Source organism: Thamnophis elegans, chromosome 2, assembly GCF_009769535.1.
Source record: "Thamnophis elegans isolate rThaEle1 chromosome 2, rThaEle1.pri, whole genome shotgun sequence".
NCBI classification, from domain to species: Eukaryota; Metazoa; Chordata; class Lepidosauria; order Squamata; family Colubridae; genus Thamnophis; species Thamnophis elegans.
This window is the reverse complement of record NC_045542.1, coordinates 156147645-156211419: the sequence shown is the minus strand read 5'-3', so window position 1 is coordinate 156211419 and position 63775 is coordinate 156147645. Positions and strand designations below refer to the sequence as shown.

At 44.1% G+C, this 63775-nt stretch overlaps 3 protein-coding genes across 9 annotated transcripts; all 3 read left to right on the top strand.

Moving 5' to 3' along the window:
* The first annotated feature begins 8006 nt into the window (after nt 1–8006).
* Nucleotides 8007–16164, top strand: LOC116504745 (zinc finger protein 2-like). 4 transcript variants are annotated; one of them, XM_032211959.1, is made up of 5 exons: nt 8007–8092; nt 9006–9144; nt 10052–10823; nt 12233–12359; nt 14688–16164. In XM_032211959.1, exons 3-5 carry the CDS (start codon nt 10071–10073, stop codon nt 16064–16066), a joined length of 2259 nt encoding a protein of 752 aa, XP_032067850.1. In that variant the 5' UTR covers nt 8007–8092; nt 9006–9144; nt 10052–10070; the 3' UTR covers nt 16067–16164. The 4 variants fall into 4 exon arrangements, with proteins under 4 accessions (XP_032067850.1, XP_032067849.1, XP_032067848.1 ...); XM_032211958.1 differs by having other exon boundaries at nt 8016–8181; XM_032211957.1 differs by having other exon boundaries at nt 8016–8231.
* A 6924-nt stretch (nt 16165–23088) lies between these two features.
* Nucleotides 23089–34967, top strand: LOC116504749 (zinc finger protein 436-like). 4 transcript variants are annotated; one of them, XM_032211965.1, is made up of 4 exons: nt 23089–23157; nt 27263–28008; nt 30957–31083; nt 33727–34967. In XM_032211965.1, the coding sequence occupies exons 2-4, from the start codon at nt 27289–27291 to the stop codon at nt 34824–34826; spliced, it is 1947 nt and encodes a 648-aa protein (XP_032067856.1). In that variant the 5' UTR covers nt 23089–23157; nt 27263–27288; the 3' UTR covers nt 34827–34967. The 4 variants fall into 4 exon arrangements, with proteins under 4 accessions (XP_032067856.1, XP_032067857.1, XP_032067854.1 ...); XM_032211966.1 differs by lacking the exon at nt 23089–23157 and adding an exon at nt 23193–23396 and having other exon boundaries at nt 27268–28008; XM_032211963.1 differs by lacking the exon at nt 23089–23157 and adding an exon at nt 23193–23396.
* Nucleotides 34968–37140: 2173 nt separating this feature from the next.
* On the top strand, nt 37141–46935 carry LOC116504740 (tigger transposable element-derived protein 1-like). The gene is made up of 5 exons (XM_032211954.1): nt 37141–37246; nt 38234–38753; nt 40274–42167; nt 44114–44233; nt 45739–46935. Exons 2-4 carry the CDS (start codon nt 38250–38252, stop codon nt 44227–44229), a joined length of 2514 nt encoding a protein of 837 aa, XP_032067845.1. The 5' UTR covers nt 37141–37246; nt 38234–38249; the 3' UTR covers nt 44230–44233; nt 45739–46935.
* Nucleotides 46936–63775: the final 16840 nt, after the last annotated feature.

The window sequence follows — 63775 nt, the reverse complement described above, 5'->3', positions numbered from 1 at the left end:
TGCCGACGACACTTGTCAGAACCCCCTTAAATTACCTCACACACAGCACTGGCATGCATAAGAATATGATGTAAACTCGTTTTTTAAAAGGCATCTTTGGTTTGCGTTAAAACAACTTCAACACACGCAATGTTCTGATTGCACCACAAACGCAGTAGTCATCCTTACCTTTCACAGAGGCACTGAGTTTTATAAATATGAGCATGATAGTGTAGAATAATCGCATCCAAGGACCAGTGGTGGGCTTCAAAAATTTTTGGAACCTCTTCTGTAGGTGTGGCCTGCTTTCCGGGTCCACTGGTGGAACCTCTTCTAACCGGTTCGGTAGATTTGACGAACCGGTTCTACCGAATAGGTGCAAACTGGTAGGAACCCACCTCTGATCAGAATGGAGAGTCAAGACGGCATTTCTGGGAATTTAAGGCAAAAGTGAACCCCCCTCCCTGCCCCCTCCTCCAATGTTAAAGTGGTGGCCAGAGCACCAAACAAATGCATTTTCACTCTGCAAGGATTATGCATCTATTCTAAACCTTTCATGTCATCAAATCTCATCTAATCCAGGCAGGGACCAAAAGGGCTGTTTTAACGAACAAGGAAAAGATGAAAGGATTACAATTTATAACATTATTTTAATAATTGTACACACAATTATTAAAATTGGAAATTGTGCTTCAAATGTTTCTATTAACTGGTGGCACTTTTCCTCCAGGCAAATTTTGGCCCTTGGGGAAAAAGAAGACAAGTCCCTTTGATTTTTTTTTTTAAAGGAATTACAAGGAGTTTAATAAGTATATTTTCAATATATAAGGTTAGGTTTTCGGAGTATTTTTAAACTGGAAATAATCTTTCAACAGCATTTTGTTAGGTAAGCTTTTTGGGAGAGCAAGTACGTTCAGAGAAGCGTTGTTAGAGTTGTGTTGGAGAACACACAAACCAGCATACAGAGACACTGCAGTTTAAATAGGCCTTTACTTTCATGGAAATAGAGATATCAGAGTCCATCAAACAGGCCAATTCATACACGGATAAGACAGTCAGTCATCAATGTCTTTCACTTAAGGGATAATCCAAATAACATAGTCCAGTATCATATAATCAGTTCAGTACTCAAAATTTGCTAGCAGTTGCAAAACTTACAATAGCTCACGGCACGTTCTAACAGCCAGCTTCCAAAACACTCAGATCAGATCAGCCCAGCATCTAACGAACCAGAGAGCTAACAGTCATTCTGGCTCCCTCTTGTGGCTGATTGAGGAAAAACAGCAACCAATCACATTTTACAGTATGATTTAAAGAAACAGGTACAGCATTGTTACATGATTGATATATTGCCAACCCAACTGTTAGATTATATTCCTAACACATTTGTTAGATACTTTTAAACCATGGTTGTCCAACTTCGGCAGGTTTAAGACTTGGGGATTTCAACTTCCAGAATTCCTCAGCCAGCATGTTTAAAAGTTCTAATGTCAGGGTTCCAAAAGACACCCCCCCCCCCCAACAAAGTAAAACTCTGAGGCTTGTGTTTCCTCAACATTCCAATTTATTAGAGATGTTATGTTGGCACATCTGGGAAAAGCTGAATCTGAAAGCTTCCAGGTTTTCCCACCCAGTTGAAAGTTCAAGATCCTGCCCCACACTCCCAAGCCCATCACATGGTCCAATCTTCCACTGCCACGACAACAGATTCCACCCATCCAGTTCTGGTCAGGTGCAGAGAAAGATGACCTTGGCTTTGTAAGAAAAATGTTGTTATGGCTACATATCACCCATCTCTATAATTCTCCCTCCCATTTTCCCACAATAGAAAGTAGACAGTAGAAAGTGTGGCAGGCCTGAAATCCAAAAGAAAAAGATGGCTTGCATGACATCTCAACCATTTCCATATTTTCCATTTACAGTTTCATCTTAATTTCTGGCACAAAAGATTGTATACAGAGTCACTCCTTTTTTTAAAAAAATGTAGCACCTATACAGTTTCTCACAGGTATGACTTTGGACATGTTTGGTAAGAGAAGACCTGTCACTAATATTTACTATGCTCAGAGGACAAGAATATGATTTCTGACCTCTGCAGGAGTGTAATAACTTTTGATTTCAAATTGAAGGTTTTTTCCACAGGTTGGACATGATTTGCTCCCCTGTGCAATTTCTTTGATATTTGGTGATGAGGATTTGTTGCTACTTTTTTTTATAGGTGGGGCACTCATAAATGTGGATTATGTGGTGTGCTCCATGCACTTGTTTGTTTTCTTGCAAACGTTATGTTACCCAAACTAGGTAACATCAGCAGTATAATTCTTATAATTCTCATCTATATGTTGTTTGCTGGCTTGCTTGCTTGGGACTCCTGCCTCTTATGACGTCATGTTCAGGTGAGGTCCTCGCTTAATGGCCCACACGGTCCTGGGGTTATAACAGCAACCGGGATTGCTGGCATTGCCATCACTTAGCAATGGAAATCTGGTCCCAATTGCTGCCATAACCCGAGGACTACTGTGCCCACAGTTTAGACAAGGGTATGGTCACTTTCCAGTGTGGAGGAAAGTTTGTCTAAACATTTTTTTCCATATTTGCAGTATTTGTACAGCTCCTGGGCCCCGAAAGTGCTGTTCCAAAAGGCAACTGGACTTGTGTTGTTTTTTTTCCTTGAAGATGTTTCACTCTTCTGTTCTATCTGAATGGTGGAGGAACTGAAAGGTTATTAAGCTGACAAAAATGAGTTGCTATAGGGCTTATCTAAACCAATGTCTCACCGATTAATCAAATTTCTATTTCTCACCGATTAATCAAACACATTTGGGGATTCCTCAAACACAACACTTCAGCATCCACTAGCAATAAGAGGACAAGATTAGAATTTGAGCAACCAAACCTAACTAAAATCCTCAACTTACCCATTCACAAGGTTGGAAGACTCGGGGCCAGTCCTTCACGCTCCCACCAGCCTACCTCACTGGATGAATGTTGCAATTATAAAATGAAAGAAAACCAACACGTCCGCTGGTTGGAGCTGCTAGCTAGGAGACAGATGAAGGGAAATGTACTGTAAAGTCCCTTGGCTGAGATGGGCGGCCATAGCAATTGAAGGAATAAATAAAAATGTAAAAAAGTGTAATACAATAGAGATCCAGCAGGGGGCATGCTGCCATTGTTAGTTTCACCCACCAATTGCCTAGAATTATACCAGTTTGTCTCCATTGGTCCCCAATACACCTCCGCACTGGTTTTCAAAAACAGATAGTCCTGGATGTACGACCACAATTGAGCCCAACATTTCTGTTGCTAAGTGAGTTGTGCAGTGAATTTTGTCCCATTTTACAACCTTTCTTGTCACTGTTGATAAGTGAATTGTTTCAGTTGTTAAGTTAGTAACATAGTTGTTGAGTGAATCTGGCTTCCCCACTGATTTTGCTCATCAGGAGGTTGCAAAACCGGAGGGTATGTGTGACATGACCCCAGGAACACTGCAATTGTCATAAACGTGAGTCAGTTGCCAAGTGTCTGAATTTTGATCACGTGACTGAGGGGATGCTGCAGGGTAATTGTGAAAAGTAGTCATAAGTCACTTTTTTGTGCTGTTGTAACTTCGGTAACTAAACAAACTGCTGGTTGTAAGTCAAGGACTCCTTGTATATATGCTGATAGAATGAGGATATCAGCTCGTGGCCGTAACTTTGCAATCACAGTTGTTCGTTTTTTATGCATGTTGGCAGAGCTACCTTATTTTTCCCCATAACAGTGGGTGGGTTGGGCTGAGAGAGAGGGATAAAATTCTAGAATCAATCTATCTATCTATCTATCTATCTATCTATCTATCTATCTATCTATCTATCTATCATCTATCTATCTATCTATTTATTTATATCTATTTATATCTATATCTATCTATCTATATCTATCTATATCTATCTATATCTATCTATATCTATCTATATCTATCTATATCTATCTATATCTATCTATCTATCTCTATATCTATCTATCTATCTATCTCTATCTATATCTATCTATCTATTTATTTATATCTCTATCTCTCTATCTATTTATATCTATCTATATCTATATCTATATCTATCTATATCTATCTATATATCTATCTCTATCTATCTATTTATATCTATCTCTATCTATCTATCTATCTATCTATCTACCTCTATCTATCTATCTATCTATCTATCTATCTATCTATCTATCTATCTATCTATCTATCTATATCTCTATCTCTAGCTATCTCTATCTATTTATATCTATCTATATCTCTATCTCTAGCTATCTATCTATCTATCTATCTATCTATCTATTTATATCTCTATCTCTATCTATCTCTATCTCTATCTATCTATTTATTTATATCTATCTATATCTATATCTATCTATCTATATCTATCTATATCTCTATCTCTATCTATCTATCTATTTATTTATTTATATCTATCTATAGCTATCTATCTATCTATCTATATCTCTATTTCTATCTATCTATCTATTTATTTATATCTCTATCTATCTATCTATCATCTATCTCTATCTATCTATCTATTTATTTATATCTATCTATCATCTATCTATCTATCTATCTATCTATCTATCTATCTATCTATCTATCTATCTATCTATCTATCTATCTATGCCAAATACCATTCACTCATCACAAAATCTCCAGAACCGCAAAGCCTAAAAAACTTAAATTTGCCACGTATGGCTTGATTGTGAAGGCACCTGATCTCTCTTTGTTCCTTGCTTTCTGAATTAGAGTCCTGAGTAACAGGACTCTGGCTCCTTGATACACTCCTGGGTGATTTATAGTAGATCCTAAAGGTTTCTGATAATTGAATAGTTACTCATTGCACAATGCTTTTTTGGTTTACTAAACTAAAAGCAAAATAAACTACTTTGGACCAATTACTTTCTCTTAATATTGGAAAGAAAATCCTAGCAAGATCACTTCTGAAAACCTTGCCAAAAGATTTTGCCAATAAAAATTTGCTTATCCATGTTAGTTGTTAAGGGTCAAGATGGACTTTGGGGGGGGTTGGGGGGTGGATGGAGAAATGCAAATGTTCTTGATGGGCAATATTGGTGCAAAACATCCGCAGAATTGACTGTGTATAAGAGTGCCATTATGCCCACTTAGTTTTATGAAAATGAGAAGTTGGGTCTGTCAAAAGAGGAATTAACATATCTTGAATGGGGTCTTTAAAAGTACTTTAAAAGTATGCCTGACAAGGGGACAGAGAGTCAACAATGGATGGATGCCATTAGAAAGAAAGAATAGAGAACTGTTGAATTGCAAAAGCAGAGGAATTGAGGAATTAATAGGTTGAGAGGAATTTTAAAGAATAAACTGATGAAGTGAAAACATAGCAAGGGCTGCCACAGGGTTGGGTGGCAAAAGTTGTTGAACGTCGTTGATTGTCACTTCCCAGAATCAAAAGCATCACCACTTCCTGGGTCCCAGTCCAGAGAGAGAAGTTAGTAGCTGATCTCTGATGTCGTCCATTGGCCCATAAAAGGACAGGCATTCGAAACCGATAAAAAATTGAGATCTCCTTTCAGTGCTTGGGATGGCTTGTCTGGTTGCTAAGCCACCATTCTTCTTGTATTACAGTACAAATTCTGTTAAAAATGGGGATGTAGCATCTCATAGTTTGAAGTCAACAATAGTAATTATTGTTTATGTAATAAAAGTAAAGTTTGTGTATATAATCAGTCATTATACTAATTAGAATGTGTCCTACAGTGATTCTATGGCACCATATTAAGGAGATTTTATCATAGGTTTACCTTAAATTAATATTTTATCTCATATATTGTATTGTCCTTTCTATACAGTATGATATATAAAGTACGTGGACAATGCAATATGCATCTTTCTTGCCACTGTTGCTAAGTGAATCACTGCAGTTGCTAAGTTAGTAACATGGTTGTTAAGTGAATCTGACTTTGTCAGACTTTACTTGTCAGACGGTCACAAAAGCGGATCACGTGACCCCAGGACTATGTAACTGGCATAAATGTGAGTCATTTCCCAAGCATCTGGATTTTGATTATGTAACATGGGGATGCTGCAACTGTGTTAAAAACGGTCATATGTGTCACTATTTTCAGTGCCATTGTAACTTTGGTCACTAAAGGAACTGTTGTAAGTCGATGACTACCTGTATTCTTCAAGATGAGTGAGAATAATAATAATAATGGAGCCCTCTGGAGCAATACCTAAAGAACTTCCTTGATACCTAGAAATATTGCATTTATCGGACCTAAACAACCTAATTTTAAAAGGAGCTATCTTGCTTGTAACTGCTTTTAATAACTTTTAATTTAATATTTGATTTAAAATTTAATAACTAAATGTACTCTTAATAACTTTTAAGTCCTTGGTTAGGATTTGAATTATTAATTTTCCACTAATTCTAGTCTTGTTTTTGGCTTCTGCGCAGGTGCAGAGCAATTTTCGTTGTACTGCGCATGTGCGCACTGCATGCATCATTCATGCGCGCCGTGTCCCTGAGCGAACTGGCAGTAGCAGCTGTTGGAACCCACCACTGTCTTATACAGATTATACAGATTAACAGAGTTGGAAGGGACCTTGTAGGTCATCTAGTCCAACCCTCCCACCCACCCAAGCAGGAGACCCTACACCATTTCTGACAGATGGCAGTCCAGTCTCTTCTTGAAAGCTTCCAGTGATGAAGCTCCCACAACTTCTGAAGGCAACTTCTGTTCCATTGGTTGTTTGCTCTCACTGTCAGAAAGTTTCTCCTTATTTCCAGGTTGAATCTCTCCTTGCTCAGTTTCCATCCATTGTTCCTTGTCTGGCCTTCATGTGGTTTGGAAAATAACTTGACCCCTCTCTTCTCTGTGGCAACCCCTCAAATATTAGAAGACTGCTGTCATGTCTCCCCTGGTCCTTCTCTTCACTAGACTAGCTGTGCCCAGTTCCTGCAACCATTCATCCTATGTTTTAGCCTCCAGTCTCCTAATCATCTTGGTTGCTCTTTGCTACACTCTTTCTAGAGTCTCAACATCTTTTGTATAGTGTGGTGACCAAAACTGGATGCAGTACTCTAGGTGTAGTCCAGTGGTGGGTTTCAATTTTTTTTAGAACCTCTTCTGCAGGTATGGCCTGCTTTGTAGGAGTGGCTTGCCGGTCATGTGACCGGGTGGGAGTGGCTTGCCAGCCATGTGAACAGGTGGGAGTGGCTTGGCAGTCATGTGAATTGGCTGGCAATAGCCATCTTGTAAAATGTAGTGAAACTCACTTAATAACGCTCTTGCTTAGCAACCAAAATGTTGGCTCAGAAAGTCTGGCATTTGAAGCACGCAAATCTTAAAGCTGTCAAGTTACAAGAGCCTTGCATCCCTAACCCTTTAGAAAAAAAAAAACTCAGTGGTGTTCAAACTTGACAGCTTTAAGACTTGTGGACTTCAACTCCCAGAATTCCTCCTCCAGTCATGTTGGCTCAGGAAATCTGGCATTGAAGTGTGCAAGTCTTAAAGCTGTCAAGTTACAAGAGCCTTGCATCCCTAACCCTTTAGAAAAAAAAAACCCAGGAGTGTTCAAACTTGATAGCTTTAAGACTTGTGGACTTCAACTCCCAGAATTCCTCCTCTGGCTCTTCATCTTGATGATGTGCGGAGGGATGGGGGGAGGGAGCTGGAACCGGTTCTAAACGGCACTGTAGATTTGTGGAACCTCTTTTATAGAAGAAGTTAGAACTGGCAGGAACCCAGCCCTGGTGTGGTCTTACTAAGGCTTTGATTACTGCCCTTTTTGGTCGCGAGGTGGAACCCACAACCATTGAAATATTTAACCAGGCTGCTAGATAGACTTGACTTCAGCCCACTCCAAAGAATTGTTTTGCCTAGGGATCCACGAGAAAGCAATGAAGTCCAGCCGCCTAAACTGAAGTCTGACACTTAATTGAACTGTTTTTACATTCTTTTTTTTTCCGTTTATCACAGAGATTGAAGGGGTTAAAATGACAGAGTTCGGCTTCCTAGATAGAGCCAGAAATCCCCCCCCCCCAAAAGCTGCAACTGAATTCCTCTTCCTGTCCTTCCTCCTGGATGGCTGGTTTGAAAGGAGGTACCACCTTTCTGTTGTTGCTCCCCCCCCCACCTTTTTTTGGGGCATTTTATATTGCAGATTTGCAAAACTGCAACACAGCTGTGGAAGTGAGTGAGGGAAAAAGACGGTGGAGAATTTGAGGGGAAAAGGCGATCAGGTGGGAGCAAAATAAGAGGCACTGGGGAGGGGGATGTTACAAAGATGTACAGCTGATAAGATCCACACCCACCCACTCCCTTTCGTTTTGGATAGGACGATGCAAAAAAAAAAAAGCTGCAGGATCAAAGTGAGAGACAGATCTGAAAAGAGCAGGAAAAGGGGAAAACTTTATTTTTAAAAAATGGGAATGCAGATTTTTTTTAATATAACCCACTTTCAAAATCCTGCTGCAACTAATAATCATCTGTGCAATGCACTCAGAATTTTAAAGCATAGGGACCCTTTTTAAAAAGGGGGGGGGAGACACACCTTTGCACAGCTTTTTCCCAAACCAGGTTTCTCCAGTTGGAATTCAGCTCCCACAATCCCTTAGAGAGCAGCAGAGGGAAATAAACCTTTAAGGCTAAGGACTGCAAGAGTAGAAGACTGCCTTGCTTTTATCCAAATGAGATCTCTGGTCCAGCCAACTCTTTTCTCTACCCCAGTGCTCCTTAACTTGGTCAATCTTAAGATGCCTGGACTTCAACTCCCAGAATTCCCCCAGCCAGTGGAATTCTGGGAGTTGAAGTCCACATATCTTAAAAGTTGCCAAGATTGAGAGACACTGCTCTCTGTATCTTTCTAACAAGCTAGGTTAGAGCTCTCACATCATCCCCAACCAGCGACTGCTGAGAATTGTAGTCCAACTCTTTGGGATGAGAATGGTAGTCCAGCAGTGTTTGACTGTCTTGGGACGAAGGGCTAAACGTTCATGAAGGATCTCCTGTTGCAGAGTGAAGAGAAGTCTACAGTTTCAGCCTATCCGAAGTTTCTGAGAGGAACTGAGCTAATGTATCTTTAAGAAGATCACACATGAGGATCGATGTCAACAGTGGAGCTACATAACAGCCCCATTCTGCAAAGCTAAACAAGTATGCCTTTTAGTTTTGTGTGGTTCTTTATTTTATTTTCTTTGCCTTCCATTTAGGCCTCTGGCAAGAACAGGATCCTTCTCCAGCACCACCTGGGTTAGCTAGAAAGAAGGAAGCCCTGGTTGTGGGCTCATCTACTCACCTAAGTTTTGGCTCTGCCTGTTGTGGCCCAACAGCAGCCAGCAGAGCTGGCAGCTGATTCAGACAATGAGGAGGTTGGGGAGGAACATGGGTGAGTCTTGGAGTTTGGGGAAGGCTCTGATGAGGGCTCTGTGTTGGAGGCAGAGTGGGGGGCAGAGCCGTATGCCAGTTATCAGCTGCCTTTGGAGTCAAACATCAGTGAGGCAGATGAATAGCTGGAGCCTGTTCCCAGTATGTGCATCCACAGAGTTGCCAGACGAAGGGAACAGCTAAAGAATAGGGGTCGACTTGGAAGTAAGGCCACAAGTGGATGATGAATGGCCCTTCCCAGAGGAAATAAAAGAGGAGCAAAAGAGGAGCGGAGTTTGCAGGAGACAATTAGTTTGCTTAATTGGTTCGTGATTCTACGAGTCTCCTTGTCAAGTTTTGCAGATATCGGCCTGGTAGCTCTCCAAGCCGGATAAGGTCTGTGACTGTAAATCCTCCCCGGAAAGACTTTGCTGGATGTCAATGAGCAGAATTCACAATGAATTAATAAAAGGGATTTTTGACAGGACCAGGAGTTTGCTTCATGCTCTTGGGAAGCCTAAGTCAGAACACTACCTTTCAACTAGTACTTAACTTTCCTAATGAATTTTGAGAAAATGTTACCGGAGACAAGAAAAATAAAGTTCTTAATCCACTCTAATGGGCTGGTGGAGCATAGTTGCAAAATTGTGCTGCATTTTGGTTATTAACCCTGTGTGTGTATATATTTTTCTCCTAGGGGGATTTAAAAAAAAAAAATGGAGGAAGAAGACCAGGCAAGTTGCAGAGAACCTGAGAAGAGATTGGAAGAGGTAGGAAGAGGCTGCGATGCCACTTGTGTAGAGACCAGCGTGAAGTTTGTGGCTAAGGCAACACCATCACTTCTGAAACAGAAGCGAGCAGACGGGTACCAACAGGGCTGGGAAGGCCAGTGGCCAAATTTCTTGAGCTGCCCACCATTTCCTTATCCAAAATGGAAGAATCGAATATCAATGCCTGGCAGTCAAGAACGCCCGTCCTCCTTAGAAGGAGTAGAGGAAGGGTATCGGTGGCCTAGAAAAGAATATGCTACTCAAACTAGGACAGGCTTCTGTGAGAAGGCCCACAGGGCCTGTGCAAACTCGAACTTGCCTGTGAACCCGAAGGAGGAGATGCTGGAGGACATCCTTGATTCGGAGAGGCAGCGCCAACGGTTCAGACGGTTCTGCTACCAGCAGGCTGAGGGCCCTCAAGAGGCCGCTAGCCAACTCTGGGAACTCTGCCACCAATGGTTGAAACCAGAGGAACATACCAAGGAGCAGATCCTGGAGATGCTGGTTCTGGAGCAGTTTGTGAGCATCCTGCCTGTGGAGATCCAGAGCTGGGTCCAGGAAAGCAGCCCTGAGACCTGTTCTGAGGCGGTGGCCCTGGCCGAGGACTTCTTAGTAAGACAAAGAGAGGGACGCCAGCCAAGCTCTCCAGAAAGAGACCAAGGACGCGAAAACTGCCAGTCTCCTTGGAATAATGTTAGTGTGAGGACCGGATCGTGCTCTCCAATAGGATTTGTCGGGTGGGAAGGGAATGGGGAGATCACTTGGGTTCAAATTCTGGCTTTTTTAACGGATTGGGACAGACTTTTGGAGATCTGGTGCCAGGCAGAACAAGAAGTATTGGATTATTGGGCTAACCTAATATAAAGCAAGAGCTTCGGAATAGTTTTTCCCTACCTTGGGCCTTTATAGGACACACACACACAGGCGTTGTTGCCAATTATAATGTTTGCTGTAACAGAAGAGCAGACTTAATGTTAAAACCATGGGAAACGACCATGGTTGTGCTTTAATCTGAAGTAATTTTGAATACATCAGCCACATACAGGTTTTGTTCTATTCCCACCCATTTTGTGTAGTGAGGGCCCTTGTGCGCTTCTCAAAATGGGCGTTCGGCCTAAAGAAGGTTGATGGCTGCTCTGGTTTAGATGCTGAGGGTATCTCTGTGATTGATGAGAGCTGCAGTCTCCGGCAGCCAGAATCACCCAGGAAAAGAAAAGGGTTTATGGTCCAAACTCATTTCCTGCTAAGAGGAGAGAGGTCTAAGTTAGAGCAGGGGTCTCCAATCTTGGCAACTTTACAACTTGTGGACTTCAGCTCCCAGAATTCCTCAGCCAGCTGAGGGATTCTGGAAGTTGAAGTCCACAAGTTGTAAAGTTGCCAAGGTTGGAGACCTCTGAGTTAGAGAGTAGAAATATCTGCCCCACTGCTGGGCAACTTGCAATACTGGTAGTCTTCCACTTACAACAACAATTGAAGCCAAAATATGTGTTGCTAAGCGAGATCATTGTTAAATGAGCTTTGCCTCATTTTATGTCCTTTCTTGCCACAGTTGCTAAGTCAGGGGTCGGAAACCTTAAACATTCAAAGGGCCATAAAGGTCCTAACTGAAAGCCCAGGTTTCAATTCTGGAGCTGACCAGAAGTTCCGTTCCCCCCACCATAGAGTCTTCTCCTAGCTCAGCATCCTTTTTCCTCTGCCAACCGGAAGTTCGGTTCCCTCACCATAGAGTCTCATCCTAGCACGGCATCCTTTTTCCTCTACTGTCCTAACCAAAAGCCCTAACCCTATCAATTGTGGAGCCGACCAGCGACAGGGAGCCGCAGCAGAGGGTTGAAAGAACCACATGTGGCTCCAGAGCCACGGGTTGCCAACCCCTGTGCTAAGTGAATGACTGCAGTTGTTAATTTAAATTCAAATGATCCCATTGTGATGGTTAATGAGTTTGTGTGTGGTTATCTAAAGAAAAACCACTGTTAACCCCATGGGGTCATTTATCCAGGTTTAGGAAGCGCCACTTAAACAGAAAAATATCACATTTTCACAGGAAGCTCCAGCCTTCATCTTGACCAGGATCCTTTTTGAATCTTCGTTCGATATTTTGCTTTCAGATGCCAGAGTCTTTGGGAAACATGCCTGCTAAAAGCCCCATTTCAGAGAAGCTGTCTGATGATCCAAGAAAGGGGCAAGTAGCCAACAATGGCAAGCCAAAGAGTGATAAGGAAACCTTCTTGTTGGGTAGGTCATAGCTTCTGAAGATACTAATGTATGAAATAGCGTATTTTTCTGAGTATAAGACACACCAAGATTTTGAAGAGGCAAATAAAAAAAAAGTTTTTGCACTCTGCAGACCTCCCAAAAACGGTCCGTTTTTAATGAAAATGGCCCTTTTTGTCAAAAAAAAGGGCATGCATAGCCTTTTAGAGGCTTATAGAATGCTCCTGGAAGCTTGGGGGGGGGGCAAAAACAAGCAAAAAAACCAGCCCATTTTTCACTCATTTCTGCCCTCCCGAGCCCCCAGGAGCACTCTATAAGCCTCCTAAAGGCTATCATGGCAATTTTTGCAAAGGGGGCGGAGTTTGGGGAGACCAAAAATGCTGTATTCTGTGTATATGACACACCCAAATTTTCACCCTTTTTTTTTTAGGGGAAAAGGTGCGTCCTATAGTCCCAAAAAATTACGGTAATAGAAAATACTTGTAGCTCAGGTTTTAGATTTTGGCAGTGGCTTTCTGTCTGAGTTTCTTTTTCATTTTGTTCCCAAATATTTCATTACCAGACTAGGTAACATCATCAGTGGGATTTTTCTTGTCCTAACCCTCTTTAGCTTAGATATGTCTTCTGTACTGGTGTGGTCAGTTGGTTGTGTGATTGGTTGTTTTTGGGAGCTATATTTAAATGTGGAATATACACCAACATATCTTTAATCCTAATAGTAACCATAGTCTTCCAAATGCCTTTTGTTATGACTTTTTGTTAGACTCCATAACAGAGTAAGAGAGTTGGAAGGGACCTTGGCGGTCTTCTACTCCAGCCCCCTGCTCAAGCAGGAGATGCTGTACAATTTCGGACAAGCAGCTGTCCAGTCTTTTTTTAAAAACCTCCAGCGATGAAGCACCCACAACTTCTGGAGAGAAGCCATTCCACTGATTAATTGTTCTAGCTGTCAGGAAGTTTCTCAATCATTCCAGGTTTTCTTGTCCTGGTGTTTTCCCAAGCTCCAGAGGGCAGGACAAGAAACATTGGATGGAAACTAATCAAGGAGAGAAGCAACCTAGAATTAAGGAGAAACTTCCTGGCAGTGAAAACAATTAACCAGTGGAACAACTTACCCTCAGAAGTTGTGAGTGCTTCATTTCAGACAAATAGTTGTCCAAACTCTTCTTAAAAGCTTCCAGTGTTGGGGCATTCACAACTTCTGGAGGCAAGCTGTTCCACTGATTAATTGTTCTCACTGTCAGGAAATTTCTCCTCAGTTCTAAGTTGCTTCTCTCCTTGATTAGTTTCCACCCATTGCTTCTTGTTCTGCCCTCAGGTGTCTTGGAGAATAGTTTGACTCCCTCTTCTTTGTGGCAACCCCTGAGATATTGGAACACTGCTATCATGTCTCCCCTAGTCCTTCTTTTCATTAAACCATACATACCCAATTCCAGCAACCGTTCTTTATATGTTTACTTGACTAGGATTGGTCCTGTACAGATCATAGAGAAGGTGTTATCCTTCTCCATGAGGAAAATAAGGAGAAAAAGATGATGTTTCCCAAGATAATAGGAAAGCAGTGAAAGATGTGGCTGGATCTTGACATATTGTCTGAAGCAGAAGAATGATGAAAGAAGGGTCACAGCCTTTCAGCAGTTCAAAGTAAGCCAGGTCAGGAAACAACTATGGAAATGAGACAGGCTAGATTTTTCCTTTCCTCTTATACTTTAGTGCAGTGTTTCCCAATCCTGGCAACTTGAAGATGTGTGGACTTCAGTTCCCAGAATTCCCCAGCCAGTTAGGCTCCTATCATTTGTGTTAATTCTTTAAGATAACCCAGGAGCACAGGTACAGGACACAGAGGTTTGTCTTACAAACAGTGGTTTATATACAAGACTTCTATATACAAGGCGTACAGGGGACACACACGGACACACACACACACATGTATAATAAATGTTATATATAACACTTTTGCTGATAGAAGGGAGACTAGTATAGATCTATTTCAAGCTATTTAGCTCTCATCAGCTAGTCATATCCTTGCCTGGACTGCTTGGGCTCCTTACATATTAGGCAGTTGTATTAACCTCTAAGCCATAAATTCTCCTCCCTTTATCACCTGAAATAGATCTATACTAGTCTCCCTTCTATCTTTAATGGGAAAGCACCAAAACTGGGTGAAATTCTTTTTTCACTTTAATGAAACATGTGTGCCTTGAAACTTGATAAATCACACAATCAGAGTTTTGAAACTGGCATCTTATCTTCTCCACTTAATGAAGCGTACATTATAGTTGTACCCTAATTTGGTAATGATGGATACTCCATGCTATTGGATTGTGACTCACAAGTCTCTCCTTGCAGGGAACAACGACACAGAGGCAAAAGAAGATGGATTCCTTGAGGGGGAAACATCTTTGGCCAAAGAGACAGTTTTCTCATTCCATGATGATAAGGAGACCGAGCCTGGAAATCAGCCAGAACTACAGAGCTTTCAAAAAGACCATCCTAAGAAGACGACCAAGCTTTGCAAAGAAGGTGATGGACATGTTGTCAAAGAAGACCGAATCCAGAATAAAAGCAAAAGAAAATGCACAGAGTGCGGACATCTCTGCGAAGTCAATGACCTTCCTACCAATCCGAAAATGGATCCGGAAGAATTTTACATCTGCCCCCAGTGTGGGAAAACCTTCAAGAACGGAGCGCCCCTAGCTTCCAGCCAGGGAACTGCAGCCAGGGCTAAACCCTATCCATGCTCAGAGTGCGGCAAGAGCTTTGGGACCAAGGCGGCCCTCCTGAAGCACAAAGCAACCCACACGGGGGAGAAGCCCTACATGTGCTTCGAGTGCGGGAAGTGCTTCACGACCAGCTCCAACCTGATCTACCACAACATCGTCCACACGGGGGAGAAGCCCCACAAGTGCGCCGACTGCGGCAAAGGCTTCCACTGGAAGTCGTCCTTGATTACCCACGAGAGGACACACACGGGGGAGAAGCCGTACGCGTGTCCCGAGTGCGGGAAGAGCTTTGGGAACAGCTCCCAGCTCCTGAGGCACAAGAGGGTGCACACGGGCGAGAAGCCGTATCACTGCTCCGAGTGCGGCCGGAGCTTCAACCAGATCGCCTCGCTCATCGCGCACAAGCGGATCCACACGGGGGAGAAGCCGTACGAGTGCTCGGAGTGCGGGAAGGGTTTCGGCACGCGGACCAACCTGATGATGCACCGGAGGGTCCATACGGGAGAGAGGCCGTATAAGTGCTCCTACTGTGGGCAGAGCTTCAGCCAGAGGACTCACCTCATCATCCACGAGAGGACTCACACGGGAGAAAAGCCCTACAGCTGCTCCGAGTGCGGGAAAAGCTTCAATGCCAAAGCGCCCCTGATCACCCACAAAAGGATCCACACCGGGGAGAATCTTTACCAGTGCTTCCAGTGCGGGAAAAGCTTCAGCACCAGCTCCAATCTCCTGAACCACAACATCATCCACACGGGGGAAAAACCCCACAAATGCTTGGACTGTGGCAAATGCTTCAATCGGAAATCCTCCCTGATTACTCACCAGAGGACCCACACCGGGGAGAAGCCCTATGCCTGCTTCGAGTGCGGGAAGCGTTTCATTTCGAGCTCGGATCTCACCAAGCACAAGAAAGTTCACCGGGGGAAGTGGGCAGCCTGTCCTGCAACTTTAGGGTATAGTCCAACATTTGAAGAATCCGGAGATCCGGGACAACACCCTTGCTGAAATTTGATACTTGGTTGACCTTGATCCTATACAGGTAGTCCTTTACTTACAATCGCGATTGAGCCCAAAATGTCTGTTGCTAAGCAGGACAAGTGAATTTTGACCCCGTTTTACTACTTTTCTTTCCACCGTTGTTAAGTGAATCGCTGTAATTGTTCAGTTAGCAACACGGTTGTTAAGTGAATCTGGCTTTCCCCATTGATTTTGCATGTCAGAAGGTGGCAAAAGGTGATCATAGGACCCTCGAGGTACTGCAACTATCGTAGCAATAGCATCTTAGACTTATATACCGCTTTACAGTGCTTTACAGCCCTCTCTGAGCTGTTATAGAGTCAGCCTATTGCCCCCAACAATCTGGGAGCCGGTGGGAATCAAACTGCTGGCAGTTGGCAGTCAACAGAATTCACCTGCAATACTGCATTCTAACACTGCGCCACCATGGCTAGCTATGTGTCAGTTGCCAATTGGCTGAATTTTGACTTCATGGCCATGGGGATACTGCAATCGCAAGGATAAAATCAGTCATAAATCACTTTTCGGTGACATTGTAACTTCATACTGTCACTAAATGAACTGTTGTAAGTGGAGGACCACCTGTATAAAGCGGGTCCTGGAGACAATGAAGTCAAAAGTATTATGGTTGGTAGTTCTCCTAACCAGGGATTACCTCTTTTGCAGTATTTTATTTAGTATCTCATTCCCCAATTCGGAGAAAATGTGGGTTGGGTTTACTGAAATCCTTTTATCTTCCTGTGATATTCTGCCTCCTAGCTTGCCAACCCTCTGATGTTTTTAGAAGGGGAGAATAAATGGGAGGGGAGGGGGATCGCAACTTTTCTTTCCCATCCATTTCTTTCTTCTTTAGAAATGGTCTTCTTGGTATCCACAAGAAAAGTGGAGATGCCCAAATGCGGGACATTATTAGCTGCTCTTCAGAAGTATCCGGAGATTCCCAGTGACCCAGATCATGGTTGTTCCAAAGGTCCTTTTGCAAAAGGCGACTGGATTTTTTTTCCCCTTGAAGACTTTTTCCTTTTCATCCAAGAAGCTTCTTCACTGGACTGAAGAAGTTTCTTGGATGTTGGAATCCATCTCCGGGTGGGTTCCACCACAAAACCGAGGACGACAAAATCGCAGTCGACGAAAGCGCGTATGTGACGTCATCACAGCGCGACGAAAAAGATCGAAAAATGTAAAAATAAAGCGAAAACCTTACCCTAACCCCCCCCAAACCTAACCCTTAACCTAACCCTAAACCTAACCCTTAACGTAACGAAAAACCTAACGCTAACCCTTAAACTAACGCTAAACGTAACGCTAACGCTCTAAACCTAACCCTAAACCTAACCCTAACCCTTAACCTAACCCTTACCTTTATGTGAATCGGCTTGCTGTAATTTAATTTTTATTTCAATTTTTCGATCTTTTTCGTCGCGTTGTGATGACGTCACATACGCGATTTCGTCGACCGCGCTTTTGTGGAACGCGGTTTTGATGGGTCACGCACTGGGTGTACGTGCAGGGCAGTTTCGGCTGCCTGGAACACACGTACACAGGGATGGAGAGACATCGCGCCGTGGGACGCATCGGGAACTTTGCAGCCTAGCAGTCAGGGACTTACTACGCAAGCGCATGTAAGGTGAGCTATGTGAGCAAGCTACCCCACATACCTGCCCTTTTTCCTCCCTCCCCCCACCCTATGCCATGCTGTAATTTTTTATTTGTTTATTTGTAACATATGACTATATACGCTTTTTGATACGCCTTTTTGATGACGTTGTAACTAACTAACTTTCCCAATAAAAGAGGTCCACGAAGTACATTCGAGGCCCCCATCCCGAGGAAACCGCGTCCGGCGTGTTCCTTATCCATTCGGTCCAAGAGTCATGAGCGGCCCGCCAGAAGCGGAGCGCCGCACTTGGATGTGAAGGAAAACGTCTTCAAGGAAAAACAAAGTCCAATTGATTGCCTTTCAGAAGAAGCTGAGAAAGTCATTCATGGGATTCTTGCTTGCCAATTAGGTTTCCCTCACCCACCCCCAAGGCAATTTTTCCTGAAGGAAAAGGGCCATGGATTTTTTTAAAAAAATCTCCTGCCTTGAGGATCGCAGGAGGGAGAGGGGGTTGGACTAGATGACCTACGAGGTCCCTTCCAACTCTTGTTAATCTGAACAGGAAATGGATATGCTCTTTTAGTGGTTTTTTTAAAAAAAGGAAATCTGAGGAAAAAAAATCAGTGGTGGGATGGTGCAGGCAGCCTTGAAAGGGAAGGACAAGCAGAAAGGAATTTAAAAAGCCTTGGGGGCATGGGAGGGCGGGTTTGAAACTGTTTTTCTAACCATCTGTTCCTTGCCCTGCAATCTTCTCTCTTTCCCTGCAGCTCCCCCCCCCCCATGCAGTGAAAATGAATATTACAAAGAACCACAAGCCATAAAAGAGGGTTTAAAGTCACCTTCCCTAATCCAGAATTCTTGCTAGACCTGGCCCCAAACTTGGGTCTCTTACAGGAAAGAAACACTCTCCGCTCCATCTGTAGTGAAAAAGGTACGTTTACTAAAAGCCATGTGCTTACAATAAGCAAAGTCAAAACTAGGAGTTTGACCCCCAAAATCCCCAAGTTAATTTTCCCTTCCCTGGCCCATCCCCCCACCCCCATCTCCCCCTTGCCAATTCACATTCGGAGAAGATGCTTTGGTAGCAGTGCCTGTCCTGGCTGGTTAGTTAAATGGATAGCTGCTGCATTCCATTCCCGGGACAGCACAACTATGTTCCTTTCAGATTCCTCTTATCCCTCACCCTTAAATAACATATAACTGACTGACATCTAGGGAAGCATAGACTTGACAGAAGGATGTCAGCTCTAATAATGCTCCAGATATAGTGGCTACCAATTCTCATAATAACTTAAGCCATCGTAGCCACTGGTTTAAAACACCTGGCTTGTCTTAAAAGATGGACAACCACCATGCCCTGTAAATATTTTTCTCATGAGGGGGGTTAGGGTTAAGGGGGAAAATCTATATTTTAAAACCATTATCAATTAATCTCAAGGCTGGACTTTAAACCTTTCTCCCTGTTTCTGCTTCACTGGGATCAGAAAACTCACCTAGCCGTCAAAATGCAATGCTAGAGAATGAATCCTGCATAGAAAAATTGGAACAGTGGATTTGAGCTGGGCAAATGGTTTCAGTTTCACAGCCATATTGGGATATTTCAATCAGAATAGAGCTGGGTTGGGACCTTGGGGGTCTTCTAGTCCAGCCCCTGCTCAAACAGGAGACCCTATATATACCATTTCAACTGACTGTCCAGTCTCTTCTTAAAAACCTCCAGGGATGAAGCACCTACAATTTCTGAAGGCAAGCTGTTCTACTGGTTCATCGTCCTCATTGTTAGGAAGTTTCTCCTTAATTCCAGGTTGCATCTCTCCTTTATTAATTTCCATCCATTGTTTCTTGTCCTGCCCTCTGATGCTTTGGAAAATAAGTTGGCCCCATCTTCTTTGTGGCAAATCTCTCAAATACTGGAATATTTGGCAGTGGATAAATGAAAGGGTGTGAACTTCCATTCCTAGAATTCCCCAGCCAAAAAAGCACAGCAACGGAACAGAGTAAAAATGAAGAAATTAAATCAATAATACAAATCAAGTGTTTCAAGCGAAGAGAGTATCTGTAGCTCAGGGTTCAGTGCCGGAGTCCTTGGTGCTTTTGAGCTTGGTGGTTTTACTGCAGACATTTCATTACCCAACTAGGTTACATCATTGGTTTCTACCACAGACAAAACTACACTCCCACCAACACTAACAGAGCAAAGCTTGTTTAATCTGAACAAACCCCACCCTACTTCGCAGGGATGATGTTACCTAGTGGGGTAATGAAATGACTGCAAGCAAACTCAGAAATCACCAAAGACTCTGTTTCTCAACCTTATCAAGACTTGGCTGGGGAATTCTGAGAGTTGAAGTCCATCTTAAAATTAGCCACAGTTGAGAAACATTGGTCTAAAACTTTGTATGTGGCTTTGGGATGCTTGTTTAATCTTCACTGCCACCATCTGCAGTACAGCAAAAATGTATTTTGTGCTGGAAAGAAAAATCCTCCATAATCATAACTGGCATGTCCTTTCCTACAGCTCTTTTATACATGTATTCCCTTTGGGTCACGATTTGTGGGTTGGGAATTGCTAGGACAGTTCTGTACATGTATTAGTTGTAGATTCTAAATGAAATCTTCACAAATATTTCATGTTCCATTATTTGTCTCTTTTTGGATACACTTTTGGCCAGTTTTCCTAATGGGTCTGCCAGCTTTTCGTCTTCTTTGACATTTGGATCTCTTTAAACATTGGCACTCCCTTTTCTTCCCCTTGAAACCATTTTCTTCCATATTTCCTGATTGTTCTTTTTTATAGCCTATTATGTCTTTTGAAATTTGTGACTTTCTTAGTATGGAAAAAATAAATGTTTTGTGATGAACTTATTAAATAGTGCCATGTGAATATTTGTTGTTGCTGAAATTCTTTGACTGTTAACTAAATAAAGACTTAAAACCCGAATAATCTATAAATTGGGAGAATTGGGGACTAAATACAATTCAAAATCCCTGCGTGCAGAACATTAGCATATCAGAGAAAAGTTCTAGGGCTGCTTAGAGTCCTGTTTTCTAAATGCAAGGAGCTGGGTACATTTCACCTGCAAATATAAGATTATGCAAGAACTTTTGAGTATCTGAAAAGAAATGTTATTTTCTGCTGCCACAGAGAGGGAGGATTTGAATAATTTAATTGGAATTGTAACAGATTTTGCCTAAATATTAGGAGTAATATGATAAAGCTGTCTTATTGAGTAAAGGAAGTATTTTAAGGGAAGAGATCTCAAATAGCTACATTTGAAAAGATGAAGTTACATGAGGGATGCTCATTTGAAATGAAACAGTCCCTCATAAAATGGGTGTTTAAAGGGACATAAACACTTGCAAATTATTTTGTCATCCCAAACCTGCAAGGAGGGACTCAGGAAAGCTCTAAGGCCCAGAATAAGGTAAAACTAGCAACTAAAGTAAAAAAATAATAATAAAGTTGTAATATGTAAGGAATAAAAAGAATGTCAAGGAAACAATAGGTACACTACAGGTAGTTTTACAACCAGTGCTGCTTTTGATACGTTGGGTTTTCTCTTCCTTCCTTCCTGCATGCAAGTTAAAACAGGCAAGGAATTAGAGAATACCTACCTACCCTGGATGAGTACAAATAACCTTCACCTGATGGTTTACATCTGGGGGGGGGGGGTTTGAAGGAGCTGGCAGGTATAATTTCGGAACCACTGAATGTAATATTTCAAAACATAGCAAAGAGGAAATGCCAGAGAACTGAAATAGTGCTAATGTGGTTTCGAATAACCCTGGCAATTGCATCACCATAGGTGTGTACTACAGCACTCAAACAAACAGAACAAATCGATGGTTTTTTTTAGCCAATTAGTTAGCTAAGACGGATAGATAAGAAAGATGGATAGATAAGATACAGGGCAATAGTAATGGGAGAGTTTAACTATCCTGACATCAACTGGAAGATACACTCTGTACCTAGTGGAAGATCAAACAGGTTCCTGATGATGAATATAGCAAACAACTTTGTCTCCCAAAAAGTACAGAAGCAGACTGCAGGGTTATCTATACTGGTCCTAATACAGAATAATAAGAGTTGGAAGAGACCTTGGAGGTCTTCTAGCCCAACCCCTACCCAACAGGAGAGCTTATACTATTCAGGTCTGTTAAAATCTTCCAGTTATGAAATACCCAGTTTCTGAAGGCAAACTGTTCCACTTGTTGATTGTTCTCACTGTTAGGAATTTTCTCCTTATTTGTAGGTTGTTTCTCTCCTTGATTAGTTTCTATCTTTCCTTTACTGTTTTGCCTTCTGGTGCTTTGTAAAATAGGTCGACCTAATAGGTCTTCTTTGTGGCAGCCTCTCAAATATCCCCACTGCTATCATATTCCCATCCTTCTTTTTACTAGACCAGACATAACCAATTCCTGTAGCTAGTCTTCATGTTTTTGTCTCCAGGCCCTTAAGCATCTCAACATCTTTTTCTGTAATGTGATGACCACAATTGGATGCAGTATTCCAGGTGTGATCCAATCCAGGCTTTATAAAGCAATACTAACACTTCATGTGATTTTGATCCTATGCATCTCTGTTTATACAACCAAGGTTTGTGTTAGCATTTTTGGCTGCTGCCGCACAATGCTGGCTAATGTTTAAGTCAGTGTTTCTCAACCTTGGCGACTTTAAGTCCTGTGGATTTCAACTCCTAGAATTCTGGGAGTTGAAGTCCATAGGATTTAAAGTCACCAAGGTTGAGAAACACTGGTTTAAGTGTGGTTTAAGTGATCGGGACTCCAACATCCCTCTCACAGTTACTGTTTTCAGCTAAGCTGAACAACCGTGGCAAGACAAGGTCGTAAAATGGGGCAAGGCTTGCTTACACACAGCTTTGCTTAGGCACAGAAATTTGGGTGGTTGGCTGTTAATGCAAGCGCTGAGTTATGGGCAATGCTCCTCCACAGGGATTAAGGAGGACAAGTATAGGCCAAGAAGCAATGGGTGGAAACTAATCAAGGAGAGACACAACTTAAGAGCTAAAGAAGACATTTCCTGACAGTTACAACAATTAATCAGTGGAACAGCTTGCCTCCCGAAGTTATGAATGCCCCAACACTGGAAGTTTTAAAGATGTTGGAGAACCATTTGTCTGTAGTGGTGTAGGGTTTCCTGCCTAGGCAGGGGGATGGACTAGAAGACCTCCAAGATCCCTTGCAACTCTTGTTATTCTATTTTATTCCCCCCCCCCCACCATCTACTACGTGCCCAGCGCCACGGCGGCTTCCACGCAAACTCGCCCCCCTCCCCCGCCTTCGCGCGTCCGCCAAAACCCGGGCACGTGCCAGTCCTTCGGACTCGCCCGCGCGCCCCCCTCCCCCGCAGGGCTTCGCTCGGCCGCCCCCCCCCCCCCCGGTGCCCGCGCGCTCCCGCGCCTGCGCCTGTTCCCTTTTCGCAAAAGGTTAAAGGCACCGAGCTCTCCTGCCTAGAAAGGTCCAGATTTGTGGCGGGAGGGGAGGGGGGGCCGGGTGGAAATGGGTGGGAAGGGTCGTCGTCTCCGCCGCTGCCTCCTCCTCCTCCTCCTTCCTGTCCTGGCTCCGGCTCCTTCCTCCCTCGGTGAGAAGCTGCCCTTTGTATGCTTCTCCATCCCGGGTGCCATGGAGAGGGTCACCCATTCCTGAAAGTTGGGATGCAGCGGCGGAGAGGCGCGATGCAAAGGCTGCAAAGGGAAGGTGAGTGCCGGCCAGGAGGGGAAGCCCGGGCTGGGGGGAGAGGCTTTGCAAGGGTTGCAGGCAGGGGAAAAGAAGATCTGGCCGGGCACCATAGGAGTTGTAGTCCGGCCAGCCGCTCCAGCAGGCAGCGCGCTTTTGCTGCAGCATTGCTCGGCTGCAAAGCCGCCTTGCGCGCAGTTGCTCGGCTGCAAGCCACCCTTGCTGGAAGACCTCCTGAGTAGGCGGTGTGTATGATTTGTGTGACGATGTGCCCCCCCTTTTTTTCCGGAGCAGGGTCGATTTTTCTTCCCGTGACTTTGGGGTGTGATTTTTAAAGCCCCCCCTCCCCCTCCAGAGAGAAAGTAAGAAACTTATGATCCGGGATCCTTGATCAGGAAATAAGATCGCACTTAGGGAGAGAGGGAGAAAAAAAACAACTTAGGTTCAATCCTGCCCTTGCTTGTTCAGAAGTTTTACTAAGGTCCGTAATGATTTCAGGTTGAGTGATATAAACAACCAAGTTTCCCACCTGCTCAGTAATCCGAGTTTGGTAAACATTAGCCATTGAGGAGTGGAAAATGATGAATAAAACATCAAAACACATAGGAATGGTATTATTAAAGCGCAGGGGAGGTATAAAACCGTGCAAAAGCTGCTATCCCAGAATATTTCTAAATCAGCCTTAGCTTTTAACTTGGAATGCATCCCTTTATTCAAAACGTACACTGGATCAAAATAAAATGAATTGTATGCCTGCATCCGGTGTAACATTAAAAAAAAAGAGCTGTAATTAAATTCAATAATGAAAACTATCAGGAGTCTAGTTTTTAATCCACAATCTAACTGGTTAATTTTCTCCCAATTTTTGGAGCTTCCCTAAATTGTTTTTAATAGCTTTCTAAAGGACTGAAACCACTATTTTATTTTTCATAAGCATCTTTTAAAAAGCAAAACAGCTGAAGTGCCTGCAGCCAAACGGATATTAAAAAAAATAAAAAATATGATTCCTGATTCCAAATCAATGTTTACCCTGTTGTAGAAATGACAGGTCCAAAATTCATTCTAAAAGGGAGAAAATGACCTTTTTTTGCAATTGTTTTGATGAAACAATCAGGAAAGGGGCACATGCCCCTTAAATTTAAGCCTTGTTTTTTATCCTTTTTTTCCTGGATTTTTAAAATTACGTTGCCCAATAAAGAATCTTGGAAAGTTACAAAGTATTTTGGAAAGTTTCAGTTGGCCTAATACAGTGTTTTTCAACCACTGTGCTGTGGCACACTAGTGTGCCGTGACATAGTGTAAGGTGTGCCGTGGGAAAATTACTTTATATATAGTCAATATAGGCACAGAGTTAAATTTTTTTAACATTTTCTAATGGTGGTGTGCCTCGTGATTTTTTTCATGAAAAAAGTGTGCCTTTGCACAAAAAAGGTTGAAAAACACTGGCCTAATAAAGCAGAAATAGTCAAGCTTCCAGATATTAAATGTCCTACAACAATCCCTCACAATGGTCAGGTTTGCTGGGAGTTGCCCTGAATAACTTTGCTGATTCTCCATCTCTACAATAAAGGTATCCTCAGAATTTGGATTAACTGGCCTGGTGTTTGCTCCTTAAGTAGCAATTGGAGACCCCTGCTGATCTATTCAAACCCATCCAATAGTGGAATAATAGATCCTAATCTACTTTTTATCCACCCCAGGCTACACTGATTATACAGTGATGTGGGATAAACTGTGGGGTTTTTTTTCTCCTGAGTTCTCCCAAGATCTTCTATTCAAAGATCTATTTCCATTTTTACTAAATCCTCAAGGCCCATCTATTGTTAATAGCAAGACTGTGTTCCTGCAGCTGTCCCTCAGGTAACCTGTGCCATGCAACCACAGAACTAAATCGGAACTATTTAGGTAGTAGGGTATGAAGATGGATTTAGTTTTTAGCTCCAAACAGCTCTGGGATTCTAGGCGGTTGCACTAAACACCAGCCACTAGCAGTCAACCTGCTAGTTAGGCCAAGCAAATTGGGACAAGAGCATTAACAGCGGATTAATTTCTTCCTCCCGCTGCCAATGCAGAGATTGACCTGGAATGGCCCTGCAAAAATCAGAACCACTGTAATGTAGGACCTTTCGATCTCTCTTTTCTTTTTTTTCCACAAACATAAACTCCAGGAAAATGGAGCAGAGGAAAATGGGATGTACAAAATAGGATTGGTAAATTTCCCCCAGTTTTGTCCGCAATAGTACTGACCACAATCAGGCCCACAATAGGATCCAGGACCTCAATAAAAAGAAGCCAGAAGATATGCCGTTTGGTGTACTTTCTACCAGCAGTGTGTATGTGTAAAACTGCCCTGGTTTGAATGGGTTGTCTGAAAGCTTAGTGCCAGTTCGCAGTGGCAGCTGTTTTCTCTGACATAGTAGCTGAGTTGGTTGGGCATCTTATGCAACTGTAATCTTAGAATTAAAGACCAAGGTGGTTCCCATTCCATTTTGAGTACAAGGATTTTTTTCCCCAGTGTCAGAAAAAAAAATCGTAGTTGTTGAAATCGTAGTCGTTCCTTCCTAAAAATCTATTCTGTGGTTTTCTTTGCAAGCATCTTTTTTGGCACTCTAAATTGAGGGCTGCAAAATTATTGTTGCTCTGGCTAAAACAATAGGAGTAATCACAAGGGGTTAGAACTCTTACAGATTTTCAGGTAAGTTGGAATAGATTTTTTGATAAATCATTCTGATTTCTGTAATTAGAGACATCAGTGCAATGTTTCTCAACCTAGCCAATTTCAACTCTCAGACTTCTCTGGCCAATCTGCTGGCTGGGGAATTCTGGGAGTTGAAGTCTGCAAGTTGGAAAATGGCCAAGATTGAGAAACACTGCATTAGTGATTAGACCTGGAAGATTCTGCTTGCATAGGGGTATCATAGAATTGAAAAAGCCTAACTTAATTTCTGTGTGTGGACCCAAATTAAAACTGATATACAGGCGATCCTCGGCTTAAAACAATTCATTTAGTGACAGTTACGACAGCACTGAAAAAAGAGACATGACCATTTTTCACACAACCATTGCAGCAATCCCAAGGTCACATGATCAAAATTCAGATGCTTGCCAACTGGTTCATATTTATGGGGTTGGAGTGTCTTGGGGGGGTGTCATGTGATGAGATTGTGACCTTCTGACAAGTAAAGTCAATGGGGAATCCAGATTCACTTAACCATGCTACTAACTTAACAAATACAGTGATACGCTTAACAACTTTGGCAAGGAAAGTCTTAAAATGGGTCAAAACCCACTTAACAAATGTTTCACTTAGCAGCCTAAATTGGGGGCTCAATTGAGGTCATAACTCAAAGGACTACCTGTAGATGACTGTTTTAATATGTATTTCTGCTGAAGTACAAATGGTCTTGGCATTAGGTGGGTGAGAAAAAGCATTGAAAGAATCCAATCATTTTTTTTAATGCAGTGATTTTTCTCCCTTCTATTTAGCAGAATAATGAAATTTGTCCCAGAAGAGAAGGAAAAGAGTATCTGAAACATTTATATTAAAATAAATATTTAGAACTCAGGATTCCTGTGGGATTTTGCCTTTTTCTGGCCACAAACCTGGCACTCTTTCTTGCTTGTACAAAGGGATAGCAGTGATTTGCATTCCCACAGTCTTATCACAATTCTCATAATATCCTATAGAGAAGATTCGTCTTCTCATATTCCTAATCTTACTTATAGTCTGAGGATAAAACTAGAGCCTTTGAGGTCAATCTGCCTGACATTAACTGCTCCCTAAAGTATTTAGGTTATTTTAAAAGCCACTTTCAAGTACAACATAGGGTTGAAATGTACAGTAGACATCAAACTGCAGTCATCATTAGGCAATTTTCTTTTTCCAGTTCAGATTGTCCAGCCAGCAACTAAGATGGCATCGTGTCACCTGTGGAGTCCAAAGCTCCACGCAAACCAAGGGGAAAGAAACTCTCATATTCTCCGCGGGGAAACTGCAAAAAACATCCTGACAGGGGCAGCTCTACTGCAAAACAAGCAGGGACTGGACATAGGCCTGCAAGAGAGCCAGAAAACTCAACATCAGAAAGGATTGGCAATGGTGCCTTCTCTTTACTCTGTTTGGAGACCATCCCGGTTGTTCGAGTCGGTCTCCGAAGAGGACATGATGGCATTCAAGGCTTCCTATCGGATGATGAAGCAGCCCAACCAGTTGTCCAAGGAAGGGCGTCCCATGGGGAGGCCCATCGTGCAGGGCCTCAGCAGGGAACCACAGAAAGCACCCGAGAACTTGACAAGATCGGGGCCTTTGAAAGAGCAGACCTCGACTGAGGTCGACCCTGAGAGCTTGGAGATAAAACGCCAACACTTCCGGCATTTCTGCTACCAGGAAATCGAGGGCCCTCGAGCGGTCTTGAACGAACTCCAGGAGCTTTGTCGCCAGTGGCTTCTGCCGGAGAGGCGTACCAAGGAACAAATTGTAGATCTGGTGATCCTGGAGCAGTTCCTGACCATCTTGCCACTGGAGATGCAGATCTGGGTCTGTAAAGGTGGTCCGGCCACGTGTTCTCAGGCCTTGGCCCTAGCAGAAAAGTTCCTCCTCCGGTTGCAAGAAACGGAGTCTGGTAAACAAAAGGTAGGAGCGTGCTTCAAAGACAGCCTACAACAGGCTCTTCCAATGTCACAGTTTTGAGATGGGACTTCAAAATGTGGCCTTCTTGGAAGTCTACAAAATATAGCCAGGTATTCTCACTAGGGTATATAATTTAGCAACCAAATGTGGCTCAAATTCTGCCAATTCTTGTGGCCCTTAATTTCTAAATGCGGGTCTGCTATGAAAAAGCCAAATAAAGTTTGAGGTTGCAGACAGTAGGAATATTGTTTCCAAATCATGTGAATTAATAGTAGTAGTTTCCATCTATTTTGCCTTGAGGAGATCCCTTATGGGTTTGCACAATACACAACATGCTTTCTCTGGTTTTTGTTTTTTAATTAGCTCAGTCTCAGGATCCAGTTTAGGCTCCAATAACAATAATTGTACGAATGCAGCATACTTTTAAGTAAATTGTGTGAACCCAGCCACCAAGACTATCTCTGAAAGTTCATCCAAAGAAACTGGAATTTGTTCAGAGAAAGACATCTGGGGAGGTTGATCAAGGTGAAACCCCAAGGAGAGGATAAGGGAACTGGGTATGTTTAATCTAAAAAAAAAGAAACCTGATGCCTGACAATATGTTGACGTGATGAACCGTTTAGTGGGCTCAAGAGACAACCAAATACATTTCTGTGCAGTTATTCCACCTTTGCAGTCTGTTGCATTCACTTAAATTTATGTTAAGATTATGACATCTCTTGTGGTTTATACCAGCGGCCCCCAACCTTTTGGGCACCAGAGACCGGGTGGAGAGAGGTTTTTCTGTGGACTGGAGGGGGGCATGGTTTCATGTGCTGCCTGCAACCCATGATGGGGCTTTGCTTGTTTGTGCGGCCTGGTTTCTGACATGCCAGTAGAAAGGCCAGGGTTGGGGACCCTTGGTTTATACCATTTGCAGGATGACATAGGTAGTCCTACATTTCTGCAATATGTCTTCTCATGCCTTTTTTTAATGAACTGCATATAAATCTGGGCTGCGCCAACCGAAATGAGAACAAAACATTGAGGACTGGATTTACCAGCATTTTTAGGGCACTTCAAGGAGCATAAAGCAATAATTTATCTGTTTGTTTTGATTTAGCTACAATATCAGGGCTCCTCCGTTCAATCCCTAGGAAAGAAAACCCTTTGACTCCATAGATTAGAGAAAAGGTACTTTTACTAGGAACGAACTCAATACAGCAAAGTTCAGGCAAGATCTAAAGAAAATTCATGGAAAGCAATGAGTTAAACAACCCCAGAGCCATCCCCCCCCCCCCCCCCCAGTAGTCAGGCAACCAGAGTTCAATCATCATTCAGAAAAATGTTTTGGGAAGTCCCTGGTCCAGGGGCACCGTTCCTCCTTCCTACACTCCGAATCCTGGATGGTTGGTCTTGAAAATTGCTAGACAACCCTGGCCTCTCTGAGACCAGGCCTTCTCATAGCTTCTCAGAAATTTCACTTCCACCTCCTGCATGCTTCTTATCCCAGATACCCAGTGCTACACACACACACACACACAGTTTCCATGGCAGCTGGCAGCAAGTTTGAAAGAAAGCAAAAATGCAGGCTGACATACAATCAATGAACAGTCAAAACAGGAACAAGTTGGGATTGGTGGTTCAATACAAAAACAGATGCCAAAAAGGCACATGTAGAAATAGTAGATGTGACTTACCCTCTTCCCAAAACGAGTGGGCAGATGTGGCAGAGTAGCTATTGAATGTTATTTTGGAAAGTAAAGTACCGATTGCCCTTGACTTACAATCATTTGTTTAGTCACTGTTCAAAGGTATGTTTTGTTGGGGGTGAAAAAAATGACTTCATCTGTCCGTTCGATTTCTATAGCTGCCCAACTCAACTAAGTGACTCTGGGTGACTTACAGTGTTCCTTCAGTCACATTATCAGAAATGAGGCTCTTGCAACTAGCAGGAATTTATAACATCCCTGGGTCACCAGATAGCCATTTGTGACCTACCCAGGGAGCTTCTGACAAGTAAAGTCAGTGTGGGAAGCCAGATACACTGAACTTAACTAATGTAGCAAGAAAGGTCAGAAAAATGGACACAATTCATTTAATGACTGCATTGCTTAGCAAATAAAATTCCTAATAGTTGTAAATTGAGGACTTCCAGTCCAGTCGAATGACCCCCAAAAAAGAGTATAATCAGGCAATTTTTTGATGAGTTGGAAAGCAGGCCTGGCTGTGACAATGGAAGTTTGGTTCATTGGACTAAAGCAGGGGTCTTCAAACATGGCAGCTTTAAGACTTGTGGACTTCAACTCCCAGAATTCCCTAGCCAGCTTCCTTAGCATAGCTGGCTAGGGACTTCTGGGAGTTGAAGTCCACAAATCTTAAAGCTGTCAAGTTTGGAGACCTCTGGACTAAAGGAATTTGGAGATACATAGGGGAAGACTATAGGAATGTGGTGGCTCAGTGGCTAAAATGCTGGGTTTGTCAATCAGAAAGGTCAGCAGTTCGGCAGTTCAAATCCCTAGTGCTGCATAACAGAGTGAGCTCCCATTACTTGTCCCAGCTTCTGCCAACCTAGCAGTTCAAAAGCATGTAAAATGCAAGTAGAAAAATAAGACCCACCTTTGGTGGGAAGGTAACAGTGTTCTGTGTGCCTTCAGCATTTAGTCATGCCGGCCACATGACCACGGAGACGTCTTCGGACAGCGCTGGCTCTTTGGCTTTGAAACTGAGATGAGCACCACTCCCTAGCGTCAGGAACAACTAGCACATATGTGCGAGGTGAACCTTTACCTAGGGGAAGACAGTTATATGATCATCCATCCTTTTTTTTCCCCATTATAAAAATCTGAAGAAGGATCCTTGATTCTTTTCCAAACAAACTTGCTTAATTTCTTTTAAAGCAGCTGACCATATCAAAGCCTTCTGCCTACATCTTGGCTAATCAGGCACATTTGCTGTGTTTTTTCCTTCAGGTGCCTGGACTTCTAGAGGAGGAATTGGTGAATTCCCCCACATCTGAACGTGATCCCTCAGTTACTGTGGAAAGCTGTATCTCCATAGATGAGGAGGAAGATGAAGCCGTCTTGGGTAAGACTGAAGGTCTGTTTATCAACATCTTCTTCAAGAAACCAGGCCCAAGAAAGACAAAGGGAGGACTAACTTGCATAAACCTTAATTGAAATCCAGAATTTGCCACTATAATTTGTGGATAGTAACGCCTGTCCAGTTTTTGTGCAGTGTTGATCTCTTTTACTCAGTAGTAAAGATCAATACTTAGAGCCAATCAGCCTTTGGACATGTGGAGAAGATTGGTCTAATCTGTTCTGATGAAATAATTCAAAGGAAAACAATGGGACACGGATACTATTTTCTTCTTCTTTGGAGTTAAAAAACTGGATTTCTTTCCCCTGGCAGGAAGTGGCTCAGGGCTTTGTGATACTGGAGTTGCTGTGTGTGCACACAATATATTATTTTTCTTCATGAGACCTCATGGCATCTCCCGCAATATATGCTCCTATATACCATCTTCCCCAGCCTTCTGTCCCTCAAACACCTTGATGGGAAATCCCTAGGTTAAATAGCCAGCATGCCAGATGCATCTATAATACAAGAGAATAGAGAAAAAAAAGAACATTTTCAGAGCAAAAAAATAGCCAGCATATGAAAAGGTATCAGCTGTCTTGGGAGGGCATTTAACATTTGCAGCTACACTCTCTACCCATCTCAAAATATTCAGCAGGAAAATTCTTAACCATATAAATTACAAGTAGTGAAGAGGAAAAGTAAAATAATAAAGTTGTGGGGAAATTATAGAACATTGGAGGTAAATAGGAAATGGGATGTCTTGGAAATTCTGGGTGGCTGAAATAGTAAAGCAGCGTCTTCCAACTTCAGCCATTTTAAGCTGTGTGGATTTCAATTCCCAGAATATCTCAGCCAACAATGCTGGTTGGGGAATTCTGGGAATTGAAGTCCACAGATCTTAAAATGGCTGAGATTGGGAAAGAATAACGGTTTCATATAAAAACATCGGAACAAATGTTAGAAAAATGTTAGTAACCTTTAGCATAACATACAAAAAGAGCTTATAGCAATATGACATTTCGATAATGCATTTTAGGCCATCATGTTTAATAAATAAAAAATGGACCCTGCACATGTGGAAATATGCTAGGAAGGAGAGATGTTTAATAAATAAACCACATTTACTACTAAAATAAAAAAGGGTGAGGTGGGATTCACATATTTTAAAATTATTACAAGTTTTAAAAACTTAACTGCCCTCTAGTAAGTTACTCCACTGAGCTGAAAAGTGAAAAATACATTCATTGCAATGCATAAATTATAATTTAAATTTTGACTAGGCAATCTTTTTGCAGTTCAGCTTCCAAAGACTGAATTTTCTGTCTTCCAGAATCCTTTAGGAGTTGGAAGACTTTTGTAAAGTAGATTGTGGGGCTTGCTTTGAATATTAAGAATATTCTGCTATATTTCTAGCTCCAGGTTTGGTAGGAGTCAGTTTTGGGAACTGAAAGCCAAATCTGGCCTAGGTTGTCCCTCAGTTTACCTTCCCAATAAGTAACTGAATCGGAAGATCATTTAAAAACCGTTTATTAGGGTACCCTGATTAAGTGGGATCTCTCTATGAAAAAGGAGAGAGAACCTTGAGACCCATTATTTCACTCCTTTTTATAATTAACAAAGAAAATACAAGAGGAAAGCTGATTGGAGAGGGTAAAAATAACCTCCCCTTTGCCTAGGAAATCAGTTGCATGTCGTCAAACATGTTACATATTTTCATCCTGTAATACCACACATGTTCATTAAAATGAGGTCTGATGTCAGAAGGGGCGTATAAATTGTAAGGAAAAAGGTTGTTTGGAGTTCACGATAAACCAGACCTCAATTTGTACTAACCAACTTTTTCTTATCTGGAGCTAATCTCCAGCTTGTTTTATCAGTTTAGGATTGTTAAAAGCTAATAAACCTGAACATCATTTTTAAAAGAGAGATGATAAATTAAAATACAAAGTGACTATGTTAGTTAACAAATTGCAAAACCCATGCCATAGCAATAGCAATAGCAGTTAGACTTATATACCGCTTCATAGGGCTTTCAGCCCTCTCTAAGTGGTTTACAGAGTCAGCATATTGCCCCCACAGTCTGGGTCCTCATTTTACCCACCTCGGAAGGATGGAAGGCTGAGTCAACCTTGAGCCGGTGAGATTTGAACCGCAGCTTAGCAGTCAGCTGAAGTGGCTGCAGTACTGCACTCTAACCACTGCGCCACCTCGGCTCTTTGCAGGGCCATTTGCCCCTCATAATCAGAAGCTTGGATAGACCTGCTGGTCAGGGGTTTTCCATCTGTTACAGTGTAGCTTAGGGCAAGGGTTGGCAACCTGCGGCTCTGGAGCCACATGTGGTTCTTTCCTCCCTCTGCTGTGGCTCCCTATCGCCAGTCGGCTCCACAATTGATAGGGCTTTCGGTTAGGACAGGTAGAGGAAAAAGGATGCTGCACTAGGAGGAGACTCTATGGTGGGGGAACCGGACTTTCAGTTGGCTCCAAAATTGAATGGGGAGGGGCTTCCAATTAGGATCTTTGTGGCTCTTTGAGTGTTTAAGGTTGCCACCCCTGGCTTAGGGTGAAGGCAGTCCTTTGACCTGTCCAGCAAGATCAGTTTGAACATCTAGCCAATGAATCTTCATGCTTGTTCATGGGTTGTTTGCTTGCTTCTTTCAGAACCTAAGGAGTCTGCACAGGACAACCAGAAGCAAAACCCCCTTCTGCTGGGAATATCGGAGCCAATGGAGTGGGGCATCCCTTTAGAAAAAATCACAGGAAAGTTGATATCCAATCCTGAGCTAGAAGAGATTCACAGGAGCCACCAGGTGCATTACCCAGGGAAAAGTATAAAACAGGCTCGCCGTTTGGGTGAAAGTGAGAGGAGCTGTCAAGAGGCACCTGTCAGCCAGAAGAAGAAGAATAAGAAGACAATGACAACCAAGGCCGTGGCTGAAAATGGCCTATGTCCAAGCCTGGGTTTGTTTAAGAATCAGAAGGTACAGACTGAGAAAGTGCAGCGATGCAACCCTTGTGAGGAACGGTTGTCTAAAAAGCCAAGCTCAGGGACGCAGGAGAAAGCTGGAGAGCCACCATCAAAAGGCTGGCCGCGTGAGAGTGACTTGCCCAAGCGTAGCGCCGCCCTAAGACGGGACGAAGAAGGACCCGAAAACCAAGAGGTGGTCTGCAAGTGTAAGGCTAAGAGGAAAAGCCCCGAGAGCAGGCGTTTGCCTCAGCCCAGCTCTGCTCACTTGGGAGCGCCGCCGAAGGGAGAAAAGCCGGCCAAAGGCACCCCCTGCCGGAAGAGGCTCTCCTGGGAAACCCCTTTTCCGAGTCTTGACAAAACTGATCCGGGGGGGAAACCGCACCAGTGCTTCGAATGTGGTAAGAGTTTTAGCCAGAAAGGCAACCTCAACATCCACAAGAAATCCCACACGGGGGAGAAGCCGTACCCCTGCTTGGAGTGTGGGAAGCGCTTCGTGACAAACTCTCGGCTGCTGACCCACAAGCGGGTGCACACAGGCGAGAAGCCATACAACTGTTCGTACTGCGGCAACAACTTCAGCCAGCTGGCGCACCTGGTTCAGCACCAGCGGAGGCACACCGGGGAGAAGCCGTACAGCTGCCCCTACTGTGGGAAGAGCTTCAGCGTCAAAGCCAACCTGATCACGCACCAGCGCACCCACACAGGGGAGAAGCCGTACGAGTGCTCCGAGTGCCCCAAACGCTTCGTTTCCAGCTCTGATCTTAAAAAACATAAAAAGGTGCACACTGTATAGGTGTGTGTCCATGAGTAGACCTAAGAATGATCACCCTCGTTCTCCCCTTTATAGTAGGTGGAGACGCCCTTGAGTATTTTTAGTGCACTGTGAGGATTAAAATAATAAAGTCTCCTTTTTTTAAAAAAAATCACAAAAAGAGATTGATCCGGCTTGTGCATCTTACATTTTTTTCTCTTCTCTCTCGTCCATTTATTTTTATTGATCCCACTGTGTATGTTGTTGTTGCTTTTTGTCTACCTTTGACTATTCTGAGAAAGGATGACTTTTAAGAATACCTCATTATCTGGGATTTTCTGCCATTGGATGCAGGCAGCTTTAAAGGCTACTGCACAAAAGGGGGAGGAGGAGAAGAGGGTGGGGGTATTTCTATCCCACAAAGTGTTGAGTGCTTACATCGAAATAAATTTACGTTAGATGTATTTATCTGATCCAGAAGGATACGTTTCCATAGCTAACCTAGACAATTGCTGGGAATTTGGGTGTGGGATCTGGAATCTATACTTCTACTGGTTATCAAAGTTGGAAATCATTAATCTACATTAGTGTTTTCTAACCTTGGAAGACTTTAGCTGCCAATTTCCATACTAGCTGGGGAACTCTGGGAGCTGAAGTCCACACATAAAATTGCCAAGATTGAGAAATACTGGTCTACACAATGCACTTCCTTAAAGTGCCCTTGAAGGAGGTGCCAGATTGCAGTTCCCATTAGACATGCTGAGCTTTGAAAAGCACTTTGGGAGTGGATCTAGCCAGGTCTACCCTGGCAGCCATTTTGGGAGAACATCTACAAGATTTCAAAACAGGCCAGGAGTTTGCCTGCTTCTGATGCTCAACCTCTTTTCAGAAGCTGAGACAGAGAGATTTCTTTCCTAAACCAGAGGGAACATCACAAGCACAGGCAGTCCTCGACTTAAAAGAGTTCATTTAGTGACCAAAGTTATGACACTGAAAAAAAGTCATAAATTGAGGACTACCTGTACTTGGTCCTGCCTTCTGGATCAAAAGAGAAAAACTTCCAATTGCACTGTCAAAAAAAAAAAGATCATCTTTCCCTGGAGCTTTCATCTTCATGATTCATTAAATGCCCAAAGAGTATTATAACCAAGCATGTTAAAAGTTGTTTTTTGCAAACTCAGAGTGTTTGGTTTGAGTTCATTACACAAATTCCTTGTGTGTCCAATCAGAATTGGTAAATAAAGAATTCTGTTCTATTTTCTATTCTACTCTTAATTTGTATTCTTATTTGTATTCTATTTATTCCTATTCTGTTCCATTCTATTCTGTTACCAATGTTGTGTGAAATCTTCACCACCACAACCAAGGGAGACCTTGGAAATCTTTTTTTTTTAATTGAAAATTTTAGAAAAAAAAACTTACAAATGTTTACCTCTCCCCACCCGAACCCCCCCCCCCCAAACCTCCGCCTCCCCACTTCCCAGAACCAATACAGGGTATAAATCTTTAACAAAGTTGTTCTAAAATAAACTTAAATAAAGTTAGTATCATCTTTCATTTGAGTTTTAACTCCTCTTTGCTAGGCTAACTCTAAACAGATTATATCATTCCTTGTTTCTTCAGTCATAAACCATCTGGAATTTCTTAGTCCCATATTTATTTTGAGTATAGTCAATCCATCTTCTCCACTCCAGTTTATATCTCTCATTTGAGTGTTCCTTGAGATATGCTGATATTTTAGCCATCTCTGCTAGGTTTGTTACTTTTAACGTCCATTCTTGAATAGTAGGCAAATATTCCTTCTTCCAGTATTGCGACCTCGGAAATCTTTTAATTCGAACAAAATATATCTTTTATACCCACGGAAATTTTATCTGCCCCCCCCCCCCCTTTCCCTTCGCAACTACGTTAGTCTGAAAAAGACCAGCCCCAAAGAGTTTCCTGCGTCTTGGAAGTTACACACAAACACACACACCCGGTTCACTCGCTCGGTTGGTTGGTTTTATATCCCGCCTCGCCTGTCCTGGATCGCAATGAATAGAACAGAATTCTTTATTGGTCAAGTCTGATTGGACACACAAGGAATTTGTCAATGCTGCGGAACGGGGCGAGTTCCCACCACGCGCACCTCCCAGCCCCCCCCCCCCAAACGTGACGACAACCAACGCCTGTTTTAACTCTTCAAGGGTTTTTTTTTTTGTTTGTTTGTTTGTTTTAAACAACCCCGGCGCGAGCCTCGAGGCCTTCCTCTCTCTCGCGCGCGCGCGCGCGCGGCCGAAGCGAGCGAACGCGAGGAGAAAGGGGGGGGAAAAAAAAAAAACAGCCGGCGAAACAGTTAAAGCCATAGAGCGGCGGGGTCTAGAGAGGTGTCGCCGAAGAGGCGCCCAGCTCGGCCTCTCTCTTTCCCCCCACCCCCTCCCGTTCCGAGAAAGAACGCGAGGCTGCAGCCCGATCGGGAAAAGGTAAGGCGCATGGCAAAAGCAAGGCGACAATAATAATAATAATAATAATGCTAGTAATACTACTACTACTACTAATAATAATAGCGGCGGGCAGGGCGAGAATAATGGGGAAAGCATTGCCGGGGTGGGGTGGGGGGGGTTGCAATGCAAAGCAAATGAAACAACTGCCCGTTTTGCAAATCAGTTGGGGGGGAAAAAAAGTAATGCGGAAGCGGTGAACAAATGTTCGCGGCAGTGCAACCTCCTTATCGTGTGTATACATATATAATATATATTTATGTATTTATATCTATCGCTGGTTCCCCCCCCCCCTCCCGGTCTCGAGTAAAAGTCATTGAACCGGGCTTTGGTGGGCTTGCAAACCGGCAGTTTAAAACCCCGCTGGGGTGTTACCACCAGGCCGTAAAAGTCAATCGGTGGAGAAAGAAAGAAGAAGCCTTTTCTCTCCCCGCCACCTTTGAAAGGGCCTGATCTCTCCCCGTCCCCCAAACAACAACAGCGAAAGACAAAAGAAGAAGGGAGCTCTGGTCGCGATCTTGGCCGGACTTTGTATGGAAAGGGCCTCTTCACCCGGGAAAGGCCCCGGATCCTCCGCAAGGGAGTCCCGCGGGTGGGGTGGTGATCCTGGGGGGGGGGTGGGGGGAAAGAAAGGACGCTGGAGGAAAGGACGCTGGAGGGGGGGACCCTGGATGGGCGGCCCACGTGGCTTCTTCGACCCAGCTCGGAACTCGGCCCGTTTATTCAACTTTTAGGGAGTCCCTTGAAAAGCAACCCCTACACAATCCCATCGAAGGGAGGAAAGATGGCTTTAATTCAACGGGGTGATTTAATTCCGCAACTCTTAAAAGAAGAGATTGAAGAGGTAGAAAAGGGGTCTTTTCCCTTCCTTAACAACATTGGGGGGGGGGGCTCCGTGACTTCTCTGTAACACACACACACAAAATGTTTCCTTCTTCCTTTTCTTTTCCCTCTCCTGGAACGGCAAAGGAGGAGAACAGCAACTATGGAGGAACAGGAACTTGTGGTGCACAAGGAGGAGATGGTGGAAGAAGAGGAGGAGGAGGAGGAGGAAGAAGGAGGAGGAACTGAGAGAGAGGAAGGGGAGCCCATCGTAGTCCAAGTAAAGACCATTGAGGATTTTTTGAACAGGGGTAGCGTGCCCCACATCAAGACAGAATCAGAGGAGGAAAGCCACCGATATTGGGACACGGAATGGCACGAATTCTTGAAAAACGTGGCCTGGCTGTCTCCGGGCCCGTCTCCGCCTCCGTCGGAGGAAGATGTCCGAGGTTTCCAGGCCTCCTTGGGGAGAGTCAAAGAAGAGGCGCGGGAGGGGAGCTCGGGAGAAGCCACACGAGATCCGAGCGTTCGCGGAAAAGCCTGGATAGGCAGAAAAAAGCTGGATTCCTGCCGGAAGATGAAAGAAACGCTGGAGAAGATGGGGATGGAGAGACAGTGGCCCCTGCATCTCACGCAGTTCTGCCCCCAGGAGGTGGAGAGGGCCAGGGTGAGAATCAAATCCCTAAAGGCTGAAAAGAGTGGGCGGGGGGGGGTATGGAGGAGGAAGGAGGAGGGGAATACAAAGGTGGTACAAGAGGCCAGAAAAATGATTAACCTGTGAAATTGTGTTACTAATCAGTTGTACCAGTAGTAGCAGAATTCAGAATTGGGATTTTGGTTCTGTTTGGACTGTGTATGTTGGTGAGAAAATTAAGCTTTTCATTGTTTTATTGCTGTACTATGCAAGTAGTCCTTGATTTACCACGGCTCGCCAAGTTAAAATGGCACTTTAAAAAAGTGACTGGTGATGGTTTTTCACACTTAAAACAACCGTTGCGGTAGCCCCATGATCAACATGATCCAAATTCAGATCATGATTCATATTTAATTCATTTTTGGGCAATAGTCATAAACATGAATCATGATCTGATGGCTGTTAAGCGAATCTACGTTAATGATTACATGATTTCCTCTCCAACTGTCATAAATGGAGAAGCCAGATTAACTTAACAACCGTGTTACCATCTTAACTGAAGTGATTCACTTAACTGAGGCAAGAAAGGTCGTAAAATGGGGCAAAACTCACTTAAGAAATATCTCACTTAGCAACAGAAATTTTGGGCTCAATTGTGGTCTTAAGTTGAGGACTGCCTCATATTTTCTTTCTCACTTTCTTTTTCCTTCCCTTAATTTCCTAATTTTGTTTTTCTTTGTATTTTATACATTGATAAAACAATAAAAAATCAAAGAGGTACGATAAGTAAAGGACTATCTCTATTTGGGAACAGTTGCTTACTGAGGTAGCAGCTAAATGAGAAGTAGCTATATTTTGTCTTGTGAACTCAAGATTATTTTATAAAAAGCCAGCCAAAAGTTTGTATCTGAAGACGTCATCTCCTGTTTTGCAGGAAATTGCCCAGAATGAGGTGCAGCCACTCCCTGTTTAGCAACTACTTCGTTTTAATGACCATTCAGAAATAGGATAGCACAGGTAGTCCTCGGCTTACAACAGTTCATTTAGTGACCATTCAAAGTTACAACCGCACTAAAAAAGAGACTTATGACTACTTTACATACAACTATTGCAGCATCCCCAGGATCATGTGATCGAAATTCAAATGCTTTATAACTGACTCATATTTATGACAATTGCCAATGTCCTCACATTTTATGATCTCCTGATAAGCAAAGTCAATTGGAAAGCCAGATTAACTTAACAACCATGTTACTAATTTACCTGTTGGAGTGATCCACTTAACAATTGTGACAAGAAGGATTGTAAATTGGGGCAAAATTCACATAACAAACGTCTCACTTACCAACAGAAATGTTGGGACTCTCTTGCATTTGTAAGTAGAGGACTACCTGTAATACCTAATTAATTTTGTGACCGTTATGGGCATTTACAACTTCACATCTTCACAGTCTCTCAGTCACGTGTTTGCTATTAGAGCTAGCAACACATATATCCTGCCCTTATTTTTATTTGCTTGTTTACATGTTGATATGTTTATATCCCATACCAAGCTGCCTGCAAAGAGAAAGAACGCCAATACACCAGAAGGAATAAGAAAGAAGCAAAGAAAAGTCATCAGTCTCAATTTGAAGATGAAGATCATCAAAGCGTATGCCGATGGGAAGAAAGTGACTAATATAGCTCGAGAAGAAGGCCTGGCCCATTCCACCATCTCTGCCATTTTGAAGGACAAGGAAAGGATCAGAGAGGCCATAAAAGGATCATCGGGAATGAATGTAAGTATAACAAGGCAGCGAAAAGGCCTCATCCACGAAATGGAGAAACTCCTCATCCTCTGGATTGAAGATCAGATACAGAAGAGGCTTCCGGTGAGCCTTGTCCTCATTCAGAATAGGGCACGCAGCATTTTCTCCACACTGAAAGAGCGAGCAGGCGAAGAGTGCACCGAAACCTTCACGGCCAGCCGCGGCTGGTTTATGCGATTCCAGCAAAGGTTTCGTTACCAGAAAACACACGTGTCAGGGGAAACTGCCACTGGTGACGAAGAAGTTGCCAAACGTTTTCTGAATGAACTTGATCAGATCATAGCAGAAGGGAACTATTTTCCCGCCCAGATATTCAGCATGGACGAAACTGGGTTGTACTGGAAAAGAATGCCGGAGCGAACCTACATACACAAAGAGGCCCAGGCAATGCCTGGGTGTAAAGCATTCAAAGATAAAGTAACTGTACTATTGGGCGGAAATGTTGCTGGATTCAAGCTGAAGCCATTTGTAATCTTCAAATCTGACCACTCCTGTATGTTCAAAAACTTTAGCAAAACCTCACTGCCCATTTATTACCGACCCGATCCTAAGGCCTGGATAACACCCATTCTCTTTGATGATTGGTTTATGAATTGTTTCATTCCCCAAGTAAAGGAATATTGTTGGCAAAAGGGGATTCCGTTTAGAATTCTTCTGCTCTTAAGCAAAGCACCTGGATTTCCCCCAGATCTCGGCAGTCTCCACCCTCATATAAAGGTAATTTATCTACCCCAAAACACCTCCGTGCTCCTACAGCCTATGACCCAGGGAGCTATCTCAGCATTCAAGGCCCACTATTTGCAGGAAGTATTTGCCAAAGCCTTAGCCACAATGGAAAATGAGAGTATAACACTGAGCGAGTTTTGGAAAAGCTACAATATCCTGGATTGTATTGAAAACATCGTAGCAGCCTGGCAGAATGTTAGCGTGAAATGCATGCAAGGGATTTGGAAAAAGTGCTTGAAATGTTTTGCTGCTCTTGCAGATAATTTGGAGGAATTTAACCAGCACCAAAATTTAAACGAAATAAATAAGAACATTTTGACGCTCACAAAATCCCTCGATTTGGAGGTTGACGCTGAAGACGTGCAAAGTTTGATAACTTACACAGAGGGAGAGCTTTCCAACGAAGATTTAATTGAATTGAAAGAAGAACTGGAAGAGCAGAAGGTGGTGGAAGAAGAAGTTGAAAAAGCAGAAAAAAAAGAAGAACGAAAAGAAGAACGAAAAGAAGAAGTGAAAAAAGTTGTAGAAGTTCAGCCCAAAACATTCAGTCTGAGAAAATTGGCTAGCGTTTTCTCGGGTGTTAACAAAATTTTATCAGAATTGGAAAGTATGGATCCAGATGTGGAACGTTTTAGACGGGTACACTGGGAAATGCGTGAAATTTTAAAGTGCTATCGGGAAATATACGAAGAAAAAAGGAAAGAAAGTGTGGAAAGCAGACATAGTGGGTTCCTCAAGAAAGTTATTTCTTCCCCAGTTCCAGTCCCCTCCCTCTTACCGTTCCGATCGACAGTAATAGAGCATCTGGATGATCCTCAACCATCAACTAGTTATGCCAGGGGATCTGATGTTCCTGAAAACTCGGAAAACCATGAATCTTTCAAAAGATATAGATCCGATTTGATGTTTACAGGTATTGTAATTTTAAAATATGATTTTGTAGTCTTTTTTTTTAATTATTATTTGGGGGGGGACTTTTTTGGTGTCTCCAAGTCTGTTGACTTGGACTGGCACCAATAAAGGAGACTATTTGTAGCTCAGAGTTGAAATGAGGGGTGCTCTCTGAGCGTGGTTGTTACTTGTTTGTTATTAGTGCACTGATGAGGTTACCTAGTTTGGGCAATGAAATGTCTGCAAGAAAATAACCAAGCTCAGAGACCATCAAGGATCCTTCATTCTCAGATTGAGCCTGCCATTTTCTTGGCAAGATTTGTTATTTAGTTCCTAGGGCAGAACTAGAATTCAGATTCTCTTGCTTTTTTAGTCACGGTGGTCCTTGGATTAAGACTAGTTAGTGAAGTGACTATTCTAACTTGGGGTGGTACTGAAAGAAGGGACTTAAGACTTGTCCTTGGAGTTCTGGTGATTGTAGTGTTCCCACATCTATGTGATTACACTTTCTACCAGCTTCCCACAACAAAGTCAATGGGGAAGCTGGTAGGAAGCTGGAATTTGCAGTCACATGAGCTCCTTACTTAACATCAGCAAGCTGGACTGCCAAAATTGCTGTTGTTGACAAGCACAGTCGTGATATCTGGTGCCGTGGTAAGCTGAGCATTATCTGTAAAACCAAACTGGCTCTCAACACAAATCTAAAATTTTGTACTTAACATAATATATCAACTTTTCATGCACTTAGTTTCCATTTAACCTTTTTAAAAATTGCATAATGTTCCCTTTTCATACTAGCATCTCAGTTGGAGTTGGTCGTTATGCTGTAGAGTTGCAGTCAATTGTTTTCTGCACTTCTGGGCCATTTCATCTACAATCTCATTACAAAATGGTGGCCCAAACGAATTCAGTGCTGCTAACCACCTTGACAGAGCTGACTGAGGCTACTTCCTTTCCTTTGTCATATTAGTTGTAGAAGAAATAAAAGTATTTTTATTAACGGTAAAGGTTCCCCTAGTCATTCCCGACTCTAGGGGGCGGTGCTCATCTCTGTTTCAAAGCCGAAGAGCCAGCGCTGTCCGAAGACGTTTCCGTGGTCATGTGGCTGGCATGACTAAACGCCGAAGGCGCACAGAATGCTGTTACCTTCCCACTAAAGTGGTCCCTATTTTTCTATTTATATTTTTACATGCTTTCGAACTGCTAGGTTGGTAGAAGCTGGACAAGTAACGGGAGCTCACTCTGTTATGCGGCGATAGGGATTTGAACCGCCAAAACTGCTGATGTTTCTGATCGACAAGCTCAGCGTCTTAGCCACTGAGCCACCACATCCCTTGGTATTTTTATTAGGGGCATGCAAATTGCATTTATAAGTACTCCACAATTGGAACCATCCAATTTACAACCATCTGGTCGTAAGTTGTAGGAGTTGTGAATTGAGGCATTCACATGACTGGACAAAATGTGGGGTTTTTTTTAAAAAAAACTTTTTTTTGTAGTGGTCATTAAAGCAAATCACACAGTCCTTCAGCAAATGGCTTGGATGTTAAGTACACCCCTTGTTCTGAGTGGGAACCTTTTGTCAAAACCCAGCAAAACTGTGGGGAAAACATGTCCGATTATAGCCATGTGATCAAGATGCTGCAACCTGTCACAATGATGAGCCCATTACCAAGCAGCCCAACTAAGTGCCAAGAGAGCCCCACAACATTTTACTGTGGCCAGAAGTGCTTTACATAAAATGACTGGTTGTAAGTCAAGAACAACTCGTTTTCCAATTCTGACTTATTTTGTGATCTATTGGCAAATACATACTTCAAAATTGACTCTAGAAGAGTAACTTTTGTGCATTAAATCTCCAAATTGGATCCCCTCTTCCCAGCTGGTTTGAGGGTTACTGGTTTAAGCCTAGGGCTTGTTTTTCTTGAATTACAAGAAAATTCCTTTTCCTTTCCTTTTTTTTCCCAGTCATCCCAAAGAATACGATGCTAAAATCTCCGAAACAGGAAGAAGAGGCCTTTGAGATTGTAAAGGTGAAGATTCCCATGGATATAAAGCAAGAGAGTGATGGTGAAGCCAACTAATTTGGTAAGGATGCAGATTAGTCAATCATTGGAAACGTTCATGGGGTGCTTTTGAGCCCAGATGCTCTCTTTTTGAAGCTCAGGGAAACGGCTTCAAAATCCATCTTGCAGAACTGCATCGACCATGGTGCAGTCTTTCACATTTGAGGGTTCACCAAGCCAAATGCCATTTCCTGGAGAGGAAAATTGTCCCAGGTTCCATCGTAGAATTTTTGATTCCTAGAATCTTTGGTTGAAAGGGTCAGGTTGCACAGGATGGGGAAGACCTGACTCCTAGAAAAAACAAGACTGTAGAGACTTGCTGCCAGTTAAACGCATCATATTGGACTAGCTGCCCCCTAAGTTCCCATCTTCTGTCTGGTGGACCTATCACTTGATGGATCAATTATGTGCCATCAACTGAATGTTGTCTATTAGCAGCCACATAGATCTTCTCCGTGGCAAGATCTATAACCTCTTGGTAAAGATGATAGATTCTTACATTGGGAGGAGGCCCGGAAGTCCAAATAGTTCCGTAGGATAGGAATCAGAGGTGATATTCTACCGATTCGGACTGGATCGGCCAAACTGGTAGCACAAATCGTGGGTGGCCCCGCCCAGTTGCCCCAGAACTACGGCATCCATTTAGGCCCTTTTTTTCGCCAAAAGCTCATGCGCGGAAGGCTCTGTGCATGCACAGAGATGTGCATTCTCATATTTGCGAATCAGTAGGGAAGGTAAGTGAATACCACCGCTGGTGGGAATCCCAATTCAGTCACCCCACCCCCACAGCTATTTACTTTCTGCCTGATCTTAAGGAAGGGGAGCCTTCCACTCTTCTAGCCCACTGCTTTATCTGTCCTTTTGCACAGATTGATGAGGAATGAAGGATTCTGGGAATTGAAGTGTAGCCATCTAGGGAAGGCTGAGCTTAGTTATAACCTACTTTGATTGGCTTATACTGTTGCATGTACCAAAGCCATCATGGCTGTACATTGTTAGTGAGTAAGTCCACTGGTGTTTAATAAGAAATATATTTCAATAAATCAGTGGCTTAGTCCTAGAAGAGGATGTTATTAATGATGAGGTCCTCCCAAACTAGAATAGAATACAATAGAATTCTTTATTGGCCAAGTGTGATTGGACACACAAGGAATTTGTCTTTGGTGCATAGGCTCGGTGTATATTAAAGAAAATATATACTCAGCACAAATCATAAGTACAACACTTAATGATAGTCATAGGGTACAAATAAGCAATCAAATCATATTAGGGAACAATATAAATTGTAAGGATACAAGCAACAAAGTTACAGTCATACAGTCATAAGTGGGAGGAGATGGGTGATAGGAACTATGAGAAAGTTAATAGTAGTGCAGACTTAGTAAATATTTTGACAGCGTTGAGAGAATGTTGCAAGCTATGGGGTGGTAGTTAAAATATTAGTGAGCCCATTCATTCTGTTTAATTTTTAAAAAATTAAATAAATTGGTGGCTTAGTGACATGTGAACTGTTCTCTATTGCTCTAGAAGAGAGTCTTCTTGATGCTGAAATCCTCCCGAGCTGGGGTTGAAAACCATCAAATGAGCATGATTGAATTTAGGATTTCTTAGATCAAGCAGGAGGGGAAGATGAGGTGGCCTTTTAGAGACAAGGTCAATTGGAAGAGGAAAGAGGAGGCATGAGAGGAGACCCAGGAACACAAGAACTCACAGCAGACGTTGTTTGTAAATACATTGTGGGGAGAAAAGCTACATAAATATATTTTCCTCTTTCTCCCAGAATATGAACTGATATTAAAAGAGAAGACTTTCCAGGTGGGAAGATCTGAAGAAATAGACATTTGCAAGAGTTTGGAGGGAATCAAAACCTTGTATTTCTGGGGTTCTGGGGTTAAAAGAAAAGTGAATAAATCCACCGGGAGCACAAAGGCATTTAGGAAAGAAAGCCAGTGAAGCCTGAAGATGATGATCAAAAGTTACAAGAACTAATTTCCAGCGTGGCTAAAAATGAAATAAAATTCGAAATTCAGAGGAGCCGGAGATGGTGTGCAACCCACAGTGTTCCAGCTACTACACATCTTCAAGGATAAACTGCATAAACACACTGTTGGAAAATTAACAGCAAGCCTCCGATCATTCTGCAGGGGAGCACTTCCTCAGCAAGGAAAAAAAAAAGGATATTATTTGCTCACAATATGGGAAATTTTGGTTGGAAAACAAACCTCATGAAGAGCAGCAAGATCCACACAGCAAAGAAGCCATATAAATGTCCAGACTACGGCAAAAACTTCATTGGTCAGATGCCCTCATCAGAGACAATGAATGCTTCAAGTGTTGAAGCTTCCGGATCAGTTGCCACCTAAAGCTCCGTAAAAGGATGCACACAGGTGAGACGTTGCACCAGCGTTTGGAAAGCTTCAATGAGAGAGCAAACGCAAGAGGACCCACACGAACGAAAGCCTTACAAGTGCTCCGAAGGTGGCAAAAGCTTTCGGACCAGCTCCCAGTTGAAAATACACAAAAGGACACTCACACTGGCCTGATGCCATATCTGTGCTTAAGACTACAGGCACTGATAACGATCCCCCTGAGGGTCAACACAGTAGAGAGACTGTACACAGGTGCCCGAGTGTGGGAAGAGCTTTGTTTCTAGCTCACATCTCAGGAAGCTTAATATATAGTATACATCGCCAAGAAGCTGCATAAATGCTGCTACTATGCGAAAAGCAGTAGTAGGAAATCCCAATTTGGTGGTCCACGAACAGATTCATATCAGAGTTCTTCCACGTTTTCATAAACACATCCACCTACGAGGAACATCCGAGAGGGGCACAGTTGTTGTTCAGGTCTAACATGCAGTCTCAGAGAGTGATAATGACATTAGCATTGGAGTAAAACAACAGACAGCTAAGAGTCAAGCACAAAGGGGGCATCGGTGGCTTTTAAACATATTGATACATTAAAAATGTTTTAAAGAAGTCCTTGTTTCACACTGAAGTTCTTTGTGCTCTGGGATTGCAGGCAGGTTAGAAATAACCTCCCCCCCCCACTCCGAAATCTCGGAAGAGATTTTTGAGCCGAGATTAGAAAACAATAGATTATCTGTAAGGGCTGTTGCTGTGTGGGGTGCGACTCCTTGGTGAATTTTGGCCTCTGGAGATTTTAGGAAAGGAGCTACAGCCTAACAATGTAGTACAGTGATGGGTAACCTTTTTGTCCTCGCATGCGTGCACGACAGCATGTATGTGCGTGCCCACACCCATAATGCAATGTGTGTGCGACACTCCCCGTACACGCTGCCTCCCCCCCACACCCTGTTTTGGCCCAGCGGGCTTTGCTGAAACCTGGGGAGGGGAGGAACACCACAACCCTCCCACCCACCTGTGGCCTGTTTTGGGCCGAGAAGGCCTCCCTGAAGCCTCCTGGGACTGGGGGAGGGAGGGAGGGCGGGGGAACACTGCACCCCCCTCACCTGTGGCCTGTTTTGGGCCCAGGAGGCCTCCCTGAAGCTTCCTGGGACACAACAGACCGTGAGGGGGAACACAGCATCCTCCCACACTCCCCCGTCCCCATGCATGTACGCATGACCCCCCCATGCATGCGCACGCATCTCCCACATGTGGCAGAGACCCAAATTTCAGCTGGCCGGCAGGAGGTGCATTCATATTTGTGGTGGAACTGAGCTGGGGGACGGCTTGCATGCCCAGAGAAGACTAAGCGTGCCACAGATTCGCCATCACAGTTATAGTGGAAAAACAGGGTGTTTTGGATGACAAAAACAGGGCTGTTCTCAAAGTGCCCTCAGGCCTATACCTGTCCTTCCACCTTCAGATTTCACCAAGGCCTGCTCTACTTGCCACTCCTGTGATTACCACTTTAATCCAATTAAATAAAATCAATCAATCCTATGATAAGATTGCCGCTCTGTGTCTTTGGTAGTCACTTGCTGTTTTACATTTGTCAATGTGAACAATTTATATGGCTGCCCTTCTCATAACAGTGACTTTGGGCAATAGGACCAGAGTTAAAATGAAAAATAATCCAGACCAGAGTTTCAGTAGATGAGAATATCTGTAGTTCAGGTTTGAACTGTGTTGCCCTTGGTGCCCTCTGAGGCTGCCTGTTTGCAGATGTTTCATTACCCAACTAGGTATTCTACCCAGGAGAATACCATACCCCACGAACGCTAGCCAGACAAGCTACTGCATGTAAACTTCAACCTTGGCAAGGCTGACTGGGTAGTTCTGGAATTGAAATCTACACAGCTTAAAATGGCCAAGGTTGAGAAACTCCAATCTAGATTTTTTTTTTTTAATGAGGTTGACGGGATGATGTACGCCTGGAAGCGGCTTCTGGACACATTGAATGGGTAATGGTGGAAACATCCAAATGTGAAAAAGGAAAATCAAGAGGCATGAAAGGAAGGCTGAGTTTTCCAATCTTGTGAAAGGAAATGCCTATAGGTGGTAGCATAGAATGTTATTTCAATCTAAGAGAGTAGAAATCATGTTCCTAAATGTTCTTCCATTTTATTTTGCTTTTTATTAAAGTTTGTTTACCTCCCAGGGACTCACGGTGATCCCCATTCCCTGAAAATAGACAAATAACACAATCCTGTGCAAAGTTTCCATCTAGTCCTTTGTCTCCTCAGTACAAGTAGCTGAATCTCCCATTGCTGAAGTCCATTTTAGTTTATATACTTCCATGTTGTGCACAAGAGTTTTTCTCCAAAATAATCTGAATTTCCACATGAATCCTGCAGGAAAAAAGGGTAATTCCCCAAATGCAACAATGCACAGGGGTTTTTTGTGTGTGTGTGCAATGGGGTAGTTTCTTTCCCCTAATTCCTCCCCCCTCCCAGTTTGTTCCATGTATCAAAGTGCCCATAATCATAAAGTTCTAACATGGGCTCTTGCACACCAAACGAAATAGTCTTAGTGGTTTTGTAGTAAAAATCTGGAGTCATAGCCAACTGATGCCCAGATTCCTTAATTCCTTCATCCGAAGGATGCCATACCAACACCTAAAGATAATAAAATGTTGATTTCCAGAGTTGTTTGTCTCATCAGCATGTCTTGAGCTGCCTTTAGCAGACATAAGTTAATTTGCATCACTGACTATATCTCTGCTTCTTCCAGATTTTTAGAAATCCAAAACACAAAAATCCACATTTTTGTATTTTAACCAACATCATGCAGGTTAATAACAAGATTTGGAGCCATGCAAGCCACCTCAATTGGCTTGAGGCCAAGTTTCATGCAGGAACATCTATGTTACATCTGGCACAGGCTGCTCCAGGTTGCATTTATTAGGGAGATGCTTCTGGCAGAACTCTGGAAGAGAGCTGTTTCTCTCCTGGTGCCCACCTTCTGGGACAGGATCCCTCCATGGATTAGACTGGCCCCAGCCCTGCTGGCTCTCCATAAAGCCTTGAAGTCCTTTTGTTACTGAGCCTGGAGCCCTGATTGTGTGGTTAAGTCCAAATTGTGGTTACATTAATACTGTTGGTTGGATTTTTTATCTTGGCTTGGACCATGTTTATTATTTCACTGTACTGTTCTTGCCTTGTTTTTATTCATTCTTAAACTGCCATATGTTTTGAGATGGGCAGTTTTCTTAATAGCATGAACAAATGAAAATGAATGGATGAACGTCATATCCCCCTTTTGAATAAAATTAATGGTCATAAGTAGGGTGAGATTGGGGGAAGAAATATATGCACGGCTTTCAGTCATTCAATTTTAATCAAAAAGTCACTGGAGTTCTCAATAATCAAATCACTTCTCAACTTCCCATAGTGCAGGCTTCTGCAGGTTAAGCACATGTCTTAGCTTCTATTTTGGAGGGGGGGGGTGTTTCGTTAAAATTTTCTTCTCCCGCCCCAGGCATATCTACTCTTGGGAAATCCACACAAACGGCCTTGCAGAAATTCACAACAGAAATACAACTGCCATCAGCTTGGGCGCTGGGGGTTAGCTGTATTGATGGCTTTACCTGCTGTTTTTTTCCACCTTTGGGTTATTTTGCAAGGTGGTAGTACTCTGTGGATCAAAGCAGTACACGCCTTATAAGCCAGCAAGCAAACCCAAAAGCGCATTTGGCAAAAGTTTTTGGAAACGTCGGTCCTTAAGCAGCTAGCAATGGCCCCGATGGACCTTCGGCAACCGGGCATCTCTGAATACCGGCCAGCAAAATAGCAAGCCGTGTCTTTCTCCCAAACACGCTCTCGCCTCCCCTCCCTCCAGAAACAAAAGCCCCAACAAAAGCTTAGCCTGTGCAAAAGCAGCCTGAGCTCCGCCTCCCAAGAGGCGTCCTGGCCCCTCTTCCAGTCCGGATCGGGGGTGGGGGGGCCCGCCAGGTTGCAGTGAAGTCTCACCTGGAAGGGAGGCGCGTCGGAGCGAGGAACAGCCGCGGGTGCGTGAGGCGGCGGCTTTTCCCGCGGCAGAGGGCAGCGTGGTAAGAAAGCGTGGGACTTCCCGGGGGAGGGGGGAGAGAAGATCGGCTCTCCTTCTGGTCGGGAAGCCGCTGGATCAGCCACGTGGGGGTTCCCTATGCCCGCCTCCCACTCGCGCAAGGCAGCCCAGAAGCTGAGCTCTTTGCTCCGCAGGGGCAGGTCGGGAAACATTTTTGCACTTGTTTTTGTTTGTTTGTTTGTTTGGGTGGGGGAGGGAGGGAGGGAAACCCCTCTCCATTTGGCCCGGATCTGGGCTCTCGGACTTTTATCCGGGATCCCTAATTACTGGGAATCTGGGAATCAGGCTGCGAAAGTTGCTAGGCGGCCGCCTTGCCTCTTTTTCCCGTTTTCAACCACCTAGTTTTGGGAGTAGCTTTGCCGGCAACGTGGTGAGAAGATGCCGGAGCGTGATGGCAGGCCCCGTTGGTTGGTGGCATAGAAGAGCGAAGGGGGGGGGAGCTTTGTCGTGTTGCAGAGCCCCCACCCTATGGAATTAATTACATGGATTATTCTGTCGCTATCGAAGATAACGCTTTATGAGAGTTTTATTTAATAGATCTGTTGGACGTATTTGATTTGGGAGGGTGGGAGTGTTGGGTAGTGTGTTCCAGCAGAGGGTGCTTGAGCAGGTGGTTGGACTAGATGACCTACAAGGTCCCATTGTTGTTGTTAGTTGGGAAGTCGTGCCCGACCCATCTCGACCACATGGACAACATTCCTCCAGGCCTTCCTGACCTCTACCATCCTCTGGAGTCCATTTGAGCTCATGCCTACTGCTTTGGTGACTCCATCCAGCCACCTGATTCTTTGTTGTGCCCTTCTTCTTTTGCCCTCCATCTTTCCCAGCATTAGGCTCTTCTCCAGTGAGTCCTTCCTTCTCATTAGGTGGCCAAAGTATTTGAGTTTCATCTTCAGGATCTGGCCATCTAAAGAGCAGTCAGGGCTGACCCAAGGGACTCACAGGAATCTTCTCCAGCACCCTAGTTCACAGGCCTCAATTGTGTGGCATCCCATGAATTACTATTGGAATAAGCATTGCTTAGTACAATATGATAGCAATCAAATTTGGAGCTGAGAAAAAGAGCATTCCTCCTATGGAGAAGACTCCAGGATTATTTTCTATAGTTCTCATTCAATTTGCTGAAATTTATTTTAGAAGTTCTTAAGAAAGAGAAGAGAAATTTGAGGGGGAAAGCATTCTTACTGATGGGTATCTTTCTCTCCCTGGCTTCCCAAACTTCCCTTAATACCCACACAGGGAGCGCCCTGCTTTTAAAGGCTCAGATATGCTACACAATCACATTTAACATATCCAGAGGCAGCTGCATCTCTGATGGGCTTCCCTTTCTTCTCTTCATTTTCTGAGAAAATGGAGGAAGAGCAATTCAGTCATATTTACCCATATAAGGTAAGCAAAGTCAAGAAAGGAATTTTAGAAATGTTCTTTCCTATTATAAGTTACTCTACTCTACTCTACTCTACTCCTCTATGTACAGGTAGACCTCACTTAACAACTGCCATCGCGATCATTCTGGAAGAATAAGTTTTAAGTTATTTATAACCTTTGTCCCAACCCTCAGTCACGTGATCTCCGTTAATATTATTATTACGGTTCGTCGCTCTATTATATGGTTTGTAGTGCCCCACCTCCCCAAATCTCATCTAAGCAACTCCGGGCAGCTCTCAACAAATAAAAAGAGCTGTTTAAAAATTTCAAATTAGGACTTGGGGGGGAGGGGAGAAGAAGCATTTTTCTGACAAATTATCAAATTTACAGCCACAGTAATATGATCACGACTGTCCTCTTTACAGCTGTGACAAGCAGAGTTAATGGAGCAGCTGGCAGTAAAATCATATGTTGCAGTCATGCAATGTTCTGTTTAGCAACCATGTGTCTTCGCTTAACAATTGAAGGTGATGTAATTTCGTAACTCTCACAGTTGTAAATTGCTGCTTAGTGACTGTGATACTGAACAACTGAGTTCCCAGTCCAAATAGTGGTTGCTAAGTGAGGACTACCTACATATCTATATAGTTCTCAATATAAAAGTAACCAAGGTTTTCACTTGCAAACAAGAGCAGGGTGGAAACACCAGACCCCAAATTAAATTATTGAGCAAAGAAAAAGGGTTTCATGCCCCTATGAGAAGCCAGTTTTCCCCGGAGACCAAGGAAGCTCATTCCAGGTTCACAAGACCTTGTGCAAATAGTAATTGAGATATGACAGGTCACATAATGAATATTGAAAGTTATGGCAGATATGTAACAGATTATATACAACCCTGTTTTAAGGTTATGCCAGCTGCAGTGCTCTTACAGTCATTCGCCCTTACGATGTCTATAGGGACACTGCAGTGCCCCCCCCGCCCCGCCCTCTCTCCACCTCCATATCACACCACCAGGACCCACAGAGCTTTGGCTTACTCCCATCACCCATTGCACTTATCTTTTGAAGATGTAAAAAAGATGTGGAGACTCTGGAAAAAGTGCAGAGGAGAGCAACAAAGATGATTAGGGGACTGGAGACTAAAACGTATGAAGAACGGTTGCAGGAACTAGGTCTGTCTAGTTTAATGAAAAGAAGGACTAGGGGAGACATGATAGCAGTCTTCCAATATCTCAGGGGTTGCCACAAAGAAGAGGGAGTCAAACTATTCTCCAAAGCACATGAGGGAAGAACAAGAAGCAATGGGTGGAAACTAATCAAGGAGAGAAGCAACTTAGAACTGAGGAGAAATTTCCTGACAGAACAATTAATCAGTGGAACAGCTTGCCCCCAGAAGTTGTGAATGCTCCAACACTGGAAGTCTTTAAGAAGATGTTGGATAGCCATTTGTCTGGAACGTATAGGGTTTCCTACCTAGGCAGGGGGTTGGACTAGAAGACCTCCAAGGTCCCTTCCAACTCTGCTATTGTATTATTGTATTGAAGCTCAAAAGAATGCATATTGGAAAAGGAAGGCAGGCCACATGTACCTGGGATGTGCAGCGGCAACCTGAATGTGGCCACCATTGGGTACCACTCACTTGTGGGCAGGGGCAAAATGGCCACCACCGGACAAGACGGCTTTGTTTGGCTGCCTTAGGAAGGCTTGAACAGTGCTGCAGACTTTTCTGAATGTTGCAGAAAGTTTCTGCATTTTCTGTAGCCCTGGGCAGACCATATTAAGGCAGCCAAAGAAAGCAGCTTGTTCCCAAGGCCACCTGACAGTGATTTGAATGCATCCTCCGTTTTGTGATCGGGACAAAATGGCGGCTGTTTCTGGAATTGCACCATGCGGCCACAAAAAGAAGGAAGTCATTGCGGTGCCTCAGAGCTCTTCAAAAGGTGGTTGCTTGGCCAGGTGGGATGGGAATCAAGGTTAAGGCCTGGGGGACCTGGTGGAAGTAGGAAAGGGCCTGTGAGGACACAATGGATAGGGAGCAGAGCATGGGGGATTGGGGAGATCTTGGAAGGGTCACGGCATGCTTCCCAAGGTCTCCCCCACCCCAAGGCGCTCATTTTCATTTAAGGATTCATTGAGGAGAGCAGGAATGGGGGGGGGGTCATTAATGGGGGAGGCATTTCACCTGATGGCAATCATGAGATGCAACCATAATGAGCATGCTCCATTACAGTCGTATCTCACATACTACCTGTGTGTAAAGACCCCAAAGTTACAGGCTCCAACCCTGGGAGGCCCTGAGGATTGTGGGGAAAGAAATAGGGCCAAGGGGCACTAACAGGGGATTGGGAGGCTTGGAGCAGGAGCTCACATAGCTTTGATGGAGGTCAGGCTCCAATTTCTTTACTTAGATGTCTTTATTCATTCAACTTGTATGACAGAGCTACTACTAAAAATCCCACAGCTGAGAATTGTCTTTATTCCGGGGAGAATATTTTACAAACCTTGGAGAAATGATGAACATCAGAGACGTGGGAGAGGATCTTTTTATTCTTTTCACATCATATATCCCTAATTAGGGATGCGGTGGCTCGGGGCTAAGACGCTGAGCTGGTCGATCAGAAGGTCGGCAGTTCGAATCCCTAGTGCTACATAATGGAATGAGCTCCCGTTACGTGTCCCAGGTTCTGCAACCTAGCAGTTCGAAAGCACGTTAAAATGCAAGTAGAAAAATAGGGACCACTTTGGTGGGAAGGTCGCAGCGTTCCATGCGCCTTCACCTAAAGGATCATGCCAGCCACATGACCACGGAGAGGTCTTTGGACAGTGCTGGCTCCTCAGCTTAGAAACGGAGATGAGCACTGCCCCTAAACCCGGAAATGACTAGCATGCATGTGCGGGGGAACCTTTATCCTTAGCCCTATATAATACTTTCTTCCTTTCCTTTTCCCTTCTGGAACTACAGAGAGCAACAACTATGGAGGAACACCGGCTTGTGGTACCCAAAGTAGAAGAAGAAGAAGAGGGCACTGAGAGTGGGAGAAGAGACCCTCTCATTGTCCAAGTGAGGACCCTTGGGGACTTCTTTACCCAGGACAGAACATCCCATCCTAATTCTGAACCAAAGATGGAAATGCACCAATGCTGGGACTCTCAATGGCAGGAATTCTTGAAAAATGTGGCAGGGCTTCCCATACCACCACCTCCCTTGGAAAAAAATGGCACAGATTCCCAGGCCTCCTCGGGAAGAGACAAAGAGGATCCACAGCAGAAATGTTCTGGGGAAGCCAGAAGGGAATCTGTACTCCAAGGGGATCCGAACATCAGTGGGAAAGCCTGGATGGGCAGGGAAAAGCTGAATTCCTCCGTGAAGGTGAAGGTGGAAGAGGAAGAAGTCAATCTGGAGAGCCAGGCACCCCAGCCCTTCAGCTCCCAGGATGCTGAGGAGCCCCAGAAGGTAACCCAGCTCCCAAAAACTGAAAAGGGGGAGTGGGTTGGGAAGTAGTATGAGGGAACGGTTGCAAAAGAGCCATCAAAATGTTACCGTGTTTCTCCTAAAACACGACCCACCCAAAAAAGAAGGCCCAGCATTGTTTTGTGTGCATGCATTAAAATTAAGCCATACCCCCAAAATTTGGCCCTATTTAAGCGCATGTGCGGCCAGTCCCTGCCATTTTCTCATGTTGCTTGTAGTGCAGATAGCATGAGGTGAGGAGGCGGGAGGGAAGGGCAGAAGGGAGGAACTTGCCCCACCTGCCTTGCCTGGCTACCAGGTCTCTTTCGCGGCTGAACGGAGCGACCCACATGCTTGGCCTGGCTGCCGGGCCTCTTCTCATGGCTGAAAGGAGCGACTCCCGTGCCTCATGCACCCTTGCCTACCTGTAATGATCACTCCAGCTACCAGTAGCCGTTTACCCTCGGAAAAGCCTGCCGTCGTCTGCTCCGGCAAGCCTGGCCACTGGGCTGCTTCTTTTGCAGACAAAGAGTGTGTGGGAGAGCAATGCACCCCACGCCGCCTGAAGTACATACCATAATAGTTTTTTTGAGTGTTTATGTTTGTACTGACCCACGCGGCCTAGCGCAGCAAGGAAGACCTTTTGCAAAATGGTCCCTATTGCAGATGGTTTTAGCCCTGGGTCAAGTGATTCTCAAGTGACCTCCTGACAGGTAAAGTCAATGGGGAAATCCAGACTGATTGTAAACAACCCTTTCCTAACTAAATCCCAGCCGCCACTCCAGGTGGCTGAATAGATTAAGTTAATGGACTTAATGATCTAAAGTGACTTTTATTTTGGCCTCCATAGAAGATGAGTTTAAAAAGAAAGAGCTACTCTGTGGAATTCAAGAAAGGAATCGTGGAGGATTCTCGGGGCAAGAACCTGACAGCTTTCTGCAAGGAGAAGGAGTTGGATCTCCGTATGGTCCAAAAATGGAGAGCAGAGTACAATAACCTCAGCCAACAGGTGGACGAGGGAAATGCCAAGAAGCGCAGGTGTGGATCAGGCCGGCATCCGTTACATCCTGAACTTGAAGACAGCATCTCTGAATGGATTGCTGACAGGAGAGCGAAGGCTTTGGTTGTACGCAGGGTTGATATTCAAGCATTTGCCCTTGCAATGGCGCCACAGTTGGGAATTACCCAGGGAGAATTCAAAGCCTCTAAACACTGGCTGGATAACTTCCTTCAGCGATATGAATTGTCTCTGAGGAGATCCACCTCGCTGTTCAAGCTGGAAGATGCTGAACTTGTCAAACGCGCCCTTGCATTCAAGACGTTCGTCGATGGCATTGACTTTTCCAAGTACCAGCTCTCCAACATGATTGCCATGGACGAAACTGCAGTGTTTATGAGCCAAGGAGCTCAAACAACAGTCGATCTGAGGGGTGCCACCTCCATTTGCATTCCCTCCACTGGATATGAAAGTGCACGTGTCACCTGCATTTTGGCAATTCGTCTGGATGGAAAGAAACCCCCACCTCTAATCATCACCAAGGGCAAGAAAGAGAAGATTGAACGTGCTTCAGGGATTTATGTCCTTGAAACCAAAAGGGCCTGGTGCACCCAAGGCGTTATAAGGAAGTGGGTCGAGTTAATGCTGCCACTTGTTGGGCGAGGTGGCCAAAGAGGAATGCTGGTCTGGGATGCAGCCAGCACTCACCGTGCCAAAGATATGAAGAGGTTCCTTGCACAGAGAAGAGTGGACCAAATAATGATTCCTGCAGGAATGACGGCACATCTCCAGGCGTTAGACCTTGGGGTAAACGAATCATTCAAGGACCATCTGCACATAGAAATCAATGACTACGTTGAGAATCGCATGGAGAGAAACCCACGTGGAAACTTTGTGAAGCCTAGCCTGCCAGAGGTAGTGAGTTGGGTGAAGAATGCATGGGATAACGTCACTGACACCTGTGTGGCCAACGCACTACGAGCAGGATACATGGACAAAAGGTACTCGTTTAAGGAGACTTCTATTGCTAGACATCAGCGATTGGGACCAATTCTTTTACAGGCAATGGAGTCACAAGAGAGTCTGGCAGGAATTCAGGGTTTGGAGAGTTATGACGATGTTCCAGAAGAAGATGACATAGCTGTATTTGAATAAATTGTGGATTTATAATAAATCGATAGGTGTATCATACATGAGCATTGTGCTTTCCTTGAGGGGGAGATTTTTTGTTGTGGATCCCCTAGGGTGGTGGCTGGGATTTGGCATATTGTTGGTAAGTTACAAAGGGGTTGTTTATCCTTAAGATTTAAGATCATTAAATCCATTAATCCATTAACCCAATCCATTATGCCACCTGGGGTGGTGGCTGGGATTTAGTTAGGAAAGCGTTGTTTACAATCAATCTGGATTTCCTCATTGACTTTGCCTGTCAGGAGGTCGCAAAAGGGGATCACTTGACCCAAGGCTATAACCATTTGCAAAAGGTTTTCCTTGCTGCACTGGGCCACATGAGTCGGTACAAACATAACACTCAAAAAAATGTTACGGGAAGTACTTCAGGCGCCACAGGGCACCTTGCTCGCCCACCTACTATTTGCAAAAGAAGCAGCGAGGCGCATTGCTTGCTCTTTTCGGCCACGAAAGAAGTGGCCCGTCAGCCAGGCGAGGTATGTCGCTCGTTCTTTTCGGCCGCGAAAGAAGTGGCCATGCGAGATGCGTCACTCACTCTTTTGAGCTGCCAAAGAAGTAGCCAGCAAGGCACGTGGGGGAAAAATTAGGACACTCCTAGAAAAGAATGCCTAGTTGTTTTTTCAGGGGTCAAAAGAAAATAAGACCCTGTCGTATTTTCAAATAAATACTATTAGCTGGCTACATAATCACAGGTGTCGTAGGTTGCTTCAGTTTTGATCCTTATTTCAATTAGCGTAATTTATTTATTTATTTGGAAATTTTATATTGCCACCTACTTGCTCATGGCAAGTAGGCAATTTACAGGAAAAATAATGGTCTCAGAGCATAAATGGTCTCAGAGCATCAACACTGGGATTATTTTAAGAAGATTGGGGGGGATTCTATTTGTCTATGGCAGGATGTCCAAACTTGGCAACTTTAACACTTGTGGATGTCAACTCCCAGAATTCCATAGCCAGGCATGTCCCAAAGGAGAATATTTAGAAAGGCAGAGAAGAATGGTAAAGTTTTCAGATATTCTGTTTAGGTTAGTATTCCCTAATAAGGAAAAAATGAACAAAGACAACCTTTGTTATAGATTAGAATATAAAGTGCTTTGAATGACATAGGCTGCTGATTGGTTGCTTCACACAAACCCTTTCTCTCTAATGCAGCATTCCCCACAGGTGCCATGGGGAGATGTTCTCACCAGCCTCACAACTGCAGTTGATTAAAATGTGCCAGTATGGAAAAGGTTGGATTTTGATAATCTCAGTTTGGGAACTGTAGATTACCATAATCCCAGAGTCCCTAGGACCCAGGCATCTTAAATTTTAATATATTGAGGTTTGTCCCACAGCCAGCCAGATGTTTGGATCTGGCATTTTTATCCACTTATCGACTCTTTCCCAAGGACTTCCTGATTTCCAAGAAGTTGATGTTTTATGATCTTAAATGTATTGTCACAGGATGTAAGTAAGCTCTTATGAGTAAAGCTGCCTTTTGTAATTGGCCAATGATAATTTTGTCATTGCGAATATGTTCAAATGGTGCTCCATTTTTGGCTTGCACCCAATAGGCTTTGTACCTATTGCCACTGGTACAACCTTTACTTTCTTTTACCACAATTGTTCAATTTCTATTGCAGATCTTTGTATTTTATTATCTCTCCAGTTCTTTTTATTCTGTTCTGCTATCTCCTGGAACACTGTGTCCATTCTCCAGATTTTTTTTTATTTTTCTTATTGACAATTTATAAGTCTGAAGAGTTGTATTGATGGTGCCTGTCTGTGTGAAGTCCCAGAGCAATTTACAGTTTCATTTACTATTACTATACTACTATTTTACTTTGCTTTCTGTTGCCACATTCATTATTATAGGTAGTCCTCAACTTACAGCCACAACTGAGGCCAAAATTTATGTTGGTAAGTGAGAAATTTGTTAAGTGAGTCTTGCCCCATTTTACGACTTTCCTTGCCACAGTTGTTAAGTAAATCACTGCCGTTGTTAAGTTAGTAACATGGTTGTTAAGTGATTCTGGTTTCTTCATTGACTTTGCTGGTCAGAAGGTTGCAAAAGGGGAATCACATGACCCCAGGACACTGGAATCATCATAAATATGAGTCAGTTGTCAAGCATCCAAATGTAAACCACATGATCACGGGGATGCTGCAATGGTCATAAGTGTGAAAAACATCATAAGTCACTTTTTTCAGTGCCAGTGTAACTTTGAATAGTCACTAAGCAACTGCTGTTAAGTTGAGGACTACCAGGGGTGGGTTCCTGCCAGTTCTAACCTCTTCTATAGAAGAGGTTCCACAAATCTATCGTGCCATTTAGAACCGGTTCCAGCTCCCTCCCCCCACTTGTCCACACCATGCTTGCCCCGCCCCCCAACTCAATGATTGGCTGGCTCACCAGTCACCCCGCCCGCCTCTAAGAATTCTATCTAAACCTTAAAGTCTTAAAGCTGTCAAGTTTGAACACCCCTGGGTTGTTTTTTTAAGGGTTAGGGGTGCAAGGGTCTTGTAACTTGAGAGCTTTAAGATTTGCACACTTCAATGCCAGAGTTCCTGAGCCAACATGACTGGAGGAGGAATTCTGGGAGTTGAAATCCACAAGTCTTAAAGCTGTCAAGCTTGAACACCCCTGGGTTTTTTTTTCTAAAGGGTTAGGGGTGCAAGGATCTTGTAACTTGGCAGCTTTAAGACTTTTGTGCTTCAAATGGCAGAGTTTCTGAGCCAACATTTTGGTTGCTAAGCAAGAGCGTTGTTAAGTGAGTTTCACCACATTTACAAGTTGGCCACGCCCACCCAGTCACATGACTGCCAACCACTCCCACCCAGTCACATGGCCGGCAAGCCACTCACACAAAACAGGACACACCTACAGAAGAGGTTTTAAAAAATCTTGAAACCCACCACTGAGGACTACCTGTATTATTGATTTGTAGGGATTGGATACTTGGTTACTAAACATGTTGCAGGACCTTCATCTATCTTGTAACTAGCATAGGGAAAATCATCACATTCGTCCATATGGTAGATGAATGTCTGGTCTTAGTAAATTATACAAGCACCAGTACAGTACACAGATTAACAGAATTGGAAGGGAAGGTCCCTTCCAATTCTGTTAATCTGTGTACTGTACTGGTGCTTGTATAATTTAGGACAGTGGTCCCCAACCTTTTTATCGCCGCGGACCAGTCAGACGAGCCTCCCTCGGCCTTCCGGACCGGCGGGTGGGAAGGCGGCCATCCTGGGCGCGCGTTCCGCAGGGCGGGGGGGGCTTCCTTCACGCCAAGGCCGACAGCCCGCGAGGCCGCCCTGCCGTCCTCCTCCTCGGCCGCCGGGGGAAGGGAGGGGGAACCGACCCCGCGATCCGCTCGCTTCGGGCAGCCCTTTTCCTCGCTGCAGTTCGGCGGGGGAAAAAGATGGCCCTGTGTCCTACTTCGGGCGGGCGGGCGGCTGGCGCGGCGGAGGCCGGCTGCTTCCGAGGGGGTGGGCCTCCGCGCCGCGCTTCATGAAGGGAAGAGGGGGAGAAGGCGGGCTGTGGCCGAAGGGCCCCCGAGAGCCCCGCCGGCCTGACACAAAAAGCGCTTCGGCGGAGCGGCGGGGGGGAGGGGCGGGAGGCAGGTGACACTCCAGGAGAGGGGCAGAGCTGCTCCGCGAGTCTTACGTAAAGCCCCCCCTCCCCGCCTCGGCGGAGGAAAACATCTCCCACCTGGGTGGGGCTGCGCGCGAAGCGCCTCTCGGAACGGCGAAGCTCCCCAAGTTCCCCCGAAACGGCCGCGCTGCGCCCCTCCCCCCCGCAACCTTAGTTTCTCCTTGGGAGGAAAATGCAGCGCCGCCGCCCCCTCCTGCCCCCCCCGTCATTCCACGGGGCAGGCGGGCCGGGTGAGTCCGCGGACAAGTTTCGTCTCCCAGGCAGCCTCCGCCAGCAGCATCCCAAGTTCGGGCCGAGGCCGCCGCCGCCCGCCCCCTCCCTCCCGGGGCGAGCAGAGCAAGAGGGCGGGGGGGAGATCGGGCCTCCCCTCGCCCCCCCAGCCCCGCACATCTGGGGCGGCGGGGGGGCAGAGAAAGGGCGCGTTCATGAGGACTACAAAGTTGCAAATATGCCCCGGCCGCTGCAGCGATCATGGCCCCCGGCCGCTGCGCGGCCCGGTGCCAGTACTCCACGGCCCGGCACCGGTCCGCGGACCGGGGGTTGGGGACCACTGATTTAGGACGTCTAGTTCAACTCAAGCAGGGAGACCCTACACCATTTCTGACAAATGGTAGTCAGATCTCTTCTTGAAAGTCTCAAGTGATGAAGCTCCCACAACACTGCTAACTTGCTTAACGTCTACAATCTATTCTTTTTGAAGCAAAATGGTCACATTTTTTGACAGAGATAGGGGGAGGGAGGGGGAGAGAGAGACAAAAGAGACAGAGAGAAAGAGGCTGCAAAGATATCTGGCAGGTGCCATTCCATTCAGATAAAAGCTCTTGCTTGCAGCAATGCCAGTGTTATACTGATTCTAAGGTGTGTTATTTTCAGGCAGAGAAATTTGTTAAGTGCATGCATTTGTCGGAATTGTTTTTTCATTAATGTTGTATTTGCAAATGGCTGCTAACCAAGGAGTCCCTAGGTTGTGGCTCATGAAACTAGGTTTAGGCTGATGTCCTGAAAATCCAGTCAAAGGTTTGTCAGCAAGGAAGTGATCTGCTACTTCTGCAATAAAGAGCCCAGAATGAGGTGCAGCTATTCCTCATTCAGTAACTGCCTCGCTTTATGACCGTTTGCAAATACAACAGTAACAAAAATAATAATTATGTAACCATGAGTGCATTTTTTTATTTTGCACATTTCTTTCTCAGTAACATTCATACCCTGTATCCCTGAAAAGAAGCCCTCCCCGGATATAAGCCCAATCAGACTTTTGAGCGTATGCACTGAAATAAGCCCTCCCTGAAAATATTGCAACACAGCAGCAGCCATGAGGTGACCCCGCGCCACTGCCCCCTGCACTTCAAAATAATAAGTCCTTCCCAAAAATAGGCCAAGCGCTTATTTTGGGGGTCAAAAGAAAATAAGAAGCTGTCTTATTTTGGGGAAAACATGGTATTATAGTTAGTATTACATGTCATCTGCTCTTATTTTCACTTGCTTATTTACTTATATGCGTTTATATCCCATATCAGATGTCTTCAAGAGAAAGAACCCCAGTTCAACTGAAACAAGGCGAAAAAGGCATCGGAAAGCCATTGATCTCATTTGAAGATGAAGATCATCAAAGCTATGAAGCTGGAAGAAGATGCATAAAATAGCGAAAGAAGAAGGTCTGGCTTGTTCCACCATTTGTGCTACTGTGAAGGACAGGGAAAGGATCAGAGAGGCATTGAAAGGAGCCATAGGAATGAACACAAATATACCGTATATACTCAAGTATAAGCCGAGTTTTTCATGCCCACTTTTTGGGCTGAAAAAGCTGCCTTGGCTTATACTCGAGTCAGTGAAAAATTTGCCCGAAATGGAGGAGAAAAAGGGGCGGGGCCATGCTGCTGGGTGACGCTTGTGGTTTGAGGTTTGAGGTTTGAGGTTTTATTTGCATTTGTAGGCTGCCCTTTTCCCTGAGGGGACTCAGGGCGGCTCACAGAAAACCAGGGAAAGGGGAAATACAACATTGAGACAACAACACATAATAAAATAATGAGCAACATGCATACAACATTCGGGCGGGGTAGAAATCCTTATCCCCAGGCCTGACGGGCCGAGCCAGTTCTTCAAGGCAGTGCGGAAGGCCTGGACGGTGGAGAGGGTACGAATCTCCACGGGGAGCTCGTTCCAAAGGGTCGGGGCTACTGCTGAGAAGGCCCTCCTCCTTGTGGTTGCCAGCCGACACTGGCTGGCCGATGGAATGCGGAGGAGGCCTAATCTATGGGATCTTATAGGTCGTAGGGAGGTAATTGGCAGAAGGCGGTCTCTCAAGTATCCAGATCCACTGCCATGTAGGGCTTTATGGGTGATCAATAGCACCTTGAAGCGCATCCGGAGATCGACAGGTAGCCAGCGCAACTCGCGGAGGATAGGTGTAATGCGGGTGAATCGGGGTGCACCCGCAAT

Coding starts and splice junctions, on each gene's coding strand:
- LOC116504745 (XM_032211959.1), top strand. CDS start 10,071: ATGGAGGAAGAAGACCAGGCAAGTTGCAGAGAACCTGAGAAGAGATTG. Junction 10,824..12,232: donor CTCCTTGGAATAATGTTAGT/GTGAGGACCGGA, acceptor TTTTGCTTTCAG/ATGCCAGAGTCTTTGGGAAA. Junction 12,360..14,687: donor TAAGGAAACCTTCTTGTTGG/GTAGGTCATAGC, acceptor CTCTCCTTGCAG/GGAACAACGACACAGAGGCA.
- LOC116504749 (XM_032211963.1), top strand. CDS start 23,300: ATGCTTCTCCATCCCGGGTGCCATGGAGAGGGTCACCCATTCCTGAAA. Junction 23,397..27,262: donor GCAAAGGCTGCAAAGGGAAG/GTGAGTGCCGGC, acceptor TTCTTTTTCCAG/TTCAGATTGTCCAGCCAGCA. Junction 28,009..30,956: donor CGGAGTCTGGTAAACAAAAG/GTAGGAGCGTGC, acceptor TTTTTCCTTCAG/GTGCCTGGACTTCTAGAGGA.
- LOC116504740 (XM_032211954.1), top strand. CDS start 38,250: ATGGAGGAACAGGAACTTGTGGTGCACAAGGAGGAGATGGTGGAAGAA. Junction 38,754..40,273: donor AGGAGGTGGAGAGGGCCAGG/GTGAGAATCAAA, acceptor TCCCATACCAAG/CTGCCTGCAAAGAGAAAGAA. Junction 42,168..44,113: donor ATCCGATTTGATGTTTACAG/GTATTGTAATTT, acceptor TTTTTTTCCCAG/TCATCCCAAAGAATACGATG.